Here is a 72,089-nt window from a genome sequence, read left to right as displayed (position 1 = left end):
TGATTTCGTGTTATTAAAAGACGATTTGCGCTTTTCTGTCTGTTACAGCGTGATGAATGTGCTTACTCCATTACGAACGCTAGTTTTACCAGAACGAGCGCTCCCGTCTCATAACTTGCTTTTGAGCATGCATGTTTTTTTCAGGTCGTTAAAGCCCACACACGATCATTTTTTACGACGTTAAAAACGACAACGTTAACCCTTTCCCGCCGAGCGTACGCATATATGCGTCCTCGGCTTTCGGGGGTTATACTGGGATGATGCCCGCAGCAGCAGGCATCATTCCGGTACCGTTGTTTAGAGCCAGCGATTGGCTATCCATGCACAACAACCAATGCGGCTAAATGCGGTTGTTATGCCGGAGGAGCGGGAGGGGACATCCCCCCTCCCGCCGCCTCTCACCGCTCTGACCGGGCCTCCTGTCCCACCGGGAGACCCGATCCTCCATCCGGCACCTCCAGTGTCCAGGCGCAGACTGAAACGAAGCCTGGACACTGGCCTGCGCCCGCATATGAAAACGGCGTTCAAATCACACATGTGAGGTATCGCCGCGATCGTCAGAGAGAGAGCAATAATTCTAGCAATAGACCTCCTCTGTAACTCTAACCTGGTAACCGTAAAACAAGTTTAAAGCGTCGCCTATGGAGATTTTTAGGTACCCTCGTTTGTCGCCTTTCCACGAGTGCGTGCAATTATAAAGCGTGACATGTTTGGTATCTATTTACTCGGCATAACATTATCGTTCACATTACACAAAAATTCATGAAAGTTAATTTTTCCCCAAAAAGTTGCGTTTAAAACACTGCCGCACAAATACCGTCTGACATAAAATATTGCAACAATCGCAATTTTATTCTCTAGGTTCTCTGCTAAAAAATATATATAATGTTTGGGGGCTCTAAGTAATTTTCTAGCAAAAAATATGGATTTTAACTTGTAAACACCAATAGCTAGATTCAGGTAGGGGCGCGCATCTTTAAGGCGGCGTAGTGTACCGTATTTACGCTAAGCCGCCTTAAGTCAGAGAGGCAAGTACTGTATTCACAAAGTACTTGCCTCCTAACTTACGGCGGCGTAGCGTAAATAGGGCCGGCGTAAGCACGACTAATTCAAATGAGGATGAGGGGGCGTGTTTTATGTTAATGGGGGGTGACCTGACGTGATTGCCGTTTTTTACGAACGGCGCATGCGCCGTCCGTGTACATATCCCAGTGTGCATTGCGCCAAAGTACGCCGCAAGGACGTACTGGTTTCGACGTGAACGTAAATTACGTCCAGCCCTATTCACGGACGACTTACGCAAACGACGTAAAACTTTCTAATTTCGACGCTGGAACGACGGCCATACTTAACATTGACTAGTCCAGCTATTTGATGGAATAACTTTACGCCTGAAAACGCCTTACGTAAACGGCGTATCTTTACTGCGACGGGCAAGCGTACGTTCGTGAATAGGCGTATCTAGTCATTTACATATTCTACGCCGAACTCAACGGAAGCGCCACCTAAATATTGCACCCTAAGATACGACGGCGCAGGCTGTGGTATCTTAGCTAGGTTTAAGTGTATCTCAGTTTGAGAATACACTTAAACTTAGGACGGCGCAGATTCCGAGTTAGGTCGGCGTAACTACTGATACGCCGGCCTAACTCTCTCTGAATCCAGCTAATAATGTCAGAAATAGGCTTAGGCATGAAAGGGTTAAAAACGTAGTGAAAAATTAGAGCATGTTCAAAAATTTTAATTGCCATTTTGTACATCGTGAAAAATGCTCTGGAGCCCACACACGATCGTTTTTAATGACATAAAAAAAAATGTAATTTTTTACAACCCGAAAAATGGTCGTGTGTACGCGGCATGACTTTTTTTTTTAACAAGAAAGAATTATATTGTAACTCTACTGTCTGCCCTAATGTTGTAAAGAGCTGCGCAAACTGTTGGGGCTAAATCCTGTATAATAATAATACCGTTTACCCGAAAATAAGACAGTGTCTTATATTAATTTTTGCTCCCAAAGATATTATTCTCTATGGATATGGTTCACATCTTCACTCCAAAACGCCTGAAGCCAGAAGCTCCAAACCGCTTGAAGCTCAAACAAGTTCTGGGACTTTTTTTTTAGGTAGATTTGAGCGTTTTTCTGCTTTTTACATTGGTGACCTTTTTACCTGTACAAAACGCGGTAAAAAACGCTGAAAAAATCACGGCAAAATCGTGGTAAAATTGCGCGACTTTCTGCCTGAAAACGCTATGCTCAGGTGTGAATGGGGCCTCATTGTTGAACAAATGTCATTTTAAGTGATCCCCCTCCCCCACCCCTGTGCCAGTGGGCACCTTCACAAGACCCCCCACCCACCCCTTTATCAGACATTTCCCCCCTACCTCAGTCACCCCTGTGTGTCCACACAATGTGCCCGACTCCTGTTCCGCGCTACTCACTGTCTAATTGTGAGTTGGCCAGACTCCGTCAGGGCAGAGCGAGCAGCAGGCGGCAGCTTGTCCTGGCGGCGGCGCGGGCTCTCTGATGAAAAGAGACCAAGCACTTCCTGTCTGCTTCGTCTGTGCCGCAGCCAATAGTGAGCTGCGTGGCGGCGCCCGCCGCTACAGTCCAGGGTACAGAGTTACGGTAGCTTCGCGGGGGCCTTATTATCGGGATGCCTTATGTTTGGGGGAGGCCTTATTATCGGGGAGGTCTCATTTTCGGGGGATGCCTTATATTTCAGCGAGAGGCAAAACTGTAAGTAGGTCTTATTTTCGGGGAATGTCTTGCTTTCGGGGAAACACAGTAATAATTTCAATTCAATCCCTTTGGAAACTGTCCTGAAGCTGTGACTTAAAGTGGAAGTAAACCCTTCAATTTGATAGTTACAAAAAACAGTTAACATTCCGGCATGCCGGAAATGCTAGCTGTCACATTTGCTTGTGCTCTCAACCAAACTGTCAATCCATCCAATGGCTGGTTTCATAACAGGTCACATGTACAGCATTATGGCAGTTACAGATTAAACAGAGGTCAAGATGACCGCTTCCTTGGCTGAAAACGATAGGAGGGTTTACTTCCACTTTAATATTTCCTTTTAGTGTGCCGAGAACCAGTGGCAGCTGGTGGTATATTTTTGGGGGGGGCGTCAATCCACCTGCCAACAACCCCCTGGCGGGTGGTCAGTCGGGTCTCCCGCACCCCTGGCCACCAAATTTTAATATATATAAAACACTGCTCAGAGGATAAATTGTTTGTTCAGATGCTGAATAAGCAAAACCAACACCTACACATAAGAAAATAAAACACTGAGGGTGGAGGAGCCCATAGACAACGCAGAGCTCCAGGGGGGGGAGGGGATGCTAATCAAGGATGAGATCGTGTGAGGTGGTAACTAATCATGTAGCCCTTTTGTGTAAAGAAAAACTCAAAACATTTGCAGATTTAATCCTATTGAGAACCCTGCAGGGCCTATGGCCTGGCTAATACCAAAGAACAATAGTGTGCAGTGGCCTACATAACAAGGTTATAGTCAAGGTCAAATCTAACCCAGACTGATTAAAGGAGGGGGGCCGGGGGGCAGAGTACCGTGTGTTTCCTCTCTGTTTTGGTTGCAATTTGAAATTTAGAAAAAAAATTAAAATAGAGCTGCGCTATTTTTTGTTTTGTCTATTTGCTGTGTCTAGCCCACAGTTGAGTTGCTGATTTTAGAGATCTTTACGGCTAGGTTCACACTGCTGCGAATTCAAAATCGCGGTAAAATCGCGATTTTACCGCAATTTCGCGGCTGCGGTTTTGCCGCGATTTCGGCCGCGATTTAAGAGACATCTGTGCAGGGTTCAATGTAAATCGCGGCCCGAAATCGCAAAAAGTAGTACAGGAACTACTTTTTGAAATCGGTGCAGCGCTAAAGATGCGGCGTCGCACCGATTAGGACGGTGCCATTGCAGACAATTGCCGGCAAATGCCGCCGATTTGAGATGCGATTTGACATGTGAAATCGCATCTCAAATCGTACCAAATCGTACCCAGTGTGAACCTGGGCTACATATTTGAGCACAGTTTTTTTTTATTACAATTTGAAATCCGACCGTGTGTAGGCTCCATCGGACATTTCCGACAACAAATGTTTGAGAGCTGGTTCTCAATTTTTCCGACAACAAAAGTTCTTGTCGGAAATTCCGATCGTCTGTATGCAATTCCAACGCACAAAAATGCTACGCATGCTCGGAATCAATTCGACGCATGCTCGAAATCATTGAACTTTAACCCCTTGGCGCACGCGTCATAGCCGAAGGACGGCTACAGTGCGGACCCCAAATGCCGGGAGGACGTCAATAGAGGTCCCCTCCTTCGCGCGTGCGCTGTCACTGAGACTCGGGTGATCACGGATCCGAGTAAGGGGCCGAGTCCCGGACCCTTACCACGTGATCAGCTGTCAGCCAATGACAGCTGATCACGTGATGTAAACAAAAGCGGATCACCGGCTTATGTGAAAGGGACATTGATCCCAAGAGGAAGGAGGCACTCGTGTGCCACCAGTAACCCCTGACAGATTTTGAATCCTTACGCTTCTAGCATTAGTAAATATATATATACTGGGCTGGATTCAGATACAATTGTGTACCTATGTGCCGGCGTAACGTATCTGTGATACTTTACGCCGCTCTAAATTTGGGCGCAAGTTCCGTATTCAGAAAGAACTTAGTTACGGCGGCGTAACGTATTTGGTCCCGGAGTAAGCCCGCCTAATTCAAATGGGGATGATGTGGGCGTGTTTTATGTATATTAACTGTGACCCCGCGTATTTGACGCATGCGCCGTCCGTGGAATATCCCAGTGTGCATTGCTCCAAAGTACGGCGCAAGGACGTATTGGATTCGACGTGATCGTAAATGACATCCATCCCTATTCGCGAACGACTTACGCAAACGTAAACGTAAACGTAAACGTAAAATCTTCAAAACTCGGCGCGGGAACGACGTCCATACTTAACATTAGCTACGCCTCATATAGCAGGGGTAACTATACGCCGAAAAAAGACTGAGGCCCCGTACACACGACCGAGTTTCTCGGCAGAATTCAGCCAGAAACTCGGTCGTGTGTACACTTTTCAGCGAGGAAGCCGACGAGGAACTCGTCGGGCCAAATAGAGAACATGTTCTCTATTTCCTCGGTGTTCAATGAGGAAAGTTGGCCCGCCGTGATCCTCGGCGGCTTCAACACTGAACTCGACGAGGAACTCGATGTGTTTGGCACGTCGAGTTCCTCGGACGTGTGTACGGGGCCTAACGTAAACAACGTAAAAAAATGCGCCGGCCGGACGTATGTTTCTGAATCGGCGTAAATACCTAATTAGCATATTCCTCGCGTAACTATACGGAAGCGCCACCTAGCGGCCAGCGTAAATATGCAGCCTAAGATACGACGGTGTAAGACACTTACACCGGTCGGATCTTAGGGAAATCTTTGCGTAACTGATTCTCTGAATCAGGCGCATAGATACGACGGCCCGCACTCAGAGATACGACGGCGTATCTGGAGAAACGCCGTCGTGTCTCGTACCTGAATCCGGCCCACTGTATATAGGCTTGAGGCATGCATTAAAGTACACTCATTGAACCCTACGGACTAAAACTGGGATGCCATTAAAGTTCATACGTGTGTAAAGGCAGGTGTCCCAATATTTTTGACAATATCGTGTATTTTATTCTGGTAAACGCAAATACACATATTAATATTTTTTCTAATTACAATATGAAATATTACTATATTAAATATGAAATACTGCAAATGTATATTTGAGCCAAAAGACAAGAGTAGTAGCTTACGCGAGGTTCAGAGAGTAGATCTCCTGTCAAATAGAAAGGTCAGATTCCGAAGGCTGTTGCGTCAAAGAGGTGGAACACACCTTCTAGCGGGAGAGGAACCCACTGGTATTGTTATGAGCAGGCTGCCACAGGCATTGCAGGCAGTGATTTTTTTTAAAGAACACTCAGCATGCTTTGCAAACTGAATGTCATGAATGCATCCTGCCGTGTACCCTGCCTGGAGGTATCTGCTTATTCATTGTTAATGCAATGCAGTGGCTTATGGATATACAGTGAAACCTCGGATTGCACCCGGGAGTGACATAGCGCTTTGAAAAGAGCAGCGCCTCTGTTGCCATTACATATTTTAAGTGTTTGTTCCTTTCTTCATATACCTTGTTGGATTACAAATACTCAAGTGCACCAACAAAAGCTAGCAGAAGATTACTTTGAACTTGAAGGAACAATCATTCAGTTTGTTGCTTAAAGTGGATGTAAACCTTGAGCAGCACTTCCCGTTCTCACGTGGTCTCTCAGGGAGGTTTGTGTACACCAGGGGTGCCCAACCTTTTGAGGTGCGAGGGCCACTTGGTAACCGGTCGCGGACCACAATTAAAAGAGCGGGTGGATGGCAGGTCCATGTCTGCTCTGCATATGCAGAGCGGACACGGACACAACCCACTATACTCTTTTTTAGCAGATCAGATTGGAGGTAGGACACAAGTCCATTTGCATCTGCCACTCCTTAGAGGTGAATGGAGGGTCCAATTGGGTTGGACTGACCATGTGAAAGGGGCCCAAGGCTGCTTTCACACTGATGTGCTGTGATTTACCAACGCAGTGTACCTTTGGATTCCCCACACTTTACAATAGACTTCTTTTATATTCTGCATGTTTGGTGCATTTTAAGAATGTGTATGGCTCAGTGCAGGTAACCCGCAGGTGTGCTGCTCTGCGTCTTCGGGTCAGTTTGAAAGCAGCCCAGTAACCACTGCAGAACAGATATGCCCATATATATATTCTGTGATTTTAGTAATAAACTGACCTTTAATAACAGTATTCTATTCTATTCCATCCCAGAGCAGGAGGTTGTGGGCCACACCAGAGGGCTCCGCAGGCCACATGTGGCCCCCGGGCTACTGGTTGGGCACCCCTGGTGTACACCAACACCATCATCAGCTCACCTGTATGCCGAGGACTTGTGGATAGTGATCGCTGCCATATCCATCTGGATCACTGAGTGACACCGGACCATACTGCCATGTATATGCCTCTTTACTGCTCATCTCTTGTGAGTAGCCATTTGGCTGAGTGTTAATTATACCTCCATTAAACTTTTAGTGTTACTGCACTTAGATTGGCGCACCTTCTCTTTTCTTTTATTATATAGGTGAGCGACTAGTGCTGTGGGCAAGTGCATCATTAGCATAGCGTTATCTGGATACTTGTAGCTTCTGATTGGTCATGTCCATGTAAGGCAGTGGTGTCAAACTCAATTTCATTGTGGGCCGCAGCAGCATTATGATTGCCCTCAAAAGGGCCGGTTGTCTCTCTTTGATTAGATGTCCAGCGCCAGGGCCGTCTTAATAGCATCACGGGCCCCTGGGCAAAGTAATGCTCTGGGGCCCCTACAATGATGACCGTGCAGGTAAACAGACATCAAGTAGGTAGGAGGCAGACTGCCTCCCCTGTGTATCTATCACTCTCAGTGCCATCATGGGGCCCCCAATTTCGGGGCAGTGTGGGCTCAAGGACCAGCTGCTTTGGAGAAAGTGCAGGGCCCCCCCATGCAGCTGGGGCCCCTGGACAGTGCCCAGGTGTGCCCTCTCATTAAGACAGCCCTGTCCAGCGCATCCCTTCCCCTTTACATTAGATGTCAAGAGCCCCCCACCATCAGAAGTTGAGTCCCCCCACTCTCCCTTTACATCACAGTGCACCCCCTTTCCTTATGCTGCTGCTGGGAAGAAGCTGAATACATTGCTTGAAAGCAGAAAGTAAGGGTCTGGAATAGGACCAGAGGAGGGCTGGAGCTCTCCAGCAGTTGCAGGAGAGGTGCGAGGGCCACATCAAATGGCCTGGAGGGCCGGATTCGGCCCGCCGCCCTTGTGTTTGACACCTGTGATGTAAGGTGAACTTCCTCCAGGATCTAGGTGTCATCATCTTGGATGTAGTCCTGGATGGAGGCGCCATCTTAATTACATGCTCTTCACTCGATGGGAGGGGGTGCTGCTAGCGGCCATTTTGGAATATAAAAGCAGTTTGATATACAAAAATATAGGTTTCAGAAGTATAGAAAAAATGCATAGAAAATGAGCATTTTACCTGATCCATCACAAGGTCAAAAAAATTAAAAACTATCAAAGACAGTACTCAATTGTATTGTAGTAGTAAAACCATATTTCCACATAGTGACCATTCACTCCCTTACCACGCGGTTATCTAAAAATTCAAAACCATTTTACATTTTTTTTATTGTTTATTTGGCAAAGAAAAAAAATACAAATCATGCACCAATTTTTTTTTAATTTATTCAACTCTACTATCTATGTAAGAAAACACAGCACGCCACTTTATTTTTATCAACATAGACCAGCTGTAGATTTTTTATTTTTTTTATATGTATCCATCTTGAGTTTTACTTGTGACCTTTCTGTTATATGGTTGCTTTACCCTGAAGATGAAGATCTTGGCCAGGATTCAGATACAATCGTGTATCTTTTGGCGGGCGTAACGTATCTCAGATACGTATCTCGCTGCTAGTCTAGTTTCCCGTCGCAAAACTAGTCGTCGTTTTAGCTGCCCTAACTTTACACAGCCCATGTTAAAGTATGGCCGTCGTTCCCGCGTCGAAATTCAAATTTTTTTTTTCTTGCGTAAGACGTCCGGGAATACGGAAGTACGCTACGCACGTCGCCGTTCGAAAAAATGACGTCACTTCGCGCAAAGCACGGCGGGAATTTCGAAACGGAGCATGCGCAGTAGGTCCGGCGCGGGAGCGTGCCTAATTTAAATGGCACACGCCCCTTTGAATTACGCGGGCTTACGCCGGAGGCCGCCGGCGTAGGTTTTCATTGCAAGTGCTTTGTGAATCAGGCACTTGCGATGAAAACTTGCAGCGGTGTAACGTATCTACGATAAGTTACGCCGCCGCACTTCTACGTGAATCTGGCCCTTAAGCCCTAAGTTACGGCGGCGTAACGTATGTTGTCCGGCATAAGCCCGCCTAATTCAAATGTGGATGATGTGGGCGTGTTTTATTTAAATTACATGTGACCCCGCGTATTTGACATTTTTTTCGAACGGCACATGCGCCGTTCGTGAAAGAATCCCAGTGCGCATGCTCGAAATTACGCCGCAAATCGTCATTGCTTTAGACGTGAACGTAACTTACGTACAGCCCTATTCGCAAACGACTTACGCAAACGACGTAAAATTTTCAAAATTCAACGCGGGAACGACGTCCATACTTAACATAGGATACCCCTCATATAGCAGGGGTAACTTTACACCGGAAAGAGCCTAACGTAAACGACGTAAAAAAAATGCGCCGGGCGGGCGGACGTACGTTTCTGAATCGGCGTATCTACCTAATTTACGGGAACTGGTTTAAGGAGAATTAACCAAAAAAAGTTAATTAACCACTACTATTCCTTTATATTGGCTTTAAAAATTTACAAATGCAGCAATTTAGAAATCAGATGAAAGGCTTAGCACTTTTTGATAGATAAAAAGTGCATTTTATATACATCTGTATAGATCAGACCAAAATGAGGGACAAATGATGAGGAATGAAAGACATTGCTCCAAATCAGGGACACTCCCTCCAAATCAGGGACAGTTGGGAGCTATGGGGAAGGATATTTTTTTGAAACTATTTTCAAGAACCACATGGAATAGAAATCTTTTGGGACTATACTTTTATTCACTTTTGTCACAATTATTATTTACTGCCATAATGTAATACTGGGCAATATTACTCATTTATTAATCTATTTTTATGTGTATTGTGAACACTATTAGGATTTGCAGCTGGTATTAATTGTATTATCTTTTATCACTCATTGGATTTATTGCACATTTTTACTTTATTTGGTAGCGCAAAGGACTTTGTATTACAGTAAAACCTTGATTTGCGAGCATAATTCGTTCCAGAAACATGCTTGTAATCCAAAGCACTTGTATATCAAAGCATTTTTTTTTTACAGGGTATGAAAGAGAAGAGAGGCGCCTCTAAAGCCGCGTACACAGGACCATTTTTAACCACTTAAGACCCGGACCATTATGCAGGTAAAGGACCCGTCCAGGTTTTGCGATTCGGCACTGCGTCGCTTTAACAGACAATTGCGCGGTCGTGCGACGTGGCTCCCAAACAAAATTGGCATCCTTTTTTTCCCACAAATAGAGCTTTCTTTTGGTGGTATTTGATCACCTCTGCGGTTTTTATTTTTTGCGCTATAAACAAAAATAGAGCGACAATTTTGAAAAAAAATCAACATTTTTTTCTTTTTACTATAATAAATATCCCCCAAAAATATATAAAAAAAATGTTTTTCCTCAGTTTAGGCCGATACGTATTCTTCTACCTATTTTTGGTAAAAAAAATCGCAAGCGTTTATCTGTTGGTTTGCGCAAAATTTATAGCGTATACAAAATAGGGGATAGTTTTATTGCATTTTTATTAATTATTTTTTTTTTTACTACTAATGGCGGCAATCAGCGATTTGTTTTGTGACCGCGACATTATGGCGGACACTTCGGACAATTTTGACACATTTTTGGGACCATTGTCATTTTCACAGCAAAAAATGCATTTAAAATGCATTGTTTACTGTGAAAATGACAATTGCAGTTTGGAAGTTAACCACAAGTGGGCTTGAAGGGGTTATGTATGACCTAATATGTGTTTCTAACTGTAGGGGGGTGTGGCTGTAGGTGTGACGTCATCGATTGTGTATCCCTATAAAAGGGATTACGCGATCGATGTCGGCGCCACAGTGAAGAACGGGGAAGCCGTGTTTACACACAGCTCTCCCCGTTCTTCAGCTCCGGGGACCGATCGCGGGACTCCAGCGACCCACGGCTGGGCACTAGCAGAGGACGTGCATGTGCCCAGCCGTGCCATTCTGCCAACGTAAATGTGCAGGAGGCGGTCCTTAAGCGGGTAATGTCCTAGAAAAAAACAACGTTTTTTTTCAACAGGATTCTTGTGAAGCCTGCCTTGCCTACACACGATCGAGAAATAAAAATGCTCTAGCAAAGCGCGGTGACGTACGACAGCACTATAAAGGGGAAGTTCCATGGATTTGCGCCACCCTTTGGCGCCACCCTTTGGGCTGCTTTTGCTTATTTCGTGTTAGTAAAAGTTTGGTGAGAGACGATTTGCGCTTTTCAGTCTTCATGCTTTTCAGTCTGTTACAGCGTGATGAATGTGCTATCTCCATTATGAATGCTAGTTTTACCAGAACGAGCGCTCCCGTCTCATAACTTGCTTCTGAGCATGCGTGTTTTTTTTCACGCCGTTAAAGCCTACACACGAACGTATTTCACAACGTGAAAAACGACAACGCGAAAAACGACGCAAAAAATTAGAGCATGTTCTAAATTTCTAATGCCCATTTTTTACGTCGAGAAAAATGCTCTGGAGCCCACACACAATCGTTTTTAATGACCATTTAAAAAAATGTAATTTTCCACATCATGAAAAACGGTCGTGTGTACGAGGCTTAAAGGGGTTGTAAAGGTAAATGTTTTTTCACCTTAATGCATCCTATTCATTAAGGTGAAAAAACATCCGACTGTACCGTCCCCCCCCCCCGAACCCCCGTTTTAATTACCTGACCCCTCGAAAGTCCCGCGTCCACATGATCCTCTTCGGTTCCCAGCCTGGCCGTTGATTGGCTAGGCTGGACGGATTGATAGCAGCGCAGCCATTGGCTGGCGCTGCTGTCAATCACAGCGGATGACGTGCCGCGCCGGGGGCGGGCCGAGTGATACAGTCGGCGGCTACGGCCGCCGCTGTATCACAGAGTGCGCTCGCAAAACTTTTTCCACCATGCTCGCTCGCTCGCATGAAGGTAGAAAGCTTTTGCGAGGAGGAGCCGAGACAGCCGCCGAGGGACCCCAGAAGACAGGATTCGGGGCCACTCTGTGCAAAACGAGCTGCACAGTGGAGGTAAGTATAACATGTTTGTTATTTAAAAAAAAAACATCTATTAAAAAAAAGCCAGCTTGCTTTAAATTTAACCGATGGATTCCTAACCGATAGGTCAAAACCGATCGGTTAAAAATCCACACATGCTCAGAATCAAGTTGACGCATGCTTGGAAGCATTGAACTTCATTTTTTTCAGCACGTCGTTGTGTTTTACGTCACCGCGTTCTGACACGATCGTTTTTTTAACCGATGGTGTGTAGGCACGACTGACCATCAGTCAGCTTCATCGGTTAAACGATGACAACGGTCCTTCAGACCGTTCTCATCGGATGGACTGATCGTGTGTACAGGGCTTTAGAGGCTCCTCTCTTCTTTTTTTATACTCAGTTGTGACACAACACTACTCTTATATCAAGACATCGCTTGTATATCAAGACAAAGGGGCAGATCCACAAAGCGAGTACGCCGGCGTATTTACTGATACGCCGGCGTACTTTCAACTTTCCCGCGTCGTATCTTTGTTTTGAATCCTCAAACCAAGATACGACGGCATCTGGGTTAGATCCGACAGGCGTACGGCTTCGTACACCTTCGGATCTAAGATGCAATACTTCGGCGTCCGATGGGTGGCGTTCCCGTCGTAATCTGCGTCGAGTATGCAAATTTGCTATTTCCGACGATCCACAAACATACGAGCGGCCGTCGCATTCTTTCACGTCGTCTCTAGTCGGCTTTTTCCGGCGTATAGTTAAAGCTGCTGTTTCGTGGCGTATAGTTAAACCTGCTATGTTAAGTATGGCCGTCGTTCCCGCGTTTAATTTGAATTTTTTTTTTTCGTTTGCGTAAGTCGTCCGTGAATTTACGTCCAAGTCAAAACAATGACGTCCTTGCGACTTCATTTTGCGCAATGCACGACGGGAAATTTAGGGACGGCGCATGCGCAGTTCGTTCGGCGCGGGGACATGCTTCATTTAAATGAAACACGCCCCCTACCCGCCCAATTTCAAATCCGCGCCCTTACGCCGAGAGAGATACACTACGCCGCCGTAACTTACGGCGCAAATTCTTTCTGGATTCGAACCAAAGAGAAGTAAGTTACGGCGGCGTAGCGTATCTCAGATACGCTGCGCCGGGGCAGATCTTTGTGGATCTGCCCCAAAATGTATTAAAACATTTTGCTTGTCTTGCAAAACGCTCTCAAACCAAGGTTTTGCTGTATAATTACTGATACAAACCTGGTTAAATATGTAAAAAATATATTTTAAGGCAAACAAAATTCTGTAAAATATCGGATGGGAACATTTATTCTGAAGTGTCTGTTTGTGCTGTTGGGATGCTGATAACTGGAATTGTAGTATGATGGGCGGTAAAGATAGCAGATTTTTTTGATTGCTTGCGGCTGAATTCCTGGACAGGACTTTCCATCTCGGGTTTCCCAGGCAATGGAGGTGACCGTGATGAACTTATGAAGTTGTCACCTTGTTGTGTTCCGTTGTCTCGTCTGGGAGAAGGTGACGTTATCTCCTCCGCTTGTTGGGTCTGGATTTCTACTCCCTGTGGATGTTTTTCCACTGGCAGGGAACTTTGTCTTCCTTTTCTGCCCTCCAATACCAGGGATCTCGTGGAAAGAGTGTTGGCAGAATTTTCACGTCTTCTCCCAGATCTTGGAGAATCTTTTATAAGATGAGGAGCTACAGCTGGAAATAAACTGCCAACCTCCGAAGAGCCTTGTTGGAGTTCTGGTGGAGACAGAGGCTTTGAGATGGTTATATAGCTCCATCTTTGCATTTCCACCACACTGGTTGGCCTTGGCATGGACGGTCTTGAACTACTTGAACCAGAGGACTTTGAGGCTTGCTGTGTCCTGGAATGGGAACCTGGGTCGTAGTCTACCGTCTTCTTGGGGTTTACTCCATTTAGGACGGTTCCCAGCTGAGCCCTTTCCTCCCAGGACAGGCCAGGTTTTGGGCATGGTTTGCTTTCCTGCCAAATCTTTTTGACTTCTCTATACCGGAAGTGTCTGTCTGTAGGTTCTTTCTCTTCCCTTAGTAATTCAGCCTTCTGTTTGGTCCCATCTGCAGATAAAAATTGTATATTTAACTTCACATTAGCCGACAATGACCTTTTAATGGTTTTGTTCCTTAAAGTGGAAGAGGGTGACTTAGTTTGTCTGTTATTCATTAGATCCTTGGCGTAGTTCGTATGGTTCTGAGTAACTAAACCCGTCCCCGTTGTAGGCCGTACTCTATCTGCTGGCCATTGGCTGCTGGAGAAATGGATTTGCTTTGCAGGAACGTTCTTTTGTAGGTCAGATAATGTGCTGAAGGAGACAAACATGTTTTCCTTCTGGTATGCGTCTGGCTTTGTGTCAATCGCAGTCTGGAAAATAAGGATACACATGTATTGAATCATGATTTCAAAGAGCATTTAAAGGGACAATAAAGGTTCAGGGTTTTAAAAACAACAAAAACGAAAAATCATGTCATACTTGCCTCCACTGTGCAGTTAGTTTTGCAGAGTGGCCCCGAACGTCCTCTTCTGGGGTCCCACGGCGGCTCTCGTGGCTTCTCCCCGCAAGAGCTAACCCCCTCTAGGAAGCTCTCTCCCAAAGGGGGTTACCTTGCGAGCAGGGATGGACTGGCCATTGGGACTACAGGGAGTTTCCCGGTGGGCCGATTGGCTCAGTGGGCCGCCTTCAGTGACAGCGGACTGCTGCCTCCCTCCGCTCCTCTGTCTCTCCCTCCCCGCATCGCTCACCTGGGGGGAACAAAGAAGCAGGGGGGACAACAGAAGAGCATGGGGGGACTCAACAGCTATGGCTTGGGAGTTTCTCACTTCTGCCTAATCTTGTTCCATAAGGGGGAGCACCGAACTGATTATTTGCCTCGGGAGAAATAATGTCTAGCTTCCCCACTGGTACTGCCTATAAGAGTACCAGTACCAGCCATTCTACTCTAAAAAAGTAGAACGGCTAGTGAAGGGGGAGAGGGGGCTTGGGTGGCCGGGGGGGGAAAGGGAGTTGTCCGGACGCCAGGGGAGAGACCTGTCAAAGTGGGCCAGTCTGGATGAAGTCCAGGGCCAAATTTTTGTCCCAGTCCAGCCATGCTTGCGAGCGTGCTCCCGTGTGATACAGTTGGCGGCCATAGCCGCCGAGTGTATGACTCGGCCCCACGCCGCGCAATTGTCAGTTAAAGTGACGCAGTGCCGAATCGCAAAAACTGTCCGGGTCCTTTAGCTGCCTAAAAGTCTGGGTCTTAAGTGGTTAAGGTCATCACAGAGGACAAGGGGGCACTCTTTACATCTAGAGGAAAAGAGATTTCACCTCCAAATACGGAAAGGTTTCTTCACAGTAAGAGCTGTGAAAATGTGGAACAGACTCCCTCCAGAGGTGGTTCTGGCCAGATCAGTAGATTGCTTTAAGAAAGGCCTGGATTCTTTCCTAAATGTACATTATATAACTGAGTACTAAGATTTATAGGTAAAGTTGATCCGGGGAAAATCCGATTGCCTCTCAGGGGATCAGGAAGGAATTTTTTCCCCTGCTGTAGGGATCATGCTCTGCTGGGGTTTTTCGCCTTTCTCTGAATCAACTGTGGGTGTAGGATTGGGTATATAGGATTGTACGATTTTTATTTAATTTTTTTCCCTTTTAGTATTTGAACTAGATGGTTCTTTTTTCAGCCTGACTAACTATGTGTATGGTCACTGATCTGTCGGTAAATCTCAGCACCCAAAGGGGAACATTATCACATACTATAAGATACAATGTAAATGATGTCCCTCTGCTTACCTCAATGTGAGCCCTGCGTGTCTTCTCTCTGGGTGTAATCACTTTCACATCAGATTTTATCAATTCATCATCAATGCTCAGAGAGACTCTGTCCACATTTGTATTATATTGCCTGTTGGAATACAAAATAAATGCAATATTATTATTACGTTTATACATCAGTCATCAGTGGCACTCTATGGAAAGCTTAAAGGAGTTGTAAATAAAATAAAATAAATTATGCTGAAATGACTGTTTACAGGGTATAGAGACATAATAGTTAACTGATTCCTTTTAAAAACGATTAAAAATCAATCATATAATGTACCTGCAGTTTCTAGTTTCGTTTTTGCATGTTGTTTCCTGCTTCTGTGATGTACAGAGCCACAGAACCAATACAGGGCAGTGATGGTTTGGAAAACGAAACTGATTGGTGCTGAGGGGTTTTAGACACACTGGGCCAGATTCAGAAAGATCAGCGTATCTTTCTGCTGGCGTAACGTATCTCAGATACGTTACGCCGCCTTAACTTTGGGCGCAAGTTCCATATGCAGAAAGAACTTGCGCCCTTAGTTACGGTGGCGTAATGTATGTGTGGCGGCGTAATGTATGTGTGGGGATGTTGGGGGCGTGTTTTATTTAAATTTCACTTGACCCCGCGTATTTTACGTTTTTTTGGTGAACGCCGCATGCGGCGTTCGTGAAAAAATCCCAGTGCAAATTACGTCGCAAAACATCATTGCTTTCGACGTGAACGTAAATTACGTCCAGCCCTATTCGCGAACGACTTACGCAAACGACGTAAAAATTTTAACGTTCGACGCGGGAACGACGGCCATACTTAACATAGGATACGCCGCATATACCCCTCATATAGCAGGGTTAACTTTACGCCGGAAAAAGCCTAACGCAAACGATGTAAAAAAAATGCGCCGGGCAGACATTGGTTTCTGAATCGGCGTATCTACCTAATTAGCATATTCCTCGCGCAACTATACGGAAGCGCCACCTAGCGGCCAGCGTAAATATGCAGCCTAAGATACGACGGTGTAAGACACTTACACCAGTTGGATCTTAAGGAAATCTATGCGTAACTGATTCTCTGAATCAGGCGCATAGATACGACGGCCCGCACTCAGAGATACGACGGCGTATCTAATTTCTGAATCCGGGCCACAGTAATCACATCTCCTTGATTAGTGACCACAGAGAGAAAGCTCCCAGCACTGTGGTCATCAGGAAACAGACAACCAGGAAGTGTGGAGATCAGAGAAGAAATACAGCAACTTGAGAGCAAAAACGAACAATGAGGACATGAAAACAGCACTGCATTAAGGTAAAGGAAGCTATTAAGATAAAAAAAAATTCCTTTACAAACCCTTTAAAGTCTAGTACACACAATGAGATTATCGGACGAATGACCGTCCATTTTTTTTGGACGCTAGTCTCCATATTGAATAGGTTACTAAAGTACCAAAATTCTTGCACGACAGAATTTTTTTTTGGAAGTAATATATTTGTATTAGCTGGTAGGGGATAATTCAGTTTGCATTTGTTTTTGTGGATTTCCAGTCTGAATTATTTTTCTGTGTCAACTTCGATGTCTAACAATCATTTGTACAAATTCAACTTTGTCTTCTTTTAAAAGAATTTATGTAACTAAATATATTATTGGCACCGTTATAATCCTCTTCCCTTCTTGATATCAATATATTTCTATTGATTTTTTTTTCCGGATTAAAAACTGTACTAATTAACCACTTGCCGCCCGCCCTATTGCAGATTGACATCCGCAATGTGGTTTCGTTATCCTGACTGAGCGTCACATATGACATCCAGCAGTATAAGCCGCTCGGGGGAGCCGATGGTGCTGTGTGTTGCTCCGACACGCCGCATCTCCGATCGTGGTAAGGAGACTATGATGACCAATAATAGCTGATCACAGCGGTAACCAGGGGGTGCTGATAAACAGCTTTCCTCTGTTCGCGATCGGCAGCTCTCCTGACAGAGGGGGGGGGGGGGGTCTGCGCTGATAATCAGCGTATTGATTATCAGCACAGTCCCCATCAGAGGTGCCAACCAAAATGCCAATCAGTGCTTACCAAGATGCCAATCAATGCCCACCAAAATGCCAATCAGTGCCCATCAGTAACGCCTGTTAGTGCCCTTCACAGATGCGAATCAGTGCCCATCAGTAACGCCTGTCAGTGCCCTCCACAGATGCGAATCAGTGCCCATCAGTATAAATGGGAGGAAAGAAATTTTGGACAGCCGCACTCCAATAAAAGGTAAAAAGGTGTTGCCTTTTATTCTGGTAAAAAATACTACAAAAGCAAAAAAAACAGCAAACAGTGGGGTAATAGATCTAACTAGTTTCACATTGATAACCAATGCTTAGTCAGTGCCCATCAGTAATGACTGTCAGTACCTCATCTGTTCTGCCTATCAGTGCCATCTATTAGTGCCCATCAGTGCTGCCTATTAGTGCCCATCAGTGCCGCCTATTAGTGCCCATCAGTGCCTCCTCATCAGTGCCCATCAGTGCCTCCTCATCAGTGCCACCTCATCAGTGCCACCTCATCAGTGAAGGAGAAAACAAAATGTTATAACAGAAACAAAGAAAAACTTATTTTTTTCAAAAATGTCTTTTTTTTAGTTAATTTAGCAAAAAATTAAAACAAAAGTGGTGATCAAATACCACCAAAAGAAAGCTCTATTTGTGGGAGGAAAATAAGATAAAAATTTAGTTTGGGTACAGTGTAGCATGACCGCGCAATTGTCATTGAAAGTGCGACAGCGCTGAAAGCTGTAAATGTACCTGGGCAGGAAGGGGGGAAAATGCCCGGTGTTGAAGTGGTTAAACGAAAACCGTAGGATCTGGTATCATACGAGAAAAATGTGGCAAAAGTGTCTGATGTGTCTTGCATAATGTTGCAGTCTCGATAAAAATCGCTAACATTATTAGTAAAAAAAAAAAAAGAATAATAATAAAAATGTAGATGCTATAAATTTTGCGCAAACCAATCTATATACGCTTATTGCGATTTTTTATTACGAAAAATATGTAGAAGAATAATTTTTTTAAAAATTAGATTTAAAAAAAAAAAAAAAAAGAATTGGGGATATTTATTATAGCAAAAAGTACAAAATATTGTGTTTTTTTCCAAAAATAGTCCCTTTTTTTGTTTATAGCGCAAAAATAAAAACCGCAGAAACTTTTTGCAATTCGGCACTGCGTCGATTTAACTGACAATTGCGCGGTCGTGCGATGTGGCTCCCAAACAAATTTGGCGTCCTTTTTTCCCCACAAATAGAACTTTCTTTTGGTGGTATTTGATCTCCTCTGCGGTTTTTAGTTTTTGCGCTATAAACAAAAATAGAGCGACAATTTAAAAAAAATTATATTTTTTACTTTTTGCTAAAATAAATATCCCCCAAAAATATATATAAAAAAAAAAAATTTTCCTCAGTTTAGGCCGATACGTATTCTTCTACCTATTTTTCGTAGAAAAAAAAAAAAAAATCGCAATAAGCGTTTATTGATTGGTTTGCGCAAAAGTTATAGCGTTTACAAAATAGGGGGTATTTTTATGGCATTTTTATTAATATTTTTTTTTACTAGTAATGGCGGCGATCAGCGTTTTTTTTTTCGGTACTGCGACATTATGGCGGACACTTTTGACACATTTTTGGGACCATTGGCATTTATATAGCGATCGGTGCTAAAAAAATGCATTGGATTACTATAAAAATGCCACTGGCAGTGAAGGGGTTAACACTAGGGGGTGGGGAAGGGGTTAAAGCGGGGGTTCACCCTTAGAGGGCACTTTTCCCCCTTCGCTTCCTGCTCGTTATTACTAGGGGAATCGGCAATTTATTTTAAAATAGGTGCAGTACTTACCCGTTTACGAGACGCATCCTCTCCGTCGCTTCCGGGTATGGGCTTCGGGAATGGGCGGTCCTTCTTGATTGACAGGTTTCCGAGAGGCTTCCGACGGTCGCATCCATCGCGTCACGATTTTCCGAAAGAAGCCGAACGTCGGTGCGCAGGCGCAGTATAGAGCCGCACCGACGTTCGGCTTCTTTCGGCTACGAGTGACGCGATGGATGCGACCGTCGGAAGCCTCTCGGAAGAATGTCAATCAAGAAGGAACGCCCGCTCCCGAAGACCCATACCCGGAAGCGACGGAAGAAGATGCAGCTCGAAAACGGGTAAGTACTGCACATATTTTAATACAAATAGCCGATTCCCCTAGACCGAACGAGCAGGAAGCTAAGGGGAGATTTTTTTTTTTTTTTTAAATGGGTGAACTCCCGCTTTAAGTATGTTCCCTGGGTGTGTTCTAACTGTAGGGGGGGTGGACTCACTAGGGGAAATGACTGATCGCTGTTCATACATTGTATGGTCGCTTCAGGGAGCGACGTATAGCTACGGGCTCTCACGCAGGGGAGCCGACCTGCCACCGTATAACTGCGGCTGGTCTGCAAGTAGTTAAATACCACCAAAAGAAAGCTCTATTTGTGGGGGAAAAAAGGTCATACATTTTGTTCGGGTACAACGTCGCACGACCGCGCAATTGTCAGTTAAAGCAACGCAGTGCCGAATCACAAAAAGTGGCCTGGTCATTGGGCAGCCAAATCTTCCGGGGCTGAAGTGGTTAACGATCGGCTTTTGTTGAAGGAACATGCTGGAAAACTAGCATCTGACCAGCGCTCACAGCAGCCAATGGCTACAAGTATTGATCAATGTATTCTGGCGGGGGGGTGTCAGAATGAACTAGTATAGCAGGGGACATCGCCACACCGACATCGCTTGTGTTGGTACGGCGATCTGTCGTTTTATCTGCCTAAAACATGCAGTGTGTGGCAATTTTTGTAACTGTCTATGATACAAAAAACGTTGATATTTGCCGCTACAATCAGTCATGCTTCTTTTGTTTGCTAAGATAAGCTACACAGGGAGTGCATTGTTTTTATAGAGAAGCCGATTTGTAGGTGGAGTAAAGGCCGTTCACTAAACAAACTCAGGTTCACAATCCAAAGTGATTCTTCGTACAAAGATTGGACCTGTGTTCACCTCAAATAATATTATACAAGGGAAATTACACATTCACATTATTTACTGACGTTCACTTTACTAGCTACCCCATTAGTAAATCCACTGCCCCCCCCCCCCCCCCCCATGTCCTGCGAGGCAGTTCATTTGATTTTATTTGGGACAAGCTCGCCCCCTGCTGGAATTGTCTTGCACTGATTGACAGCATCCGGCAGTTTGTTTGTGGCTGGTGTGCAGTATGTGCAAGAAATTGTGTAATATCACACAGGGAAACTCCAAGAAGCAGAGAGACCCCGGAGATATAACTATTGGTAGTAACAGACAATAATCAGGGTATTAATAGAAAAATAGGATTTTTGTACTCACCGTAAAATCCATTTCTCTTTCGTTCATAGACGGACACAGCCTTCTTTGACCTTAGGGTTATATCCGCTTTCACTAGGAGAGGTAGGAAGAAGCATAACCCTAAGGTCAATGAAGGCTGTGTCCGTCTATGAACGAAAGAGAAAATAGGATTTTTGTACTCACCGTAAAATCCATTTCTCTGAGTTCATAGACGGACACAGCCTTCATTGACATTAGGGTTATGCTTCTTCCTACCAGGAACTCTCCTAGTGGAAGCGGATATAACCCTAATGTCAATGAAGGCTGTGTCCGTCTATGAACGAAAGAGAAAATAGGATTTTTGTACTCACCGTAAAATCCATTTCTCTGAGTTCATAGACGGACACAGCCTTCATTGACCTTAGGGTTATGCTTCTTCCTACCTCTTCTAGTGAAAGCGGATATAACCCTAAGGTCAAAGAAGGCTGTGTCTGTCTATGAACGAAAGAGAAATATGTTACATTTATTATATAGAAAATCCCTAGGTAGATAAAATGACAGCATAATGCTACAAATAGCCAATCTACCTAGGCATTTTCTATATAATAAATGTAACATATTTTCTATATATACCCTGATTATTGTCCGTTACTACCAATAGTAGCCCCTTATATCTCCGGGGTCTCTCTGCTTCTTGGAGTTTCCCTGTGTGATATTACCCAATTTCTTGCATGTACGTTTTGGCTACGGCAGTAACCTCTTACAGAAGGAGAGACTATTAACAGGGTCCCTAGTAGACATGTGCAATTCGTTTAGTTTCTAATTAGTTTTTTAACGAAAATTCGGAAATTCGTTAATTCCGAATTTTCGTATTAACAACATTTTTTATTTCCGAATTTTCGTATTTCCGAAAATTTCGAATTTCCGAATTTTTAAATTTCCGAATTTTGAATTTCCGAATTTTCGTATTTCCGAATTTCCAGATGAGTAAAACAATTTTTCTTTTTTAGGTCTAATGAGCACAATAATGAAAAAAATAAATTTGGGATGGAAACTCCACTTTAATTTTTTATATGAAACCGCACATCTGGGGAAGTCCATTGAGTGTTACATTGCAATGTTATAAACCAGGGGTCTCCATACTTTCTAAACAAAGGGCCGGTTATCCGTCCTCCAGAGTTTAGGAGGGCCGGATCGTGGCCAGTGGGAGTGGAAATTTTTTTCTGGCATCAGTGGGAGTAAACATCACCACATTTGGTGTTCGGTTCAGAGAAATAGTGCCCCATCTTTGGTATCATAGGGCCAGATTCACCAAAGAGATACGACGGCGTATTGTTTTACACTGTCGGATCTTAGGATGCAGTACCGCGGTCGCCGCTGGGGGGAGTTTGCGTCGTAAACCAGCGTTGGGTATGCAAATTAGGAGTTACGGCGATTCACAACGGATTTTCGCATTCGCTACGTCGCCGCTAGTCTAGTTTCCTGTCGCAACGTTAGTCGTCGTTTTTGGTGCCTTAACTTTACGCAGCAAACGTATTGCTGTATAAAGTATGGCCGTCGTTCCCGCGTCGAAATTTAAAAAATAATGTCGTTTGCGTAAGCCGTCCGGGAATACGGAATTACGCTACGCGCGTCGCCGTTCGAAAAAAATGACGTCACGGCGCGCAAAGCACAGCGGGAGTTAAGAAACGGAGCATGCGCAGTAGGTCCGGCGCGGGAGCGCGCCTAATTTATATGGCACACGCCCATTTGAATTGGCCCGCCTTGCGCCGGAGGCCGCCGGCGTAGTTTTCATCGCAAGTGCTTTGTGAATCAGGCACTTGCGATGAAAACTTGCGGCGGTGTAACGTATCTACGATACGTTACGCCGCCGCACTTCTACCAGAATCTGGCCCACAGGGAGTAATTGTGCTCCATTATTTGTGTCAGTAGAAGAAATGGTGCCCCGTTGTTGGTGTTAGATGTCAGAATAGTGTCTCATATCAGTGGGAGGATTAGTGCCCCAAGGGCCGGATAAAGGCAAGGAAAGGGCCGTATCTGGCCCCCGGGCCGCAGTTTGGAGAACCCTGTTATAAATGTATGAATTGTTTAAAAAATATATATATATATTCATTGTCGTTGGAACTCTGCTTTAATATTTTAAAATGATGTTAGACTTGCTTTATGGTAAGGTGGATATATTACCTGGAGTCACATGTAAGTTCCATGGTGTTGCCAGTGCTGCCAACATTAAAGTACATGTCGGGGCGAACTAAAAGAAAAGAAAAAAAAAACGTATTCAGGACATCTCTGAAATTCCAGTACAATTTCGCCGTTTTTAAAGTGTAGCTAAAGAAGGCAAAGGGGCTAGATTCAGGTAGGGGCGCGCAATCTAACGGCGGCGCAGCATATCGTATTTATGCTACGCCGCCGCAACTTACAGGAGCAAGTGCAGCATTCACAAAACACTTGCTCCGTAAGTTGCGGCGGCGTAGCGTAAATGGGGCCGGCGTAAGCGCGCGTAATTCAAATGTGTAAGGTGGGGGGGCGTGTTTTATGTTAATGTGTGTGGACCTGACGTGATTGACGTTTTGTACAAACTGCGCATGCGCCGTCCGTGTACATATCCCAGTGTGCATTGCTCCAAATGACGTCGCAAGGACGTCATTGGTTTCGACTTGAACGTAAATTACGTCCAGCCCTATTTGCGAACGACTTACGCAAACGACGTAAAAAATTCAAAAATCGAAACTGGGAACGACGCCCATACTTAAAGCGGGGGTTCACCCTTAGAGGGCACTTTTCCCCCTTAGATTCCTGCTCGTTTTCTCTAGGGGAATCGGCTATTTGTTTTAAAATATGTGCAGTACTTACCCGTTTACGAGATGCATCCTCTCCGTCGCTTCCGGGTATGGGCTGCGGGAATGGGCGTTCCTTCTTGATTGACAGGTTTCCGAGAGGCTTCCGACGGTCGCATCCATCGCGTCACGATTTTCCGAAAGAAGCCGAACGTCGGTGCGCAGGCGCAGTATAGAGCCGCACCGACGTTCGGCTTCTTTCGGCTACGAGTGACGCGATGGATGCGACCGTCGGAAGCCTGTCAATCAAGAAGGAACGCCCGCTCCCGAAGACCCATACCCGGAAGCGACGGAAGAAGATGCAGCTCGAAAACGGGTAAGTACTGCTCATATTTTAATACAAATAGCCGATTCCCCTAGACAAAACGAGCAGGAAGCTAAGGGGAGAAAAAAAAAAATTTAATACATGGGTGAACTCCCGCTTTAACATTGAGTGCGCCTCAAAGAAACAGGCACAACGTTACGTTAAGAAAAAGCCTTACGCAAACGACGTAAAAAAACGAACGCCGGGCGCACGTACGTTTGTGAAGCGACGTAACTAGGTAATTTGCATATTCTACACCGAAAACAACGGAAGCGCCACCTAGCGGCCAGCGTGAGAATGCACCCTAAGATACGACGGCGTAATAGAATTACGCCAGTCGGATCTTAGGCTAATGTCGGCGTATCTAGCTTTCTGAATACAGAAAGTAGATACGCCGGCGCAGCTTTGAATTTACGCGGCGTATCTATGGATACGCCAACGTAATTCTTTGCTGAATCTAGCCCAAAATGTTTTTCTTCATTTTGGATATAGTAAGGGAGGGTTATACCCCCTGTCAGTTTATGGTTTGCCATCTGTGTCTCATTGGGTAGATTTCTCTTCACTTCCTGTCCCATAGCCAAACAGGAAGTGAGAGGAAATAGCTCCAAAGTGAAGGAATCCCTGCGTGACACCAGGACAACAGGATAAATACAGAAGGTAAACCTCCCTAACGGGGGCACAGACCGCATTAAAACCTGACAGGGGTTCTAAACCATCTCAACTTTATCTAAAACAAAACCAAAAAAAAAAATAAGTTTCGCTTTTTGCTACACAAAAAGGCCCAGATTCACAAAGACTTACGACGGCGTATCTCCACGTACGCCGTCGTAAGTCCAAATGGCCGCCATCGTATCTATGCGCCTGATTCATAGAATCAGTTACGCATAGATTTGGCCAAGATACGAGCGGCGTAAGTCTCCTACGCCGTTGTATCTTGGGTTGCAATAATTACGCTGGCCGCTAAGTGGCGCTTCCTTGATATCCGCGTCGAATATGTAAATGAGCAAGATACGCCGATTCACGAACGTACGTACGCCCGTCGCAATTAGTTATGCCGTTTACGCAAGACATACGCCGGCGTAAAGATAAAGCATGTCTCTAGGTGGCGCAGCCCATGCAAAGTATGGACGTCGGAACAAGCGTATCTTTTTACGTCGTTTGCGCAAGTCGTACGCGAATAGGGCTGTGCGTAAATTACGTTCACGTCACAGACATTGAGCCGACGTATCTTTGGGCGTAAATACGACGTGATACTGAGCATGCGCGCGCCGTTCGTTCGGCCATGCATCTACATGGGGTCAAGCCTCATTTAAATACAACACGCCCCCTGCCAGCCTACTTTGAATTACGCGCGCTTACGCCGGCCCATTTACGCTACACCGCTGTAACTTAGGACGCAAGTGCTTTGTGAATGCAGCACTTGCCTCTCTAAGTTGCGGCGGCGTAGCGTAAATACGATACGCTACGCACGCGCAACGTAGAGCGGCCGTACGTGAATCTAGGCCTGTAACTTTTAAAATGTTGGAAGTACAGAAAAATACCTGTCGATCTGTGAGAAATCCAGTGTTATGTTACCATCCTGTTAGGACTGACGACACGGGGGCGGTGCCTTTGCTGGACTGAGGTCCCAAGTTGTGTTGTCAGCCCAGCCTCTGCCTATCAACCCCACCCTCCCTGTATATATCTACAGGCATACATAGATTTATTTCCCAGGAAAAGCTTGCAGCTGCCTTGACTCCCAAGAACCTATCCACACACTGGGGTAGATTCACATAGAATTGCACTGGCGCAGCCTATCAGAGAAACGCTACGCCGCCGTGTCTTACCTGGCTCTAAGTCGAATCCAGGAAGATTTCGTGCCGTAAGTTACGGCGGCGTAGTGTAATTCTCGTCGCGTATTTCAAATTGGGCGGGTAGGGGGCGTGTTTCATTTAAATGAAGCGCGTCCCCGCACCGATTGAAATGCGCATGCTTCGTTTCGAAATTTCCCGCCGTGCTTTGCGCGAAATTACGTCGCACAAACGTCATTTTTTGAACTTAGACGTGAGTTACGTCCTTTCCTATTCACGGCCGACTTATGCAAAAAAAAAAAAAAATCAAAATTCGACGCGGGAACGACGGCCATACTTTAACATGGCAAGTCTATCTATACGCCACGAAATAGCAGCTTTAACTATACGCCGGGAATAGCCGACTAGCGACGACGTAAGAGAATGCGACGGAAAATGCGTGGATCGACGGAAAAAGCTAATTAGCATACCCGACGCGGAAAACAACGCCAACTCCACCCAGCGGGCGCCGAAGTATTGCATCTACGATCCGAAGGTGTACGAAGCCGTACGCCTGTCGGATCGAAGCCAGAAGCCGTCGTATCTTGGTTTGAGGATTCAAACTAAAGATACGACGCGGCAAATTTGAAAGTACGCCGATGTATCAGTAGATACGCCGGTGTACTTGCTCTGAGAATCTGGCCCACTGTGTAAGGCTTGGTTTCCACTAATGCGACTTGGGACTGCAAAGTCGCATGACAAGTTGTATCATTCAAACTTCAAACCAGTCCCTGCACTCATTTGGTCCCACTTTGATGCAACTTGAGGTCCACAGACCTCAAGAATACACAGGTATTGTTTCAAGTTGCATCAAAATGGCAGGAACAAAGTGCAGCAAAATTGTGTGACTTTCAGGTCGCAATAGCGCACACCTTGCCTTAGGCTTAGTTCACATTTCTGAGATGCGAGAACCCGTGCGAATCCAGTACGGGTTCCAGCATCGCATACAGCTTTGATTCCTGTCCGAATCCACATTTTGCACTGCCCTATGCGAACCGCCGCGGGTGTCAATACAAAGTTAACGACACCCCCCAAATCGGTTTGCATATCGCAGTGCGAAATGTGGATTCGGACAGGAATCGGATGGCATGGGTGTGACCACCCAAGCCATCCGATTCTGGTGCGGACCAAAAAAAGGGTCCTGCACGACTTTGGTCTGAATGCGATGCAAATTCAGATGAATTTTCGTTGCACAGACATCGCATGTGAGTTGCACTGCAGTGGTGCGAATCACATGCAATGTCTGACATCTCAGCAGTGTGAACCCGGCCTGAAGGAAAAGACTGATCTGGGAGACTTGCCTTTGTCATCAGGAATCCGGTCCCCCCAATGGTTCCCCCTGCAAGAATTTTACAAGTCTGGTAGTAAAGGGTTTGAAAGCAATAAAAGCCGTTTATCATTACAGGAGCAAAGTATAAGGAAAATGTAAGTGGGGGGAGGGGGGGGGGGGGTGGAGGCTTGAGGGTGATTTTGGATCATGCCTGGATATACACTTTGGCCCAGATTCTGACAGAGCTTACGACGGCGCAGCGCCATGTACGCCGTCGTAAATGTCCTAATCTGGGCCGTCGTATCTATGCGACTGATTCTTAGGCCCCGTACACACCATAGAATCCATCCGCAGATAAATCCCAGCAGATGGGTTTCAGCGGATAGATCCTATGGTGTGTACACGCCAGCGGATCTTTTTCCGCGGATATATCTCCCCTGGGATGGATTCCAGCAGATCGAATATTTGATGACATGCTAAGAAATCGGTCTGCTGGAGTCCATCCCAACGGATGGATCCGCTGGTCTGTACAGACTCACCGGATCCATCCGTCCGAAGGGATCCCCCGCATGCGTAGTAATGATTCGACGCATTCCTTATATGACAGCGTCGCGCACGTCGCCGCGTCATAATCGCGGCGACGGCGCGACACGTCATCGCCAGAGGATTTCGGCGCGGATTTCAATGCGATGGTGAGTACACTCCATCGCATTAAAATCTGCTGAAATCCTCGAGAGGATTTATCCGCGGAAACGGTCCGCTGGACCGTATTCGCGGATAAATTCTATCGTGTGTATGGGGCCTCAGAATCAGTTACGCATAGATATCCATTAGATCCGACAGGCGTAAGGCCCTTACGCCGTCGGATCTTAAATGCAATTTTTTTTTTTGTCCGCTAGGTGTCGCCTCCGTCGTTTTCCCCGTCGAGTATGCAAATTAGCTAGATACACGAATTCCCGAACGTACGCGCGGCCGACACAGTAAAGTTACGACGTTTACGTAAGGCTTGTCCCGGCGTAAAGTTGCCCCTGGGTATATGAGGCGCAATCAATGTTAAGTACGGCCGTCGTTCCCACGTCAAAATTTATAAATTTACGTTGTCTGCGTAAGTCGTCTGTGAATGGGGCTGGACGCCATTTACGTTCACGGGAAGATTTAGCACCTTCATCAGATTTTACTGCCATTTTATCCCCTATTGGTGAAAATTCCCGCTCACTTCCTAATCACCTGAACACAGTGAAAAGGTGATTTCCTGGTTCCTTGAAGAAATTGAGGCATACTTGTCCAGATGACCCCCGAAATTTAGCAGCATCAATAATCATCAGTTACCATACCTGACGCTATAGATAATCTATCAGTTTGACAGCAGGGCCTGAGGACTAGGGGCGTGCACAGATGTACACTCCTAGCTCTCTGCTGCAACATTTATTCACATCCTCACCACATGGGGCGCTGTGCATGTGGAATTAGAAAAGATCTATTGTAGTCACATGGTGGTTAAATATAAATTATCTAACCCACTGGTGGTGGTGGTGATCTGGGAGATACAAATGAAACATCCTGAAGTGCCAGTATGGGCAGGTTGTCCTCCAGACACAGAGTGCCCAGCTTCGGGACAGAGTCCACCTACAAAAACAAAGGCAATATTGGTCAAGAATTCCAATAAAGCTACCAATCAATTCCCTTCAATGGCTGTAGTTACCAAAGGGAAGCAAGCAGAGTCTCATTTATGAGGAATTTAGGCTTATTGATTTCTAACAGTACTAAAACACCATACCACCTTGTAGACATGTTGGGCCAGATCCACATAGAAATGGATAGGCGCAGCGTATCAGAGATACGCTACGCCGCCGTATCTTACCTGGCTTTAAGTCGAATCCAGGAAGATTTTGCGCCGTAAGTTACGGCGGCGTAGTGTATTTCTGGCGGCGGAATTCAAATCGGCGATTAGGGGGCGTGATTCATTTAAATGAAGCGCGTCCCCGCGCCGATTGAACTGCGCATGCTCCGTTTCAAAATTTCCCACCGTGCTTTGCGCGAAATGACGTCGCAACAACGTCATTTTTTGAACTTAGAAGTGACTTACGTCCATCCCTATTCACGGACGACTTACGCAAAAAATAAAAAAAAATCAAATTTGGACGCGGGAACGACGGCCATACTTAACATGGCAAGTCTATCTATACGCCGCAAAATAGCAGCTTTAACTATATGCCGGAAAAAGCCGACTAGAGACGACGTAAGAGAATGCGACGGCCGCGCGTACGTTCGTGGATCGTCGGAAAAAGCTAATTTGCATACCCGACGCGGAAAACGACGCAAACTCCACCCAGCGGACACCGAAGTATTGCATCTACGATTCAAAGGCGTACGAAGCCGTACGCCTGTCGGATCTAACCCAGATGCCGTCGTATCTTGGTTTGAGGATTCAAACTAAAGATACGACGCCGGAAATTTAAAAGTACGCCGGCGTATCAGTAGATACGCCGGCGTACTCTCACTGTGGATCTGCCCCGTTGAATTCATTTCTGGAGGAATATAAATTTGGACAAATTTTTGGTTATACGGATATTAGGATGTTTCCGAATCTCCAAATGAAATGGTAACGAGTTTCGTTGAAATTCGCTTAGTTTTGTTTTGTTTATTAATTTTCTAACGAATTCCAGATATTCGGAAGGATTCAAATTGGGATCGGTCAAAAAATGATCAACCAATTGGAATTCTGTGTGAAGAATAGCTGTTTATTAAGGAGCGGGCCATGGCGATATATCAGCTGTCAGCGGGCTTCCCCACTGACAGCTGAAATATAAACAAAAGAATGCCGGCAAGGAAAAATGCAGACAAAAAAATGGGGGACTGCACACCATTTTTTTGTCTGCATTTTTCCTTGCCGGCATTCCATTCGGGTCTGGTATGGATTGTAAGGGGAACCCCATGCCAAAAAAAAAAACACCTCCTGATCTATACCAGGCCACATGCCTTCAACATGGGAGGTGCTTTGAGGCAGGGGTCTTCCAGGTTCTGATAAGTTAACCTCCACAACCACCAGGCCAGGGTTGTGGGAGAAGGCCCTTGTCCCAATCAACATGGGGACAAGGTGCTTTGGGGGAGCACCCCCCATGTTGAGGGCATGCGGCCTTGTATGTTTCAGGATGGGGGAGCAAGCTCCCCCCCTCTCCTAAACCATTCTTGACCTGCCAGGCAGCATGCATTTTTCATTGCCGGAACTTTTTTTTTTACATTTCATCTGTCAGCGGGGAAGCCCTCTGACAGCTGATGAGTTAATAATTGTTAAGGAGACAGCGGCTGGCTTCCTGGCCTACTCCTTAAGACCCCTTTCACACTGAGGAGTTTTTCAGGCGGTACAGCGCTAAAAATAGCGCTGCTATACCGCCTGAAAAACTCCTGCACTGCATACACAGTTTGCCACATTCGCCCCGGGCTCTAGATGACCTTGCCCTTGCACTGGGTATATTGTTCCCATTAATTACCGTATTTATCGGCGTATACCGCGCACTTTTTCCCCCCTTAAAATCAGGGGAAAATCGTGGGTGCGCGATATACGCCGATCCCCACTTCCTGCGCTGTGTTTGAACGCCGCCGCCATATACCGAGCGCAGTACACTCGGCCAGGCTCGGCTCCCCTGGCGGTCACGCCCTGTGCCGCCTCCTAGCCTTTATGCGAGAGGAGCCGAGTGTGGCCGAGTGTACTGCGCTCGGTATTTGTCGGCGGCGGCCGATGGACGCCGGGCAAGACACCGACGAGGGGCATTCAAACTGTAAGTATTTTATTTTTTTCCTGAAATTTCCCTTCCAGGTTGGGGGGTGCGCGCTATACGCCAGGGCGCTATATGCCGATAAATACGGTAGCTCTGGTCATGGAAGAAGGAAAGGACAACCTCACCTCACTCTGCCAATTCCTCCTTCTGGTTGCAGAAACACATCTCGTCTTCTCAATCTTCTTCGCTTTTCTCTCTGTGGTCGGGACACAACCAGCTTTTAACACACAAAATATTGCACAGATACATCACACTCCCCATCTGGTCTCATTTTGCCTCAAAACAAAATTATTTTCAATGCACATCAGTTCCTTAACCACTTAAGCCCCGAACCATATTGCTGGTCAAAGACCAGAGCACTTTTTGCGATTCGGCACTGCGTCCATTTAACTGACAATTGCGCGGTCGTGCGACGTGGCTCCCAAACAAAATTGGCGTCCTTTCTTCCCCACAAATAGAGCTTTCTTTTGGTGGTATTTGATCACCTCTGCAGTTTTTAGTTTTTGCGCTATAAACAAAAATAGAGCGGGCTCAGATCAACATCTCTCTGTAGCTATGACAAGCACAATGTGTAAAAGTGCTGTTTGATCCTGTCTTCTCTGATCCTCCCCTTCTTCCACCATTCCCAATCCCTCTCCATATAGTACAGAGCCTTTGTAGTCAGTCTGCACATGCTCAGTTTGGTGTGTATTGCTAGAGAGTTTTTTTCTTTTCTTGGGGGCATGTGATCAGCACAGGGCCAATCAGCACTGTCCAGACAGAGGGTCAGGGGTCCTGCAGCCTCATAGGACAGTCAGAGGAGAGTGAAAACTCCTCCTACAAGCTTTAACTAGGCACTGATAGAAGCCACGAGACTGCTATATACTGCTGATGAGAAAAAAGGTATTTAGCAGTTGATATTTACAAAAATAATTGCATTTCCATGTTCTGTGTACCTTTGCTTTTGAAAAAAGCGTCCAACTGCCTCTGAACGTATGTTTAGCGGCGTCCCGTGTACATGGGGCCTAACACTTTAACCACTTAAGGACCGCCTAACGCCGATATACGTTGGCAGAATGGCACAGGCACGTACAGGTACGTCGCCTTTAAGAGCCCAGCCGTAAGTGGCGAGCGGTCCGAAGCTCCGTGACAGCGGGACCCGCGGACCCGATCGCCGCCGGTGTCCTGCGATCGGTCACAGGAGCTGAAGATTGGGTAGAGGTGAGTGTAAACACACCTTCCCCGTTCTTCTCTGTGGCAATGTCACTGATCCGATGTTCCCTGATATAGGGAACGACGATCAGTGACGTCACGCCTACAGCCACGCCCACCCTACAGAAACAATCATTCCCTTAGGGCACACTTAACCCCTTAGTGCCGCCTAGTGGTTAACCCTTTCACTGCCATTGTCATTTTCACAGTAATCACTGCATTTTTATAGCACTTTTCGCTGCGCTGTCCCAAAAATGTGTCAAAAGTGTCCGATGCGTCCGCCATAATGTCGCAGTCACGGAAAGAAAAAAATCGTTGATCGCCGCCATTACTAGTAAAAAAAAAAAAATTAATAAAAATGCCATACAACTACCCCCTATTTTGTAAACACTATGGGCCAGACCCGCAAAGAAGTTACGCTGGCGTATCTATTGATACGCCGCGTAACTTCTAGGATGCTCCGGCATATCTTTTTTCTGTATTCAGAAAACAAGATACGCCAGAATTTTGCTAAGATACGACCAGCGTAAGTCGCCTACGCTGTCGTATCTTAACTGCATATTTACGCTGGCCGCTAGGGGCGTGTACGCTGATTTACGCCTAAAATATGTAAATCAGCTAGATACGCCAATTCACGAACGTACGCCAGGCCGTCGCAGTACAGATACGCCGTTTACGTTAGGCTTTTTCCGGCGTAAAGTTACCCCTGCTATATGAGGCGCAGCCAATGTTAAGTATGGACGTCGGGCCAGCATCAAATTTTCCGTCGATTACGTTGGTTGCGTAAGTCGTTCGCGAATAGGGCTGTGCGTCATTTACGTTCACGTCGAAAGCATTGGCTTCTTGCGGGTTAATTTGGAGCATGCGCACTGGGATACTTTCACGGACGGCGCATGAGCCGTTCGTAAAAAGCGTCATTTACGTGGGGTCACAATACATTAAAGCGGGGGTTCACCTAAAAAAAAAAAAATTATAATTTCTACCATGCCATTCCGCATACTAGCGCGACCTACGGTATGCCTTTATTTTATTTTTCTGCGCCGTACTCACAGTTTAATCACGTAGTGAAGTTTCAGACTCCCCGAGGGGAATGGGCGTTCCTATGCAGAGGGGAACATGAGTGACGGCCGGCTATGGCGCGTCACGCTTCCCGGAAATAGGACTTGGCTCTTCATGGCGCCTGCGCAGTCAGCTCCTAGTCTGTGCGCAGGCGCCGTATAGCGGCGTGAAGAGCCGAGTCCTACTCCGGCTAATTTCGGGAAGCGTGACGCGCCATAGCCGGCCGTCAATCATGTTCCCTCTGCATAGGAACGCCCATTCCCCTCGGGGAGTCTGAAACTTCACTACGTGATTAAACTGCGAGTACGGCGCAGAAAAATAAAATAAAGGCATACCGTAGGTCGCGCTAGTATGCGGAATGGCATGGTAGAAAGTTGTTATTTAGGGTGAACCACCGCTTTAACATAAAACACGCCCACATGTTCCATATTTGAATTAGGCGGGCTTACGCCGGCCTATTTACGCTACGCCGCCGCAACTTTGCTTTGAGAATACTGCACTTGCCTGTCAAAGTAGCGGCGGCGTAACGTAACTACGATACGCTACGCCTGCTTAAAATTACGCCGTTCTACGTGGATCTGGCCCTATAACTTTTGCTTAAACCAATCAATAAACGCTTATTGTGATTTTTTTTACCAAAAATAGGTAGAAGAATACGTATCGGCCTAAACTGAGGAAAAAAATGTTTTTTTTTATACATTTTTTGGGGATATTTATTATAGCAAAAAGTAAAAAATATTGCATTTTTTTAAAAAATTTACGCTCCTTTTTTGTTTATAGCGCAAAAAATAAAAACCGCAGAGGTGATCAAATACCTCCAAAAGAAAGCTCTATTTGTGAGGGGAAAAAAAGGACGCCAATTTTGTTTGGGAGCCACGTCGCACGACCGCCAATTGCCAGTTAAAGCGACGCAGTGCCGAATCGCAAAAAGGGGCCGGTTCCTTAACCTGCATAATGGTCCGGGTCTTAAGTGGTTAACATGCATAGAAAATAAAAAAAATTTTTAAAAAATTAAAATGCATTATAACGCCTTTATTAGGAGGGGATGATGAAATAATCATTACGCAGCTCCCTATCTGTAAATCTTGTTGCATGCAGCTTTCTAAGATCTGTGGTAAAAGATCACGCAATGGAAAATAGATGTATAGATGAAATGTTATCTACTGATCGCCCAGAACACGATCTGAGCCCAGGATCGGGGAGGAGAAGTAACAACGTTATCTCTTGACAGGAAGTCCTCTGTGTAACATACTGAGCTCTGCCCTGCTAATAACATTGATCTGGAGAGATATTAGTGAAATAAACGACAGTGGGGTAGATTCAGAGAGAAATTACGCCGGCGTATCCATAGATACGTCGCGCAATTGCTAAGTAGCGCCGACGTATCTACTTTCTGTATTCAGAAAGCTAGATACGCCGACTTTAGCCTAAGATACGACTGGCATAAGTCTCTTACGCCGTCGTATCTTATGGTGCATTCTGATGCTGGCCGCTAGGTGGCGCTCCCATAGATGTCAGCGTAGAGTATGCAAATTACATACTTACGCCGATTCACGAACGTACGTGCGCCCGGCGGTAGTTTTTTACGTCGTTTGCGTACGTCGTTTTTGTCGTAAGGCTGCTCCTGCTATTAGGAGGCGCAGCCAATGTTAAGTATGGACGTCGTTCCCGTGTCGAGATTTAAAATTTTTACGTTGTTTGCGTAAGTCGTCTGTGAATGGCGCTGGATGCCATTTACATTCACGTCGATACCAATGACGTCCTTGCAACGTCAATTACCGCAATGCACTTTGGGAAATTTTAGGGACGGCGCATGCGCAGTACGTTCGGCGCGGGAACGCGCCTAATTTAAATGATCCACGCCCCCTACGGGATCATTTGAATTACGCGCGCTTACGCCGGCCCCTTTTACGCTATGCCGCCGCAACTTTACAGGCAAGTGCTTTGTGAATCAAGCACTTGCCCGTAAAACTTGTGGAGGCGTAACGTAAATTATATTCGTTAAGCCGCCGCAGTTTTGCGCGCCCCTACCTGAATCCACCCCAGTATATGTAACCCCCTGCAATGAAGTTCTCTCACTTGGTCTGTTAAACATAACACTAAAAGCAGTTTGTTATATCTGTTTGCCAAGTCCTCAAAAATACACGTTGATCCTGCCAGAAATCTCATAAATTCTTATAGCTAGATTCACAGAAAATGGTTTAAACTTACGGCGGCGTAGCTTAGCGTGTTTAGGCTACGCCGCCGTAAGTTAGCGAGGCAAGTACATGATTCACAATGTACTTGCCTGCTAAGTTACGGCGGCGTAGCCTAAAGCGGGTGGGCGTAAGGGCGCCTAATTCAAATGTGTGTAAGGGGGCGTGTTTCATGTTAATGGGGCTTGACCTTACGTTTTTGACATATTTTCTGAACTGCGCATGCGCCGGGCGCCTACATTTCCCAGTGTGCATTGCGTGTGTATGAGGCCTTACAGTTCAGGTCCCCACTAACAATTAGTAACTGATCAGAGTGCTTCCAAATTATGGGATCATCCTGTTGGCGGAATGCTTCATTGATAACATAAGCCTCCAGCCTGCAGATTACACTGCAGCCTGAAGATGGCACTGTTCATGTGTTTAATACTGTCATTGTCAGTCACAATTACAGTATAAAATAAATGATAATGGTAAGGAAATACATTCAATAAATGATAATGATCTGGGTAAAAAATAATGGCGAAAATCATTTTAAATATTAAGGTGTTATTAAAACACTGTACCAAATAAAAACCTTATATGCCCTTAAAATAATAGCGGGTAGAATCCACCTTTCTAAAATGAGGATAGTAACTGAGAACTTACCTTTCTGCAGAGAATGATCAGCAGTGGCAGCGAAAGGTTGTATTACCGGCTGTGCATAGCCAGGGACGATTTTATTCCTTGGAAAAAGAATTATCAAATTAGTAACTGCATTGTATACGGTACACACTTGCGATATTACACCTACAACCTACAATACTAGTCAAAGCCAGAAGTTCATAAATTAAAGCGGAGTTCCGGCCACAATTTCACTTTTTAAATATAAATCCCCCTGTAATACACAAGCTTAATGTATTCTAGTAAAGTTAGTCTGTAAACTAAGGTCCGTTTTGTTAGGTTGTTACAGCAACCACTGGGGCCATCTTAAGTGTGGGCATCATGAAGCCAGACTGTATGACTTCCTGGATTTCAGCCTTGCAGACCTCGCACATGCTCAGTGCTGCACAAGCAGTGTCAGATCAGGTTTCAGCACCTGTGCTGTCCAAGTCACATGATTCTTTGAGACTGGGGAGTGCACAGACTCCTGGAAAGTTACACCCACTACATTCCCAGGAGTCTGTGCGGTGTAGGTTAGGAAGCATTAAGCACCTAGGTGCAGGAAGAGGGAAGATTAACTATTCTGCCTAGCAACAACACTTTGAAGGCATCTAAAAAAAATGTTTTTTTTCGTAAAGGACTAATGACATTTTTTTAAAACTACTGATGTAATGTTATATTTATGGGTGGAACTCCACTTTAAGGTCATTCAAAAAATTACAAACTTCAGCTTCTACCATGCAGAAGAATGATTTGGGCTCAAGTCTTTCTGAGTATGATGCTACAAGCTCGGCACACCTATTTTTGGGCAGTTTCTCCCATTTTTCTTCGCAGGACCTCTCAAACTCCATAAGGTTGGATGGGAAGCGTTGGTGCTCAGCCATTTTCAGATCTCTCCAGAGATGTTCAAGTCTGGGCTCTGGCTGGGCCACTAGAGGACATTCACAGAGTTGCCCCTCCACTCCTTTGTTATCTTAGCTGTGTGCTTAGGGTCATTGTTCTGTTGGAAGATGAACCTTCACCCCAGTCTGAGGACCAGAGCGCTCCGGAGCAGGTTTTCATCAGGGATGTCTCTGTACATTGCTACATTCATTTTTCCCCTTGATCCTGACTTGTCTCCCAGTTCCTGGCGCTGAAAAACATCCCCACAGCATTGTGCTGCCACCACCATGCTTCACTGTAGGGATGGTATTTGCCAGGTGATGAGCGGTGTCTGATTTCATCCAGAAATGACTCTTGTCATTGAGGCCAAAGAGTTTAATCTTTGTTTCATCAGACCGGAGAATTTTGTCGCTCTATTTTTGTTTATAGTGCAAACAATAAAAACCGCAGAGATGATTAAATACCACCAAAAGAAAGCTCTATTTGTGGGAAAAAAGGACGTCAATTTTGTTTGGGTACAGCGTTGAATGACTGCGCAATTGTCAGTTAACTGGTTGCCGACCAGCCGCCGTCGTTTTACGGCGGCAGGTCGGCTCCCCTGCGCGACAGCCTGTACAATAACGTCGGCTCTCGCGCAGGCCACTAGGGGCCGACTCCCCTGTGCGCGCCCCCCCGGTCTCCCCCGACTCCCGTGCCCGCCGGGCGCGATCGCTCGTTACAGAGCGGGGACCTGTCAGGGAGAGAAATGCTGATCTTCTGTTCATACAATGTATGAACAGAAGATCGGTCATTTCCCCTAGTGAGGCCACCCCCCCTACAGTTAGAACACACCCAGGGAACATACTTAACCCCTTCCCCGCCCCCTAGTGTTAACCCCTTTCCTGCCAGTGGCATTTTTATAGTAATCCAATGCATTTTTATAGCACTGATCGCTATAAAAAATGCCAATGGTCCCAAAAATGTGTCAAAAGTGTCTGATGTGTCCGCCATAATGTCGCAGTGCCGGGAAAAAAAAATCGCTGATCGCCGCCATTACTAGTAAAAAATATATGTTAATAAAAATGCCATAAAAATACCCCCTATTTTGTAAACGCTATAACTTTTGCGCAAACCAATCAATAAACGCTTATTGCGATTTTTTACGAAAAATATGTAGAAGAATACGTATCGGCCTAAACTGAGGAAAAAAATAGTTTTTTTATATATTTTTGGGGGATATTTATTATAGCAAAAAGTAAAAAATATTCATTATTTTCAAAATTGTCGCTCTATTTTTGTTTATAGCGCAAAACTGTTTGGGAGCCACGTCGCATGACCGCGCAATTTTCAGTTAAAGCGACACAGTGCCAAATCGCAAAAAGTGCTCTGGTCTTTGACCAGCAATATGGTCCGGAGCTTAAGTAGTTAAAGCACGCAGTCATTAAAGCAGAGTTCCACTGAAAAATAAATATTAAAAATCAGCAGCTACAAATACTGCAGCTACTGACTTTTAACATTAGGACACTTAGGGCTCTTTCACACGGAGCGGACCGTTTCCGGGTCCGCTCCGTGTGTCTCCGTCGGCTCAGCGGGATCCCCGCTGAGCTGTCGGCGGATAGGGCGGTCCCCGCATACAGTGCAGAGACTGCCCTGTCTCTGCTCCGCTGTCCCCTATGGGGGATCGGATGCAGACGGACCGTCTGTCCGTCTGCATCCGATCCGTTCCGCCGGACGGAAGAAAAATAGGGTTTCTTCCGTTCGGAAAAGCGGATCCCGACGGACGCGGACGCTAGCGGATGCTCCATCCGCTAACGGATGCGATCCCATAGGGATTCATTACAAGTCCGTTAACGGACTTGTAATGAGCGGACGAACGGTCCGCTTGTGTGAAAGGACCCTTACCTGTCCAGAGCACCCGCAATGTCCCTCGGCTCTTGGGTGCTGCCACCACCATCTTCGGTAAGGGAATCAGGAAGTGAAGCCTTGCGGTTCCCTACTGCGCATGCGCGACTAGTGCTGCGCGATCCCACTGGTCTCTGCTGTCTTCTGGGACCCCAGAAGACAGCGGGTGGGACGAAGTAGGCGCCAGACATGGCATAGACCACCGCAGTGATCTATTCCTGGAAGTGGGAGCAAATACCTGGATTACACAAGTATCTGCTCTCTCCTCCCCCGTGAAAGGTGCAAAATGTGACACCGGAAGGGGGGGGGGGGTTCCGAAAAGCGGAAGTTCAATTTTTGGGTGGAACTCCGCTTTAAGGGTGGTAAATCCTTCCGGGCTGAAGTGGGAAGCCTCTACTGGGAGAAACATGGAGGCTGCCATTGCTGACACTTTCTTAAAATGCTTATTGCCTGGCTGTCATGGTGTCTCAGTGCTCTCAGAGGCACGGGCTCAGAACAAGTATACACATCAGAAGTTCTGATTTCTCTTTTCTCGCTTTTGTTGCCTGCCTGTTCTAGGCTTAAAGTGGAGTTCCACCCATAAATATAACATTACATCAGTAGTTTTAAAAAAATGTCATTAGTCCTTTACGAAAACATTTTTTTTTTTTAGATGCCTTCAAAGTCTTGTTGCTAGGCAGAATAGTTAATCTTCCCACTTCCTGCACCTAGGTGCTTAATGCTTCCTAACCTACACCGCACAGACTCCTGGGAATGTAGTGGGTGTAACTTTCCAGGAGTCTGTGCACTCCCCAGTCTCGAAGAATCATGTGACTTGGACAGCACAGGTGCTGAAACCTGATCTGACACTGCTTGTGCAGCACTGAGCATGTGCGAGATTTGCAAGGCTGAAATCCAGGAAGTCATACAGTCTGGCTTCATGATGCCCACACTTAAGATGGCCGCAGTCAATTTCTATTTTATAAAGTGTCTAAATGCTGTAACAACCTAACAAAACGGACCTTAGTTTACAGACTAACTTTACTACAATACATTAAGCTTGTGTATTACAGGGGTATTTATATTTAAAAAGTGAAATTGTGGCCAGAACTCCGCTTTAAGAATGGTATTGAGTCAGCCAGGCAAGCTGAATTTTCAGAAGTGGGTCCCCATTGGTGTCCGTATTTCTTTTAGCACAGGTTTACTTTATGATACAAGTTGTTCTAAAAATCAGACACACCTCGGAGATAATGCTGCGGGCATCTCAAGCGGCGGTTTGCTGCGGGCCGACTCCCTGTCTGCGTTTTGATCCCCTTCCAGTCCAAAGTCGAAGGTCAAAGGAATCTGTAGGGAGTGAAGACCTTGCAGGCAGCTCGGGGTCTGGTTCTAGAAAAATAAAAGATAGGATTTCAAACAGAACAGAGAAGGAGCCCGATACCGACCGCCATCGTTATACGTCGCCGCTACTTCGCTGAATACAGATGTTATGCCAGCAGATAGCTGCCATCACCCCGGTATTTTTTTAAAACTGCAGGTGGTCCCCTTTCATATAAAAGTGGTCTCTGTTGCGGATTCGCCGTGAGATCACTTTTATCGGCGACGGGAGAGGTGCCCACCCCCCTCGCGGCGTGTCACGTGATCTCCGCCACTTACCGCAGCCGTCGGTAGCGGCGGAGACGATCCGGTCCTTTCCCCTCAGAGGCTGGAAGTCAAGCGAGGGAATGATGGCCCCCACTCGGCTCCATACCATTGGATGACGGAAGCGACGTCAAACGTCACCCAATGGGCTTAAAGGGCACTTATTTTTTTTTTATAAAATATATATTGGGCTAGATTCAGCATACATTTACGGCGGCGTATCTCCAGATAATTTCAAATCTGCGTCGGCGTATCGTTACGCCGATTCTCCAAGGCAGATACGTCTAAAAAATAGGCTTCCTCCGCAGAGGTGATCAAATACCACCAAAAGAAAGCTCTATTTGTGGGGGAAAAAGGACGTCAATTTTGTTTGGGAGCCACGTCGCACGACCGCGCAATTGTCAGTTAAAGCGACGCAGTGCCGGAAGCTGAAATTTCGCCTGGGCACGAAGGGGGTTTATGTGCACAGTAAGCAAGTGGTTAAAACAAGACGGAAGTTCCTCTTTGTTGAAGTGGTCAGAAATAGAGGCCGACTCCCAGTTTAAGTCACGCCATCTTTGAGACTTGTGGTCATACGCTGCTACTACAGAAACTGGGTCACACACACAGACACCTACACATCCGTACTCACCTCGCTCTGCAACCCCAGTATAATAGAATACCTGCGCTACATGTACACCGCACCGTGCCTGTGTCCTGTATACAGAACCGCATGAAGGGAGACACCGTTTGGTTTCAAAGAACAAAAAGACATACACTATAATGCCAAAAGTATTGGGACGCCTGCCTTTACACGCACATGAACTTTAATGACATCCCAGTCTTAGTCTGTAGGGTTCAATATTGAGTTGGCTCCGCCCTTTGCAGCTATAACAGCTTCAACTCTTCTGGGAAGGCCGTCCACAAGGTTTAGGAGTGTCTATGGGAATGTTTGACCATTCTTCCAGAAGAGCATTTGTGAGGTCAGACACTGATGTTGGACGAGAAGGCCTGGCTCGTAGTCTCCGCTCTCATTCATTCCAGAGGTGTTCTATCGGGTTGAGGTCAGGACTATGTGCAGGCCAGTCACCCCAAACTCGCTCATCCATGTCTTTATGGACCTTGCTTTGTGCACTGGTCCAAATCATTTGGTGGAGGGGGGGGGGTTATGGTGTGGGGTTGTTTTTCAGGGGTTGGGTTTGGCCCCTTAGTTCCAGTAAAGGGAACTCTTAAGGCGTCAGCATACCAAGACATTTTGGACAATTTCATGCTCCCAACTTTGTGGGAACAGTTTGGGGACGGCCCCTTCCTGTTCCAACATGACTGCGCACCAGTGCACAAAGCAAGGTCCATAAAGACATGGATGAGCGAGTTTGGGGTGGAGGAACTTGACTGGCCTGCACAGAGTCCTGACCTCAACCCGATAGAACACCTTTGGGATAAATTAGAGCGGAAACTGTGAGCCAGGCCTTCTCGTCCACATCAGTGCCTGGCCTCACAAATGCTCTTCTGGAAGAATGGTCGGACATTCCCATAGACACACTCCTAAACCTTGTGGACGGCCTTCCCAGAAGAGTTGAAGCTGTTATAGCTGCAAAGGGGCGGGGCCAACTCAATATTGAACCTTACGGACTAAGACTGGGATGCCATTAAATTTCATGTGCGTGTAAAGGCAGGCGTCCCAATACTTTTGGTAATATAGTGTATTTACTGATATACTTTGCTGAAATCTGACCTTCAGTCTTGCATATTACAGGCTCCATTACCTCCCAACATTTTGATGAAATCACTTGATGCTGGATACTTACATGTTGACTGTGAGAGTTCTGTGAGCACACACTTAGCCGGATGGGAAGCACACCTCCCAACATTTTAAGATAGGAATGAGGGATACCTACTAACAAACTTATGTAGGCATAAGACACGCCCCCTTGCCACACCCCCTTAAAGGAGAATTAACCCCAAAAAAAAACACAACCAAATGATGGCTACAGCGCGGACCCCAATTGCCAGGAGGACGTCAATAGTCCTCCCCTTTGCACGCGCCCCCTGCAGGATGTGCATGGCGATCACTGAGTCACTGAGACTCGGGTGATCACAGATCCGAGTAAGGTGCCGGTCCCTTAACATGTGATCAGCTGTCAGCCAATGAGAGCTGACCACGTGATGTAAACAATTCTCGGTAAACGTTTTTTTTTTTTCTCCTCGTGCTGAGGAGAAAAAAAAGCCGATCACCGGCTCCTGCATAGGGGACATCGGTCTCCAGTGGAAGAGGCACATCAGCCTCATTAGTGCACACCAATGCCCCCTGCCAGTGACCACTAGTGCCACCTGTCAGTGCCAATCAGTACCACCTATCAGTGCCCATCACTGCCACCTATCAATACCCACCAGTGAGTGAGAAACTTATATAGCGCAAACAAATGCGAACTTAATCGCCTCAAGGCGCTGGCATCCAGAGTTGTACAGGTCTTCAGAAGAGGTGGGTCTTCAGTTTTTTTCCTAAAAACCCGATGGTTTTCTTCCAAGCGGATGGTCGTGGGTAGAGCTTTCCAGAGCCGTGGTCCTTGGACCGAGAATCTACTTTCTCCCTTAGATTTGGTGCCAGTCAGTGCCTCATCAGTGCCACCTAGCAGTGCTGCATATCAGTCACACCTACCAGTGCTGATCAGTGCCCATCACTGCCACCCATCAGTGCCCATCATTGCCACCTATCAATGACACCTATTAGTGCCAATTCTCAGTGCCACCTATCAATGCCCTTCAGTGCCACAACTCAGTGTCACCTCTCAGTGCCCACCAATGCCGCCTATCAGGGCCCACCAGTGCCCATCAGTGCAGCCTATCGGTGCCCTCATCAGCGTACATCAATGAAGGAGAAAAATTACCCGTTTGCAAAATGTTATAACAAAATATAAAACAGTTTTGTATTTTTATTTTTAAATCTGTCTTTTTCATTTATTTATTTTAACAAAAAATAAAAGTCGCAGAGGTGATCAAATACCACCAAAAGAAAGTTCTATTTGTGGGAAAAAAATTAGCTTAGGACCGGGTCGGCCCGCGCGCCACCGGCGGCGCGCTCGCGACCCACGGCTGGGCTCCTAAAGGGGAGGTATATACAGGGCCGCCATCAGGAATTATGGGGCCCCTTACAAAGCTTTAGTAGGCATGGCCCCCTGGAGCAGAGAACCGGGGGGGGGGGGGGGTGCTGCCAGAAATTGAGAAGGGGGGGGGGTAGCCATCCGGGGCCTTGGGGAGCTCTGGGCCCTTTAATAAAAAGAGATAAAAAATATATATATATTTTTTTTTTTAAAAAGGGGGGTTGGCATCTGGGGCCCTGGGGACCTCTGGGCCCTATATATATATATATACAAATTATTATTATTTTTTATAAAAAGAAATAAAAAAAAGGGGGGGGTTGCCATCCGGGACCTCTGGGCCCTTTAATAAAAAATAAACATTAAAAGAAAAAAGGGGAGTTTCCATCCAGGGCCCTGGGAACCTCTGGGCCCTTAAAAAAAAATATATATATATATATATATATATATATATATATATATAAATAAACATTTATAAAAAAAAGGGGGTTTGCCACATGGGGCCCTGAGGACCTCTGAGCCCTTTAAAAAAAACATATATATATAAATATATATGTATATATATATATATATATATATATATATATATATATATATATATATTAAAAAATAAAAGAAATACAAAAAATATAAAAAAAGTTTTTTTTTTTTTAAAAAGGGGGTTGTCATCCGGTGGCCCTGGGGATTTTTAAATTGGCTCTTTAATAAAAAATAAAATAAAAATATATTAAATTTTTTTTTTTATATAAAAAAATAAAAATAAAAAGGGGGGTTGCCATCCGGGGGGCCCTGGGGGCCTCCGGGGCCCTCTAAAAAAAAATAATTGACACTTTAATAAAAATAAAAATAAAAATATATTAAACATTTTTTTTTTATAAAAAATAAATAAAAAAAAGGGGAGTTGCCATCCGGGGGGCCCTGGGGACCTCTAAAAAAAAAATTGACCCTTTAATAAAAAATAAAATAAAAATATATTAAACATTTTTTTTTTATAAAAAATAAATAAAAAAAGGGGGGGTTGCCATCCGGGGGGCCCTGGGGACCTCTAAAAAAAAAATTGACCCTTTAATAAAAAATAAAAATATATTAAACATTTTTTTTTTATAAAAAATAAATAAAAAAAAGGGGGGTTGCCATCTGGGGCCCTGGGGACCTCCGCACCCCTAAAAAGATTTTTTTTATTTTTAAAGGGGGTTGCCATCCGGGCCCCTTGGGGAGCTCTGGGCCCCTTACAGGTGTACTGCCTGTACCCCCCTGATGGCGGCCCTGCAGACAATAGATAGAAGAATTGTCTGTCTTCCAGGATAGACATGCTGAGTCTGCAGTAGTTATATCTTACAACCCACCTTGGCATGCTTGGACAGGACGTCTCGGGAATACTTATCTAAGGCATCAAACCCCAGCAAGATCCTCCGAGTCATTTCTCCTATAAGAAGGGAATCAGACAGAATGCATTACAGGAGAGCTACAGGTAAGTGTCTATCAGTCTATCTACACCCATCAGCCAGAACATTATGACCACTCACAGGTAAAGAGGATAACTTTGATTGTCCTGTGACAATGGCATCTGAAAGTAGGTGGGATATATATATTAGGCAGCAAGTGAACATGTTTGTCCCTGAAGTTGATGTGTTGAAAGCAGAAGCATAAGGATTTGAGGGGTATGTTTAATGCGGGGCAAAAGGGACAGCTGTCCCCCAGATCCAGTCATTGTTGTGGTGCCTAAATCAGCTGCCCTTTGAGCCCACCACGCTGCCCGCAATTAGTTTTCCCGGCTTTTGCTTTATATTCTGGGAGTCTACAGCATCCTGCCCAATCAGCAGCAGCTCGATGGTAGACGCCGGACAGCAGTCCGTCTACCTTTAGCAACCAATCAGTAAGGATGTGCAGTAACCTGTAGCAACCAATCAGTAAGTGATAGGAATGTGCAGTGACTTCTAGCAACCTATCAGTAAGGATGTGCAGTAACCTCTAGCAACCAATCAGTAAGTGGAAAGGATGTGCAGTAACCTCTAGCAACCAATCAGTAAGCGGAAAGGATGTGCAGTAACCCCTAGCAACCAATCAGTGAGCTGTAAGGATTGCAGTAACCTCTAGCAACCTATCAGTAAGCAGTAAGGATGTGCAGTAACCTCTAGGAACCTATCAGTAAGGATGTGCAGTAACCAGTCAGTGAGCAGTAAGGATGTGCAGTAACCCCTAGCAACCAATCAGTAAGCGGTAAGGATGTGCAGTAACCTCTAGCAACCAGTCAGTAAGAGGAAAGGATGTGCAGTAACCTCTAGCAACCAGTCAGTGAGCTGTAAGGATGTGCAGTAACCTCTAGGAACCTATCAGTAAGCGGTAAGGATGTGCAGTAACCCCTAGCAACCAATCAGTAAGCGGTAAGGATGTGCAGTAACCTTTAGCAACCAATCAGTAAGGATGTGCAGTAACCTGTAGGAACCAATCAGTAAGTGATAGGAATGTGCAGTAACTTCTAGCAACCTATCAGTAAGGATGTGCAGTAACCTCTAGCAACCTATCAGTAAGCGGTAAGGATGTGCAGTAACCCCTAGCAACCAATCAGTAAGCGGTAAGGATGTGCAGTAACCTCTAGCAACCAGTCAGTAAGAGGAAAGGATGTGCAGTAACCTCTAGCAACCAGTCAGTGAGCTGTAAGGATGTGCAGTAACCTATAGGAACCTATCAGTAAGTGGTAAGGATGCGCAGTAACCTCTAACAACCAGTGAGCTATAATGATGTAAGTAACCTCTAGCAACCCATCAGTAAGCAGTAAGGATGTGCAGTAACCTCTAGCAACCAATCAGTAAGCAGTAAGGATGTGCAGTAACCTCTAGCAACCTATCAGTAAGTGGTAATGATGTTCTGAAACCTCTAGCAACTAATCAGTGAGTGGTAATGATGCGCAGTAACCTCTAGCAACCAACCAGTGATGAGTTCTGTATGTTTACATGATATGAAACTTGTTTGCGGTAAGTCTGTGTGTATGTTTGGGATGTTGGGGGGTGAAGTTGGAGGGACTGTCCTATAAATCGGTGACATTGGAAGATAGAGGAGCCGTCTGTCCGGTATAATGAGGAGATCGGAGTGTCTTCATCCTCTATAATCCTCCATAGTCCGGACTGATCTGTGTGTAAACACCGGGCACACTCCCCTCCTCCTCCTGTGTGTGTGACCCCCCCTCCTCCCCGGGTATATCAGTGATCTGCCATGGTGGCACTATGTACCCCTCCCCCCCCTCTGCCCAGCTCTGCCATGCGGTGTCACCTCCTCGGAACGTCACACATCGCCCGGCTCACTGATCTCCTCCACCGGCGTCCTCTAGTCTCCATAGACACCGGAACGCCGTACTATCCACAGCCGCTAGAGGCCGCTATTGTGAGATCACAACTTCATATGAGTGACAGGAGGAGAGTCCCATCACCCCGGATATCACAGAACACTCACTGTCCGTCCTCCTCTCCCAGCACTGTACAGCAAGTCTCCCCTCACCACTCTCTACAGTCTCATGGAGCCTGGCATTGTCGGTGGGCATCCCGACTTAGTGGGCTTTTTTTTTTTTTTTAAATATAAAGGGGCAGATCCACAAAGAAATTACGCCGGCGTATCTCTTCATACGCAGCGTAATTTCAACTTTTGCGCGTCGTATCTTTGTTTTGTATCCACAAAACAAGATACGACGGCATCTCGGCAAGATCCGACTGGCGTACGTCTTAGTACGCCGTCGGATCTAAGCTGCAGTTTTTCAGCGGCCGCTAGGTGGCGTTCCCGTCGAAATCCGCGTCGAGTATGCAAATTAGTTTGTTACGGCGATCCACGAACGTACGTCGGCCCGGCGTATTTTTTTACGTCGTTTGCATTCGGCTTTTTCCGGCGGATAGTTAAAGCTGCTGTTATGAGGCGTACTCAATGTTAAGTATGGCCGTCCTTCCCGTGTATAAATTTGAAATTTTTACGTCGTTTGCGCAAGTCGTTCGCGAATAGGGATTTGCGTAGAATGAAGTCACCGTCGTGAGCATTGGCTTGTTCCGGTTTAATTTCGAGCATGCGCACTGGGATACCCCCACGGACGGCGCATGCGCAGTTAAAAAAATGTAGTTTACGTTGGGTCACAACGTATTTACATAAAACACGCCCCCATTACATCCATTTGAATTAGGCGCCCTTACGCCGCCAGAAATACACTACGCCGCCGTAACTTACGGCGCAAATTCTTTGTGGATTTGAAAAAAAAAATAAGTTACGGCGGCATAGTGTATCTTAGATACGCTGCGCCCGGCGCAAAGGTACATGGATCTGCCCCAAGGTCTTAGTGGGCGTGGTCCCATAGTCCATTGTCTGTAGTGGGCGTGGTCTCTGAGTATCATGTCTTATTGGGCGTGGTCGCAGAGGCTCATGTCTTAGTGGGCCTGGTCTTAGGGTCTCCTGTCTTATTGGACGTGGTCTCTTCTGTATTATTGGGCGTGGTCTTAGAGTCCCTGGTCTGTAGTGGGTGTGGTCTCAGTTTTCTGTCTGTAGTGGGCGTGGCCTCAATTTCCTGTCTGTGGTGGGCGTGGTCTCAGAGTCCATTGTGTAGTCTGAGAGTCTCCTGTCTTATTGGGCATGGTCTTAGAGTCCCTTGTCTGTAGTGGGTGTGATCTCAGAGTCTCTTGTCTTATTGGGTCTCCTGTTATATTGGGCGTGGTCTCAGAGTCTCCTGTCTTATTGGGCCTCCTGTTATAATGGGCGTGGTCTCAGAGTCTCCTGACTTATTGGGCCTCCTGTTATAATGGGCGTGGTCTCAGAGTCTCCTGACTTATTGGGCCTCCTGTTATAATGGGCGTGGTCTCAGAGTCTCCTGACTTATTGGGCCTCCTGTTATAATGGGCGTGGTCTCAGAGTCTCCTGACTTATTGGGCCTCCTGTTATAATGGGCGTGGTCTCAGAGTCTCCTGACTTATTGGGCCTCCTGTTATATTGGGCGTGGTCTCAGAGTCTCCTGTCTTATCGGGTGTGATCTCAGAGTCTCCGGTCTTATTGGGCGTGGTCTCAGAGTCTCCTGTCTTATTGGGCCTCCTGTTATAATGGGAGTGGTCTCAGTCTCCTGTCTTATTGGGCCTCCTGTTATAATGGGCGTGGTCTCAGTCTCCTTTTTTTTTTTTTCAAATATTTTTATTGAAATTTTCATAAATAAATACAGAATATTAAACATGTACAAATTGTAGAATATGCACATTACATAAAACAGTCCTTAAAAACAGTCCTTAAAAGGAAAATACCATTGACATATAGATAATTATGAAGTCAATAAAGAATAAAGGTAAGGAGAAGAAAGGGGGGATGGTGGATAGAGGGGGGAGGAGAGGAAAAAAAAAAAAATAGCCCTATCGAGTACGTATAAGAAGTGGAGTCCGGAGAGGATGAAATAATACCAGATTATAGTGAAGCAGTCCTTAAAGAATGAATGAAATTCAGCGGAGTTCTTGAAAGACAACCAGCATGCCCATTTTTCATAAAAGGTCTTAGGAGAATCTTTAGATTGGGAAATGAGTTCTTCCATTTCGGCCATGTATCCAATTTTATTAAACCAATCCGAAATGGAAGGAGGTGATGACTGTGTCCATCGAATGGGTACACATAGTTTGGCAGCATTGATTAGGTGGAACATCAATGATTTCTTATAAATGTATTGCGGTAGAGAGGAGTGGTGTAGTAAATACTGGGCGGCAGTGAAGTCAGGTGTATATGTTGTAATGCGAGAAATTAATTGATGGACCTCCTTCCAGAAGGGTCTGATCAGATCGCATCCCCACCATATGTGCAAGAGTGTGCCTTGAGCACGGTTACATCGCCAACATAGTGGAGAAATGTTTGCATTATATTTATGAATGATGGCAGGGGTCCTATACCACCTAGAGTATAATTTGTAATTGTTTTCCTGTGTCAATACATTCAGGGATCCCTTATGTATATGTTGAAAAACATGTTCCCATTCATTACTCGATAGGGATACGTCTAGGTCGCTTTCCCATTTGAGATTCACTACATCATTCTTAATGTCGAACGTTGCAAAAAATGACGCATACATCGCGGAAATCAAATGTTTTTTAGGAGAATTTTGGAGACACAAGTTCTCAAAAGGAGACTTGCGTCTACACCATACAGAATTCGAGCCAGTGCGATTGAAAAAATGTTTAACCTGTTCATATCCAGAGGGTTGTATAATAATGTCAGGGTGGGAAAGTTGAAAAGAATCGAAAGTAAGAAGTTTACCGTTGTCAAAAAAGGTTTCAGCTCTGATCGATTTGACGTATGCGGAACCGGATACGTCAAACACCGATTGTCCTAAAGAAATCTCTGGGTTTAAGTTAACAGGAGTCATGGGACCATATAATGAGGAAAAATGTAGATTTTTACAGAGAGCCCTAAAAGTTTGCAAGGTAGGACCCACCAAAGGGTGAGAGCAGGCGACAGGTGGGATTTTGCGAGCAGCAATCCAAGGCAAATGCGTAAGCGGTAAGACAGGAGACGAGGAAACACCTTCCAATTCGACCCAAGCCTTAGTATGGGAATGCAAATGCCAATCTAAAATGCGAGTCATGTGGCAAGCCCAATAGTATTTTTGCACATCAGGCAATCCTATACCCCCCAAAAGTTTGGGAAGAACGAGTTTGTCCCATTTAATTCGAGGCTGTTTTAAATTCCAAATAAATTTTGTGCATATTCGTCTAAATGCCTTAAAAAAAGTAGACGGGATCTTAATGGGAATAGTCTGTAGCAAATAGAGAATTCTGGGGAATTCTGGTCTCCTTTTTTATTGGGTCTCCTGTTATATTGGGCCCTGGTCTCAGAGTCTCCTGTTATAATGGGCGTGGTCTCAAAGTCTCCTGACTTATTGGGCGTGGTCTCAGAGTCTCCTGTCTTATTGGGATGCTTGTTATATTGGGCGTGGTCTCAGAGTCTCCTGTCTTATTGGGCCTCCTGTTATATTGGGCGTGGTCTCAGAGTCTCCTGTTATATAGGGGGCCTGATCTCAGAGTCTCCTGTCTTATTGGGTCTCAGTTTTCCCTTCACAGTAGTGTTCAGGCCACCCGCACATCATGCACCCCCTTAATTCACAGTAGTCCTCAACCCCCTTCAAATCATCACCCCCGTCGCACACTACAGTCCTCAGCCCCCTTCACATCCCTCCCCCACAGTACTGTCCTCTGCCCCTTCACATCGACCCCCCCAGAAGAAATGTGGCCCCTTTACATTCAACCCCCTCTCTCATATCATGAATCTCCCCCACCCCAACAGTAGTGTGTTCTGCCCTCTTCATATCAAACACCCATCCCACAGCACTTCCCCCTTTACATCCCCCCCTCTTGCATCACACCCCCCCCCCAGTAGTGTGCTCTGCCCTCTTCATATCAAACACCTACCCCACAGCACTCCCCCCCTTTACATCCCTCCCCCCAAAGCACTGCCCCCCCTCTTACATCACCCCCCCTACAGTAGTGTGCTCTGCCCTCTTCATATCAAACACCTACCCCACAGCACTGCCCCCTTTACATCCCTCCCCCCAAAGCACTGCCCCCCCTCTTACATCACCCCCCCCCCCCCCATCTACAGTAGTGTGCTCTGCCCTCTTCATATCAAACACCTACCCCACAGCACTCCCCCCCTTTACATCCCTCCCCCCAAAGCACTGCCCCCCCTCTTACATCACCCCCCCTACAGTAGTGTGCTCTGCCCTCTTCATATCAAACACCTACCCCACAGCACTGCCCCCTTTACATCCCCCCCCCAAAGCACTGCCCCCCTCTTACATCACCCCCCTACAGTAGTGTGCTCTGCCCTCTTCATATCAAACACCTACCCCACAGCACTCCCCCCCTTTACATCCCTCCCTCCAAAGCACTGCCCCCCCTCTTACATCACCCCCCCCCCCCATCTACAGTAGTGTGCTCTGCCCTCTTCATATCAAACACCTACCCCACAGCACTCCCCCCTTTACATCCCTCCCCCCAAAGCACTGACCCCCTTCTTACATCACCCCCCCCCCTACAGTAGTGTGCTCTGCCCTCTTCATATTAAACACCTACCCCAACAGCACTGCCCCCCCGCATTCAATTCTAAATCAGAGACATGTCTGCTTGTGGATGAAGATGAAGACACTGGACCAAAGTTTCAATATTAAAGCGGGGGTTCACCCTATAAACCCAAAAAAAAAAAAAATTTTTTTCTTCTACCATAAAATCAGGCATTGTAGCGCGAGCTACAGTATGCCTGTCCCGATTTTTTTATCCCCGTACTCACCGTGTACTCGTACATCAAATATACCGACTCCCCTCGGGGAATGGGCGTGCCTATGGAGACGGAGGATGATTGACGGCCGGCTCTGGCGCGTCACGCTTCTCCGGAAATAGGCTTGGCTCTTCACGGCGCCTGCGCATAGCCTGTGCGCAGGCGCCGTGAAGAGCCGAGACCTACTCCGGCTGTCTTCGGGGAGAGTGACGTGCCAGGGCCGGCCGTCAATCATCCTCCCTCTCCATAGGCACGCCCATTCCCCGCGGGAGCCGAAATCTATAATGTACAGTGAGTACGGGGGTAAAAAAATCGGGACAGGCATACTGTAGCTCGCGCTACAATGCCTGTCTCGATGGTAAAATCGTGTCACTGAGGGTGAACCACCGCTTTAAAGAAAATAAATATATATAAGACATGATTGGTCAGAAATTGAATATTCTTTATTAACCCTTAAAAAAAAAAAAACGCAAATATTTAAAAAGTCCTGTCTTCCTTCCAACCTTCGGATATTTGTTTTTTCTGCTACAACTTTCTTGTGGAACTTTTCACCGATGTCTGTCGGAAAAATCACTTTGTGCCGCATCTTCTTCTCTGCTATGTGGAGTCCTTCAGTAAGGCCGGAATTTCCTCTGCGCTCGCATTATCGCGATCTTCTGCTTGTCTTCCTCAAACTTTCTATGTAGTTCAGCCAAGACTGTGAAAAAAAAAAAAAAAATTTAAAATAAAAAACAAAACAAGAATCCTAGAAATCGGACACAATGGGGACAAGCAGGAAGGATTCTTGTGCCCATCATGATTGTTGGAAAGGGGGCGGGGCCTTTACAGCACATTCGATTACAGCATACTCTATGTACTCATGTAGTGAAGCAAAATAAAGACAGATATTAAAGCGTTATCTAAAGGGCGGAGTCCTGTGATCCTATCGTGCTTCTGTTGCTCTGATACAGGAGATTTGAGATGCGAGTGTTATTTAACCCCTTTAACCCCCCTTCCTGCCCAGGCCAGCTTTCAGCACTGTCACACTTTGAATGACATTTGCCCCATCATGCAACATTGTAGCCATATGAAATTTTAAATTTTTTCACACATATAGAGCTTTCTTTTGGTGGTATTTAACCACTTAAGGACCGCCTCACGACGATATACGTCGGCAGAATGGCACGGCTGGGCACATGGACTTATATATACGTCCCCTTTAAGAGCCCAGCCATGGGTCGCGAGCGCGCAAACTGGTCCTAAGCTCAGTGACCGCGCCCGCGGGACCCGATCGCTGCGGGTGTCCCGCGATCGGGTCACAGGAGCTGGTGAGTGTAAACAAACCTTCCCCGTTCTTCTCTGTGGCAATGTCAGTGATCGTCTGTTCTCTGATATAGGAAACGACGATCACTGACGTCACACGTCCAGCCCCGCCCCCCTACAGGTAGAAACACACATGAGGTCACACTTAACCCCTACAGCGCCCCCTAGTGGTTAACCCCTTCACTGCAATTGTCATTTTCACAGTAATCAGTGAATTTTTAAACAGGCTAAATCCTGTTTCATTAGTCTTCAAGAAATACCCGTGCCATGCGTTTACTGCACTTTGTGGTTGAGCAGTATATTTTCCTGCTATTAAAAAAAAAAAATAATCATTCCCATATTTCTGCTGTAGTAGAAAAAGAAAACCTACATTCTTTTTTGCTGTTACGATTCTGAAAGGCATAGAAAGCCAAGAGTTCCTTCTGGGCTCTCTTCTTCTTTTCTTTTTCTGCCACACGAATACTGAAAGCTTCGGTTCTCGCTAAACCCGGGCGCCGTCCTTTCCTTGTCACCGTCACCCAGCCGTCCTCATCGGGCTCCTCCTCTTCCTTGGCTTCTTCTTCTTTCTGTGCAGATGGAATTATGGACACTTAGTATTTTGCCAGTCATTTTCATTTTTAAGCATTTCTTTATGTTATCCGTGACACAGCTAAGGGTGGTGGAAAAATCGATCAAAGCTTCCTACATAAACGTTCGGCATTGGTTTGCAGTGGCTTTGGGCCAGATTCACCAAAGAGATACGCCGTCGTATCTCTGTTTCTATCTATGCGACTGATTCATAGAATCAGTTACGCATAGATATCCATAAGATCCGACAGGTGTAATTGTTTTACACTGTCGGATCTTAGGATGCAGTACCGCGGTCGCCGCTGGGGGGAGTTTGCGTCGTAAACCAGCGTCGGGTATGCAAATTAGGAGTTACAGCGATTCCCGACGGATTTTCGCGTTCGCTACGTCGCTGCTAGTCTAGTGGCAAAGTTATTCGTCGTTTGACCTGCCCTAACTTAACTCAGCAAACGTATTGCTGTTTAAAGTATGGCCGTCGTTCCCGCGTCGAAATTTAAAATTTAACGTCATTTGCGTAACACGTCCGGGAATACGGAAGTACTCTACGCGCGTCGCCGTTCGAAAAAATTACGTCACGGCGCGCAAAGCACGACGGGAATTGCGAAACTGAGCATGCGCAGTAGGTCCGGCGCGGGAGCGCGCCTAATTTAAATGGCACACGCCCATTTGAAGAGGCCGCCGGCGTAGGTTTTCATTGCAAGTGCTCTGTGAATCAGGCACTTGCGATGAAAACTTGCGGCGGTGTAACGTATCAACGATGCGTTGCGCCGCCGCTCACCTACGTGAATCTGGCCCTTTATTCCTAGGTTAACACACTAGGGATTGATTCACTAAAATTGCAAAGGGAAAAATCTGGTGCAGCTGTGCATGGTAGCCAATCAGCTTCTAACTTCAGCTTGTTCAAAGTGAATGTAATGCCACTCATCATTTCTAAATTTTAGTGAAAGCTCCTGCGCTGTGTAGGATAAGGGGAAAGGGGAGTGAGAGAGAAAGGGGGGGGGGAGGAGGGAGATGAGCTAAGGGGTGAGTGCGATGTGGTGAGCACTGCAGCAAACAAATGGGGAGTCTGTCCTTTGTAGACAAAAAAGGGTGTATGTAACAAGTGGTAATAGTCTGCGCTGTGATAGGGCTTGGCCGATTGGGTGAAATGAGGGAATAGTGAGTGAACTGACTAAAGGGGCCTGGGGGGTGACAGGTAATGCAGACACATATTAACCTTGCCGGTTTAAAATAGGTACAGTCCTGACTGGACTGTAAAATGATACAGTGAAATATTACACATAAAGGTGTATGTGAAAATCAAAGCAAAAAACTTGAAACTCAAAGCAAAAAACTTGAACGTGAACATGTAATCTTAAATGGGTGCAAACCAAAAGGAAAGGACCGCAGTTCAACACTGGAACTGGTGCAACAGTGAGGAAATGGTAAAAATGGAGAAGGTACCAAATTCTGCAAGGGGTGTTCAGTCCAAACAAATCCAAACAAACACATGCAGCCCACACCTCGGTGATTAGTGCAGCTTACCTTCCAGCTGACATGAAAAGTCAAACACATAGGATCTAAACGTTACCAGTTTTCTATTGGGTGGATATCTTGCTGCCAGTTCTCAATAGTTGGTCACACATAAAGAAACAAAAATAATAGAGAAAAAGTTGTTGTAGCCTTGTCCTCCTAACACTTATACAGCTGTAGGGAAAGGGATGTGATTGGCAAGGAGGCAGATTGAGTATCCACTTACACAGTGTGTAGGGAAAAAATGCACATCTCCACGAGTGCCGAACTCGTCTCCTGGTACTTCTCACTGTCAACAACTTTTGGCTCTTTGGCTTGTATCAGGCCGTCAGATGGATGGAACCTCGAGGGTCAACAGCGCATCTGCAGAAACAAACCTCTGCAAGGGTTATCAGGCAAGCTGGAACATGTTTGTTTCTGCAGATGCGCTGTTGACCCTCGAGGTTCCATCCATCTGACGGCCTGATACAAGCCAAAGAGCCAAAAGTTGTTGACAGTGAGAAGTACCAGGAGACGAGTTCGGCACTCGTGGAGATGTGCATTTTTTCCCTACACACTGTGTAAGTGGATACTCAATCTGCCTCCTTGCCAATCACATCCCTTTCCCTACAGCTGTATAAGTGTTAGGAGGACAAGGCTACAACAACTTTTTCTCTATTATTTTTGTTTCTTTATGTGTGACCAACTATTGAGAACTGGCAGCAAGATATCCACCCAATAGAAAACTGGTAACGTTTAGATCCTATGTGTTTGACTTTTCATGTCAGCTGGAAGGTAAGCTGCACTAATCACCGAGGTGTGGGCTGCATGTGTTTGTTTGGATTTGTTTGGACTGAACACCCCTTGCAGAATTTGGTACCTTCTCCATTTTTACCATTTCCTCACTGTTGCACCAGTTCCAGTGTTGAACTGCGGTCCTTTCCTTTTGGTTTGCACCCATTTAAGATTACATGTTCACGTTCAAGTTTTTTGCTTTGAGTTTCAAGTTTTTTGCTTTGATTTTCACATACACCTTTATGTGTAATATTTCACTGTATCATTTTACAGTCCAGTCAGGACTGTACCTATTTTAAACCGGCAAGGTTAATATGTGTCTGCATTACCTGTCACCCCCCAGGCCCCTTTAGTCAGTTCACTCACTATTCCCTCATTTCACCCAATCGGCCAAGCCCTATCACAGCGCAGACTATTACCACTTGTATCATTTCTAAATTACTTCCATGGTGCTGATCTATAAGGATATAGATGACTCCTGCATGTATCCTTACCTGTCACATGTCTCCCCTTTAGCTGTTTGGAGCCCTGCAATACTCCAGATTCTGTGGGTGGGTCTGTTGTCTGGAGCTCGGTGGGTGGAGTCATGATGTCAGTAGACTGCCCACCTCTACACTCCCTGGCAAGGCATCGATATTTCTTAAAGGGGTTGTGAAGGTTCGTTTTTTATTCTCTAAATACCGTATATACTCAAATATAAGACAAGTTTTTCAGCACATTTTTTGTGTGCTGAAAATGCCCCCCTCGGCTTATACTCGAATCACCTTTTTGCGTCTGATACCTGGTACCGGCTGGCCGTAGGTCCCCTGGATCCCAAACTTGGCACACATGTAGCCACTTCCTCTACAAGTGTACAAAGGTTGTTGTCTGGGAGACCTACAGCCGGGGGGCACCGATTTCTCAAACCGGGCACCCCTTCCATAGACTCCCATGTTAAACGTCAGTCTAGTCATGGGCACAGTGAGGCAAAGTGAGGCACAGTGAGGCATGCAGATGGACACCCTAGGCCATGGGTCTTCAAACTACGGCCCTCCAGGTGTTCAGGAACTACAATTCCCATCATGCCTAGTCATGTCTGTGAATGTCAGAGTTTTACAATGCCTCATGGGATGTGTAGTTCCGCAACAGCTGGAGGGCCGTAGTTTGAGGATCCCTGCCCTAGGCTTATACTCGAGTCAATAAGTTTTCTGATTTTTTGTGGTAAAATTAGGTGCCTCAGCTTATATTCGGGTCGGCTTATACTCGAGTATATACGGTAGGTTCCTTTAAGCTAGTGCATTGTTGGTTCACTTACTTTTTCCTTCGATTTCCCTTCTAAATTTTTTTTTTTCTTTGTCTGTATTTCTCACTTTCTGTTCCTCCTCAGTAAGCTGTTCTGGCTGACTAACCACTGCTCGGATGATGGTGGAAAGCTTAGTGAGGAGGAACAGGAAGTGAGAAAGTCAGACAAAAAAAAACATTTAGAAGGGAAATCGAAGGAAAAGGTAAGTGAACCAACAGTGCACTAGCTCAGGGGTCTCAAAACCCACATCCGGCCCGCTTGTGTGTTTTAACCGGCCCGCAGTTTAAGCAAAGCCGCCCACGCTGTCATGCCGTTTTTTTTTAACCCGAGGCAGCTCAGCTCTTCCCGCCCGCTTTTTGAAGTTACGATCCTTCCACGAGTGACGTCACAGGCGCGGCACCTCCACTCTTCCTGCCCCCTGCTACACTCGTAGAAAGATCGTTAACAAACATCGGGCAGGAAGAGGGGAAGTGCCGCGCCTGTGACGTCGGTCGTGGAAGGCTTGTAACTTGCAATGCGGGACTGGGCTTTCCTATTTGATTGACAGGCTTCCGACAGTCGCATACATCGCGTCACGATTTTCTGAATGTAGACGAACGTCGGTGCGCAGGCGCCGTATAGAGCCGCACCCACGTTCGGCTTCTTTCGGCCACTCGTGACGCGATGTATGCGACCGTCGGAAGCCTGTCAATCAAATAGGAACGCCCAGTCCCGAAGACCATACCCGGAAGCAGCGGAGAAGATCGCTCTCTAAAACGGTAAGTACGGCTTCGATTTAAAAAAACACCCGATTCCCCTTCACTAATGTTAAAAAAAAAATTTCAGGTGAACTCCCACTTTAATTTAACTTCATAATTTTTGTCATATTTTACCACCTTTTTTTTTTCTTACCTCTGCAACTTTCTTGTCATATTCCTGCATGTATTGCTCAACTTCGGCTTGGAGTTCAGCAACATCAACGAGGGACATCTCATAACCTTCTATCCAACCTGGGGGAGAAAAAAAAAATTAAAACTACAGCTGAGGCCTAACGTTTGAGGTTTCCTCTAGTCATCAATGGTGTAGCACAGTGGTGTAGTGGTTAGCACTTTCACCTAGCAGCAAAAGGGTTGCTGGTTCAAATCCCGACCACGACACCATCTGCCTGGAGTTTGCATGTTCTCCCTGTGTGGGTTTCCTCCCACCCTCCAAAGACATGCTGGTAGGTTAATTGGATCCTGTCCAAATTGGCCCAGTGTATATATATATATATATATATATATATATATATATATATATATATATATATATATATATATATATATATATATATATATATATATATATATATATATGTGTGTGTGTATAACTGTGTGTCCCAAGCGTGTCGAGAATCTACGGGGTAAATGACCGCACCAGCCAGGAAGACACTGGCTGCAAAAAGCGCCTAGAGGCGATTCAGTTCGCATGTGTAACGCTATACAAGTCACTCATTCATTCATCAATGGAGCTGGTTCCTTAAAAAATAAAAAGGGTAGCTGGCTCCTGAATACCATATTAAAGCGGAGTTCCGGCCACAATTTCACTTTTTAAATATAAATACCCCTGTAATACACAAGCTTAATGTATTCTAGTAAAGTTAGTCTGTAAACTAAGGTCCGTTTTGTTAGGTTGTTACAGCATTTAGACACTTTATAAAATAGAAATTGACTGGGGCCATCTTAAGTGTGGGCATCATGAAGCCAGACTGTATGACTTCCTGGATTTCAGCCTTGCAGATTTCGCACATGCTCAGTGCTGCACAAGCAGTGTCAGATCAGGTTTCAGCACCTGTGCTGTCCAAGTCACATGATTCTTTGAGACTGGGGAGTGCACAGACTCCTGGAAAGTTACGCCCACTACATTCCCAGGAGTCTGTGCGGTGTAGGTTAGGAAGCATTAAGCACCTAGGTGCAGGAAGAGGGAAGATTAACTATTCTGCCTAGCAACAACACTTTGAAGGCATCTAAAAAAAAAAAAAAAAAAAATTTCGTAAAGGACTAATGACATTTTTTTTAAAACTACTGATGTAATGTTATATTTATGGGTGGAACTCCACTTTAAAGCGAAGTTCCACCCAAAAATGGAACTTCCGCTTTTCAGATTCCTCCGGTGTCACATTTGGTACCTTTCAGGGGGGAGCAGATACCTGGCTAATAAAGGTATTTGCTCCCACTTCCGGCCATAGATAACCGCAGTATGCCATATGCAGCCCCCCCCCCCCCCGCTGTCTTCTGGGAGACACACAGGTCCCAGAAGACAGCAGGGACCATTCAGATCGCGCAGCGCGACATGCGCAGTAGGGAACCGATTCCCTTACCGAAGATGGCGGCGGCAGCACCACCCGAGAGCCGAGGGACAGATCAGGTGAGGACATCGCGGGCGCCCTGAACAGGTAAGTGTCCATTATTTTAAGAGTCAGCAGGTGCAGTATTTGTAGCTGCTGACTAAAAAAATAAAATACAATTTGGGCAGAACTCCACTTTAATTTGTTCACTCATTTGGCAAAGTACATGTCATCCAGAGATTAGATAAAAAAAAAAAAAAAAAAAAAAAAAAGGGGGGGGGGGGGGGGGACGCATGTTCATATGTATGTGCAAAAACAATAAGGATATGGACAGCCGCACTCCAGTAACTTGAAAAAAGACGTGCCCTTTATTGGGTACAGGAAAAAATGCACTACAGGTATCAGCACACAGTGGGATAAACCACTGACCGTTTCGCATTGAGTGTCAATGCTTAATCATAGCTATCATTAAGCATTGACACTCAATGCGAAACGCGTCAGCTGTTTATCCCACTGTGTGCTGATATCTGTAGTGCATTTTTTCCTGTACCCAATAAAGGGCACGTCTTTTTTCAAGTTACTGGAGTGCGGCTGTCCATATCCTTATTGTTTTTGCACATCCTGTGCATTTCCAGCACCCATCTGCTTCTGAGTGGACATCAATTACCCTAGTGAGCTCACCTGGAGCGGCAGCTCTCTTACCTGCATGTTCATATGTAAATGTAGTACTACAGCGCTACTACTTACTTAATATATGACATCAAAAAAATATAATAAGCATATAATAATGTTAGCCAAACAAAAATAGTGAAACAATGGGTAACCCATGACTAAGTCACGTGTCTAGTGACGTAACGCGTGGGGGAGGAGCTACAAGCGGGACGGAGCGCACATCCGAATGAGGAGAAACATCTATAGCTGAGCGGCTAATGGAGGATTGTTTGTTGCCTGTTTAGATCGGTGGATTCGTGAGTGTGCCCTTGTTACAAGCTTACTATCTATGTCTCATTGATGGTCCATGCGAAATTGCGCTATGAGAATTTTTTTCTCTCGCTTTGTTTCTTAGGAGCTGTGCAAGTGTGGAGGATCTGCTATTCACATGTGAAACTACCAGCTAATTAAGTATCTGAGAGTGTGATCGCACCATACATTTTTCAAGTCAATACACAGCATTGGGTGTCGCACACAGGAGGAGCACTACATGTGCATGAACACTAGCATGCATTGGGACCAATTTAAATTGTATGTTCATTATTGATCTATTGGAGTCATTTGTATTTTCTGTACAAGTTTTCACATCACAGGAGTTAATACTCAGCGACGTATGTTCCTACTTGTTCAAGGGCTTCTCAAAGCATTGAAACCGGATAGTCATCATGACTACCAAGCAGCGAGTACATGTAGAAGGTGCGGTCAGCAAAGTCCATGTTGCTTTGAAGGAAAGTTTACTCTGAACACAAGGGTTAGACACCTGAATTCACCTTTACCAGAAAACAAAGAAATTCTACACACCTTGGATTCCAGTTTTTATAACGTGATCCTCTCCAGATAAAACCAACGGTGTTGTAAACTTAAGGGAATTGAACTCGTGAAGCCCCGAGGAATTTTTAAACACCACATAAGCCACTTTATACCCCTGTAAAAGTAAAAAATATATATATATATATAATAAAGAACAATACAAAAATAAAAAATGTAGCAGGTGATCAAATTCCAAAGAAAGCTCCTTTTGTGGGGGAATAAAGACCATAAAAAAAATTGTCTTTTGTTATACTTTAACTACTTAACCCCCGGACCATAATTGCCCGGTCGTGCGACGTGGTTCCCAAACAAAATTGGCGTCCTTTTTTCCCCACAAATAGAGCTTTCTTTTGGTGGTATTTGATCTCCTCTGCGGTTTTTATTAACAAAAATAGAGCAACAATTTTGAAAAAAAATGCAATATTTTTTACATTTTGCTATAATAAATGTCCCCCAAAAATATATAAAAAAACGTTTTTTCCCTCAGTTTAGGCCGATACGTATTCTTCTACATATTTTTGGTAAAAAAAAAAACGCAATAAGCGTTTATCGATTGGTTTGCGCAAAATTTATAGTGTTTACAAAATATGGGATAGTTGTATTGCATTTTTATTATTTTTTTTTTTTTTTTACTACTAATGTCGGCGATCAGCGATTTTTTTCGTGACTGCGACATTATGGCGGACACTTCGGACAATTTTGACACATTTTTGGGACCATTGTCATTTTCACAGCAAAAAATGCATTAAAAATGCATTGTTTTTCTGTGAAAATGACAATTGCAATTTGGGAGTTAACCACAAGGGGGCGCTGAAGGGGTTAAGTGTGACCTCATATGTGTTTCTAACTGTAGGGGGCGGGGCTGTAGGTGTGACGTCAATGATTGGGTTTCCCTATAAAAGGGAACACACTATCAATGACGGCGCCACAGTGAAGAACGGGGAAGCTGTGTTTACACATACCTCTCATCGTTCTTCAGCTCCGGGGACCGATCGCGGGACTCCAGCGGCGAACGGGTCCGTGGGTCCCGCGGTCACGGAGCTTCGGACCGGGGCGCGCGCCCGCGACCCACGGCTGGGCACTTAAAGAGGACGTATGTATATGTGCAGGAGGCGGTCCTTAAGTGGTTAAGCTGGGTAAACACAGGACAAAAATAGGCCAAAAACGGTTGAAACCAGCAGACTTTTGGCCAGTGTGTACAGCTGTTGGTTCTACAGAAGCCGGTCTTACGATTATACAGTGGAACCTCGGACTACGAGCATAATCTGTTCCAGGAGAATGCTTGTAATCCAAAGCACTCGCATATCAAAGCGAGTTTTCCCATAGAAGTCAACGGAAACAAACATAATTTGTTCCACATTGACTTCTATGGCATGCAATACCGCATGTGGCCAGAGGTGGGGGGGGGGGACCGAAGAGCCTCAGAAATACTCAGGAACAGCTCGGCTGATCTCAGAAACAGAGTATTTCCAAATGGCTCCGAACAGTTCCAAGTATCACGATGCCCTTGCACCTCTGGCCAAATGCGGTACTGCACACCCCATTACCGTATGTGCTGGCGTATAAGGCGACTGGGCGTATAAGACGACCCTCTAATGTTGGTTTTAAGATATAATCGACTTATAATAGACGACCCCCTTCTTGACAAGAACAACCGCTGACAGGAACAGGCTTTATTCAGCTTTTTTCAAATCTCGCTGTGCCATTTGCATGCCTCACTGTGCCATTACGAGAAGACATCCGAGATAGGCGGAACACTGAGCAGAGGCTCTGCTGGGAAACTGAGTGTTCCGCCTATCACGGAACAGCACGAGGAGGAGGCGCGGCTTTTGAACAATAGACGCCCGCAATCTGACTGAGACTCTGTATACAGGTACCGGCGTATAAGACGACCCCCGAGTTTTGAGGCATATTTTTAAAGCGGAGGTCCGGAAAAAAAAAAAATTTAAGTCAGCAGCTGCTAACACTGTAGCTGCTGACTTTTAATAAGGACACTTACCTGTCCTAGTCGCCAGCGATGTCGTCCCCCGCCGAGGCCGATCCTCGATCCTGGCAGCTCCAGGCACCGCCATCCATAGTAAGGGAAACAGGCAGTGACGCCCGTGCGGCTTCACTGTCCCGTTTCCTACTGCGCATGTGCGAGCGGCGCTTTGTGAATGGGCCGGCTGCTTTCTGGGATACACACAGTTCCCAGAATGCAGCGCGCCCCATTCACAAGAAGAAACCGAGTGTAGGAGGAGGAAGAGAATCCACCGCGGAAGAGGCAGATTTGGGACTTCCGCATAGCAACAGCTTTTTAGGGTAAGTAAAACATTTTTTTTTTTTTTTTATTTGATTTTTGGTGGAAAGATTTTTTTCAGGGTGGAACTCCGCTTTAAGTATAAAAGGTCGTCTTATTCCCCCGGAAAATACGGTAGCTTGAACTCTGCTTGTTTTGCGAGACAACACTCCCAAACTCGAGTCAGAATAAAAAAATAAATAAAAATTCTCGTCTTTCAAAAAGCTTGTTAACCGCGTTACTCCTAAACCGAGGTTCCACTGTAGTTATATACTATTAGGGTTGTCCCCATACCACTTTTTTAAGACCGAGTACAAGTACCGATACTTTTTTCAAGTACTCGCTGATACCGAATACCGATACGTTTTTTAAATCTCATGTGACAGCGGCACATGTGTCAGTAGTTTTTTTTTTTCTTTTTATCTTGAACAATTTTTTTTTACTTTTTTTTTATTTATAATGCTTTCTTTTTTTTAAGGGGGGGGGGGGGGGGGGACCGTGTCAGTGTGTTTTTTTCTTAAATGTTTTTATTTTCTACAATCATTTTTTTTATTCTTTATTTTATTTTTTCAGCCCTGTTGGGGGGGCTTTGTTGAGATATCAGGGGTCTTAACACCCCTGACATCTTCCCTATTGAGACAGGGAAAGGGACTAGGGACACATGTTCCCTGTCCCTTTCTCAGCAGCATCAGCTGCGCTGAAAATGAATGGAGTGAAGACAGCGTCTTCTCTTCATTCATAAACTGAAACATTGTAATCACAGGTTACAATGTTTCAGTCATGTGAATGGACAGAGTCAGTGATCACTGACTCTGTCCATTCGGAGCAGTAAGGAGACGGATTTACCGGCTCCTACCTCTGCTCTCCATTCCTGACATTTCCAGGGGGTGGAGGAGGAGCACGGAAGGGGAGAGAAACAAGGCGGGATAAACGGCGGCATACACGGTGGCTTTCAGCTGCTTTAAAATCAGCGGTGATCGGTGCTTGTAACTTCCCCACGCACTGATCACCGCCGACAGTACAAGTATCGGGTGAAGCATCGGGAGCATTTGCCCGAGTACAAGTACTCGGGCAAATGCTTGGTATCGGTCCTGATACCGATACTAGTATCGGTATCGGGACAACCCTATATACTATAACAATTCCCTGGACTGATTTCTTCACACTCACCTTTAGCGCATTCAAGTTAAAGAATTTGGAAACGGCATGATCCTTTACGGATGGAGCGGGCTTCTCAAGCACTTCCACAGACTCCACATGACCACAACAACTGAAAAGTCTAGATAAACATTTCTTAAAAAAAAAAAAAGGGAAATTATATATATAATAGAAAAATTACATAAGAAAAAAATATGTTAAGTTTAATCCCAACCATCACCAGTACAAATGATATACTCATGTCGCAGTCCCCACCAAAAAAATTCAAAGTCATACAAATACTGTAGCTTCTGAGTTATAATAAAAGGACACTTACCTGCCCAGGGATCCTGTGCCGCCCCCTACCCGAGCCGAGTCTTCGGGCCCCTGGTTCCGGCATGTTTAGTGTGGAAAGCTGGCTGCGACTCCTTGCAACTTCACATCCAGCTTCTCGCTGCACGTTATGAATGGTCTTGCAGCCTTCTGGCACCTGTGATACGTTTCAGAAGGCTGCAGGCGGGGAGGGGGGGGGGGGGAGGCGAACTTCCGCTTGGATTGCCTAGGCAATCTGAGCGAAAGTGGGAGTGGGTACCAGTCAAACCAGGTACCTGCTAACCATCAAAAATAAATGTATCAAAAAGTACGAGAAGGTGGGGGAGAGGTTGGAAGAGAGAAGAGGTGAGAAAGCAGAACTTATCCTTTCGGGTGAAAAAGATTGAACATTTTGAGGAAAAAAAAAAAAAAAATGTTTTCATAGTTTGTTATAAAATTTAACATATAGGTAATTTTTCTCCTTCACTGATGGGCACGGATGAGGCGGCAATGATGAGGTTACACTGACAGGGGGGCACCGATAGGCGGCCAGTGACAGGGGGGCACCGATAGGCGGCCAGTGACAGGGGGGCACCGATAGGCGGCCAGTGACAGGGGGGCACCGATAGGCGGCCAGTGACAGGGGGGCACCGATAGGCAGCACCGATAGGCAGCCGTGATTGGGGGGCACCGATAGGCAGCCGTGATTGGGGGGCACCGATAGGCAGCCGTGATTGGGGGGCACCGATAGGCAGCCGTGATTGGGGGGCACCGATAGGCAGCCGTGATTGGGGGGCACCGATAGGCAGCCGTGATAGGGGGGCACCGATAGGCAGCCGTGATAGGGGGGCACCGATAGGCAGCATTGGTGGGTCAGCACTGATTATCAGGACACTGATGATCAGTGCCGAGGTCCCTATAACACAAGGCAGTTATCGGCTCTCTTCTCCTCTCCTCATGCTATCAGCGTGAGGAAAGAAAAGCCGATAACCAGCTTGTGTTTACATCCTGCAATTAGCTGTCATTGGCCGACAGCTGATCACGGGGTAAAGGGCCTATGATTGGCCCTTTATCCCGATCTGTGATCAGCTCAGTACTTCAGACTTGGCGATCAAAGAGCACGTCGCCCGTGATCACAGGAGGACGTCAATAGACACCCTCCCGGCAAAGTAAGCCTGCGCTGTAACCAGCATTCAGCTATAGCGTGGGCAGTAAGTAGTTAAACTTCTTCCACAAAAAGGGGGAATCCCTAAAATAATTTTGAGGTCCTGAGGAACTTTTAGTAAAATTAATCTATTCATGGTCAATGACAAGTGCCCCGTACATTGGTGGTCAGGAGGGCGAACGCACCCCTTGCAGCTGTGGTTAGAATAGCATACTTACATGCAGCCAACAAAAAAAATTACATTGGCGTCAGGCTGCTGGTTTTGCCAAATGGTGTAGAGCCCAGAACTATGCAGGTATCATCAAATGGGAGGTTGAATACCCACAGCTCAAGGAACCCCGAGCAACCTCTCAAGGAACCCCGAGCAACCTCTCAAGGAACCCCGAGCAACCTCTCAAGGAACCTTAGTTGAGAACGGCTGGTCTAGATAGTTGATAATAGGGGATTCAAATGTACCAGACTTCACCAGTGCTAAAGAAAATGTGCCTGTCCTTGCAAGCCCTGCATATATCCAAAGCCCTTCATCAGAGCGGAGGACACCTGATGTAAGGGGGTTGGGGGCTACTGATGGGAACACTTGGTGTAAGGGGGGCTTTGATTGGGACATTTGATGTGGGGGGGCTCTCATGGGGACACCTGATGCAAAGGGGGAGGAACCTGATGTAAAGGGGGGGAGGAGTCTGATGGGGACACCTGATGTAAAGGGGGAGAGGAGTCTGATGGGGACACCCTATGTAAAGGGGAGGAAGAGTCTGATGGGGACACTCTATGTAAAGGGGAGGAGGAGTCTGATGGGGACACCCGATGTAAAGGGGAGGAGGAGTCTGATGGGGACACCCGATGTAAAGGGGAGGAGGAGTCTAATGGGGACACCCGATGTAAAGAGGAGGAGGAGTCTGATGGGGACACCCGATGTAAAGAGGAGGAGGAGTCTGATGGGGACACCCGATGTAAAGAGGAGGAGGAGTCTGATGGGGACACCCGATGTAAAGAGGAGGAGGAGTCTGATGGGGACACCCGATGTAAAGAGGAGGAGGAGTCTGATGGGGACACCCGATGTAAAGAGGAGGAGGAGTCTGATGGGGACACCCGATGTAAAGAGGAGGAGGAGTCTGGTGGGGACGCCTGATGCAAAGGGGGAGGAGTCTGGTGGGGTCGCCTGATGTAAAGGGGAGGAGTCTGGTGGGGTCGTCTGGTGTAAAGGGGGAGGAGTCGGGCGAGGTCGCCTGCTGTAAAGGGGGAGGAGTCTGGTGGGGTCGCCTGCTGTAAAGGGGGAGGAGTCTGGTGGGGTCGCCTGCTGTAAAGGGGGAGGAGTCTGGTGGGGCACTTCTGCTGTAAAGGGGAGGAGTCTGATGGGGACACCTGATGTAAAGGGAGAGGAGTCTGATGGGGACACCCGATGTAAAGGGGGGGAGGAGTCTGATGGGAACACCTGATGTAAAGGGGGGGGGGGGGGAGTCTGATGGGGACACCTAATGTAAAGGGGGGGGGGGGGGGAGTCTGATGGGGACACCTAATGTAAAGGGGGGAGGAGTCTGATGGGGACACCCGATGTAAAGGGGGGAGGAGTCTGATACAGAACCTGACGATCAGGATACCCCCTAACATTAGCGACATTTCCATTAGAGACCCCCTCCCCCGTAGACCAGTTTCCAGCTATGAGTCCCCTAATTGCTTCTTACCTCTGTGCAGTATGCTGGGATGTTGATTACAAATAAAGTGTTCTTCTGTAATTGCGGTTTATCCGCCTGGCCCCTTACTTTGTGCTCTTTCGCATACAAGTAGTGCTGTGAAGTGTGATTGGCTGAGAACTTCACTGGGATACCTGTTTGAATATTTTTTTTTACATTTAATGACATTATTCACACACATTATATTGGTAAAATACGGCATCTTTATAATAATATATATTTTTCAATAACCACGAAGGATATCTACTTTCTGGAGCACCAAATGCCTTTGCAAGTCCAGACATTATCTTGTAAAAGTAGCAGTGACATCATCACTTGGGCTTTGCCAGTGTAGACATCAGAGCTGTGGGAGGGACTCAACAGGCCACACCCACTACAGGCTTCCGGTGTTTCGTCAGATTAGGCGACCTAATAGAAGTGACGATCCGTCGCCGCCATCTTGCTACACCCCACACTCGTCCACAGTAAGGATACAGTGAGAAGGCGGCAAGCGGACATCTTGTTACACCCACCCGAGTCGGGCATTTCACACTTATTTTTTTTTAACCACTAAACTGAGCGAATATAGTGACATTCAGTGTTTCTAAACCTGTCTGACTGTTTTGATGTTGAAAAGCAGCGGCAGGTTTGCTGATCTGACAGAACACCGCTGATTTTACAATTCAACATCTAAACAGTCAGACGGGTTTCCAGACACTGTAAGTCACTATATACATACATATATACATACATACATACATACATATATACATACATACATACATACATACATACATATATTCGCTCAGTTTACTGCTAAAAAAAAAAAGTGTGAAATGCAAGACTCGGTTGGGTGTAAAAAGATGTCTGTTTGCCGCCTTCTCACTGTATCCTTACTGTGGACGAGTGCGGGGTGTAGCAAGATGGCGGCGACGGAACGTCACAAATTCTGATGGGTCGCCAAATCTGATGAAACACCGACAGAAAACCACAGGAGGGGGCGGAGACACGAGCGAACAAAACAGCGCAGTACATCTATGACTTTACAAGTACATTGCATTTCTCAGCATATTGATTCTGATACATGTTATAGAAACACAAAGGTATTAGCACCTGATGTAAGGGAGGCGGGACTCTGATGGGAGCACCTGATGTAAGGGAGGCGGGACTCTGATGGGGGCACCTGATGTAAGGGAGGCGGGACTCTGATGGGGGCACCTGATGTAAGGGAGGCGGGACTCTGATGGGGGCACCTGATGTAAGGGAGGCGGGACTCTGATGGGGGCACCTGATGTAAGGGGGGGGCACCCGAACTAAGGAGGGGGCTCTGATGGAGACACCTAATGTAAAGGGGGGCTCTGATGGGGACACCTGATGTAAGGGAGGCAGGACTCTGATGGGGGCACCTGATGTAAGAGGGGCGGAACTGATGGGGGCACCTGATGTAAGGGAGGGGGGCACTAATCTAAGGGGGGGGCTCTGATGGAGACACCTAATGTAAAGGGGGGCACCTGATGTAAGGGAGGGGGGCACCTAATCTAAGGGGGGGGGCTCTGATGGAGACACCTGATGTAAAGGGGGTCTCTGATGGGGCACCTGATGTAAGGGAGGCGGGACTCTGATAGGGGCACCTGATGTAAGGGGGGGGGCACCTGATGGGGGGCACCCGAACTAAGGGGGGGGGGCTCTGATGGAGACACCTAATGTAAAGGGGGGCACCTGATGTAAGGGAGGGGGGCACCTGATGTAAGGGGGGGGCTCTGATGGAGACACCTGATGTAAAGAGGGTCTCTGATGGGGCACCTGATGTAAGGGAGGCGGGACTCTGATGGGGGCACCTGATGTAAGGGAGGCGGAACTCTGATGGAGACACCTGATGTAAAGGGTGGCTCTGATGGGGGCACCTGATGTAAGGGAGGGGGCACTGATGGGGGGCACCTGATCTAAGGGGGGGCTCTGATGGAGACACCTGATGTAAAGGGGGCTCTGATGGGGGCATCTGATGTAAGGGAGGCAGGAGTCTGATGGGGGCATCTGATGTAAGGGAGGCAGGAGTCTGATGGGGGCACCTGATGTAAGGGAGGGGGGGCTCTGATGGGGGCACCTGATGTAAGGGAGGTGGGCAACTGATGTAAGGGAGGCGGGACTCTGATGGGGGCACCTGATGTAAGGGAGGGGGGCACTGATTGAGGGCACTTGATCTAAGAGGGGGATGGGCTCTGATGGAGACACCTGATGTAAAGGGGGGCACCTGATGTAAGGGAGGGGGGCACCTGATGTAAGGGGGGGGGCTCTGATGGAGACACCTGATGTAAAGGGGGTCTCTGATGGGGCACCTGATGTAAGGGAGGCGGGACTCTGATGGGGGCACCTGATGTAAGGGAGGCGGGACTCTGATGGGGGCACCTGATGTAAGGGAGGCTGAACTCTGAGGGAGACACCTGATGTAAAGGGTGGCTCTGATGGGGGCACCTGATGTAAGGGAGGGGGCACTGATGGGGGGCACCTGATCTAAGGGGGGCTCTGATGGAGACACCTGATGTAAGGGAGGCAGGAGTCTGATGGGGGCACCTGATGTAAGGGAGGGGGGCTCTGATGGGGGCACCTGATGTAAGGGAGGTGGGCAACTGATGTAAGGGAGGCGGGACTCTGATGGGGGCACCTGATGTAAGGGAGGGGGGCTCTGATGGGGGCACCTGATGTAAGGGAGGCGGGCAACTGATGTAAGGGAGGCGGGACTCTGATGGGGGCACCTGATGTAAGGGAGGGGGGCACTGATTGAGGGCACTTGATCTAAGGGGGGGATGGGCTCTGATGGAGACACCTGATGTAAAGGGGGGCATTTGATGTAAGGGAGGAGGGACTCTGATGGGAGAACATGGTGTTAGGGAGGGGCTCTGATGGGGGCACATTATGTAAGGGGGGGGGGGTCTGACGGAGACACCTGAAGTAAGGGGGGGGGCCTCTGATGTAAGGGAGGCGAGACTCTGATGGGGCACCTGATGTAAGGAAGGGGGGCTCCGATGATCAGAATGCCCCCTTACATGAGCTATTCCCATCAGAGAACCCCCCCCCCCCCCATAGACCAGTTTCTCTCCTCAGTGCTGAGGAGGGCGTTATACAGGTGATGTCATTGGTTACCAGGACGCCGGCGGTCCTAGCAACCAATGACAGCTGCTCAGAAGTCATCCAGCATGGCAGACTGGTGGGCTGAGGTCCGGATCGGTACCGCCAATCATTGCAGGCTCACATACAGTCCTATGAATACTATATATGGGTGAATACAAGGAGGGGGAGGTTTGTGCTGCCCCACCCCCATATTACCGGACATGTACCTTTATATCCAGCAGGGGCCGCACACTCCTGTCCCGGCATTGTCCCTCTCATGTTACCCCCGGTACCAGCTTGGAACTTCTATTCTCACACACGTGATAGCCCCTCACCCATGGCGCTTTTTTACTACGTAGTGGAGGTGGTGATCACGTGACCCAGAGTAGCTCCCTCCCCGACCACGCCCCTATAGAACGCGAGACCTCGTACACAGTAAGGAAAGCGGTCTCCTTGGAAACCGGGTAGCGTGCGGGCGGAGCCAAGAATTCACGCGGCCATCTTTGCTATTGGACAGTGACTACTTCCAGTGTTCCGTCAGCAATGTGCGCTGTGGGCGCTGTTAGTGTGGGGTGTAGCAAGATGGAGGTGACGTTACGTTACTTCCCAATTCTGACGGGTCGCCAAATCTGACGAAACAATGTTTGTCAGAATTTGTAACAGAAGTGACGTTCCGTCGCCGCCATCTTGCTACACCACACACTGACATCCTGTAAAGACTTTTAACCACCTCAATACCGGGCACTTTCACCCCCTTCCTGCCCAAGCCATTTTTCAGCTGTCAGCGCTGTCGCAATTTGAATGACAATTGCGCGGTCATGCTACACTTTACCCAAATTAAATTGTAATCATTTTTTCCCCTACAAATAGAGATTTCTATTGGTGGCAGGGTTGCCAACCCTCAGTAAACTTATAAACAGTTTGTAAAATCTGTAATTTTTGCATCTGCCCATAAATGTCCATTGCGGACATACAGACTACACGTCTATAATGGACATTTATGGACAGAGGCAAAAAATTACAGATTTTACAAACTGTTTGTAAATTTACTGAAAGTTGGCAACCCTGATTGGGCATGGGCCCCCTGGAGCAGAGAACCGGGGGGGTGCTGCCGCCTGAAATTGAGAAGCGTGGGGGGGGGGGGGGGGGTGTTGCCGCAAATTGAGAAGCGGGGGGGCCTTTACAAAAAAAAGAAGACATAAAGAAAATTATATATAAAAAAAAGGGGGGTAG

The 72,089-nt window shown here is 46.4% G+C and overlaps 2 protein-coding genes across 2 annotated transcripts; both read right to left on the bottom strand.

Moving 5' to 3' along the window:
- Positions 1-13,182: 13,182 nt before the first annotated feature.
- Positions 13,183-47,028, bottom strand: LOC120944880. The gene is made up of 9 exons (XM_040358629.1): positions 46,923-47,028; positions 44,999-45,078; positions 40,178-40,323; positions 36,202-36,278; positions 31,237-31,307; positions 28,850-28,958; positions 23,277-23,343; positions 15,734-15,845; positions 13,183-14,322 (listed from the first exon to the last, which is right to left on the bottom strand). Exons 2-9 carry the CDS (start codon positions 45,071-45,073, stop codon positions 13,246-13,248), a joined length of 1,734 nt encoding a protein of 577 aa, XP_040214563.1. The 5' UTR covers positions 45,074-45,078; positions 46,923-47,028; the 3' UTR covers positions 13,183-13,245.
- A 5,411-nt stretch (positions 47,029-52,439) lies between these two features.
- Positions 52,440-71,197, bottom strand: RRP7A (ribosomal RNA processing 7 homolog A). The gene is made up of 7 exons (XM_040360747.1): positions 71,084-71,197; positions 67,761-67,903; positions 64,635-64,757; positions 61,178-61,301; positions 58,252-58,349; positions 53,596-53,791; positions 52,440-52,620 (listed from the first exon to the last, which is right to left on the bottom strand). Exons 1-7 carry the CDS (start codon positions 71,133-71,135, stop codon positions 52,535-52,537), a joined length of 822 nt encoding a protein of 273 aa, XP_040216681.1. The 5' UTR covers positions 71,136-71,197; the 3' UTR covers positions 52,440-52,534.
- Positions 71,198-72,089: the final 892 nt, after the last annotated feature.

The sequence above is a fragment of the Rana temporaria genome, chromosome 7, assembly GCF_905171775.1.
Source record: "Rana temporaria chromosome 7, aRanTem1.1, whole genome shotgun sequence".
NCBI classification, from domain to species: Eukaryota; Metazoa; Chordata; class Amphibia; order Anura; family Ranidae; genus Rana; species Rana temporaria.
Note: the sequence above shows the minus strand (reverse complement) of the source record. Positions and strands in the feature narration are given on the sequence as shown.

Coding starts and splice junctions, on each gene's coding strand:
- LOC120944880 (XM_040358629.1), bottom strand. CDS start 45,073: ATGACTCGGAGGATCTTGCTGGGGTTTGATGCCTTAGATAAGTATTCC. Junction 36,279..40,177: donor CCCGCAGCATTATCTCCGAG/GTGTGTCTGATT, acceptor TCTTTTTCCAAG/GAATAAAATCGTCCCTGGCT. Junction 14,323..15,733: donor CACGCAGGGCTCACATTGAG/GTAAGCAGAGGG, acceptor CTTATTTTCCAG/ACTGCGATTGACACAAAGCC.
- RRP7A (XM_040360747.1), bottom strand. CDS start 71,135: ATGAGAGGGACAATGCCGGGACAGGAGTGTGCGGCCCCTGCTGGATAT. Junction 61,302..64,634: donor TTAACTTGAATGCGCTAAAG/GTGAGTGTGAAG, acceptor TTACTTTTACAG/GGGTATAAAGTGGCTTATGT. Junction 52,621..53,595: donor TCGTAACAGCAAAAAAGAAT/GTAGGTTTTCTT, acceptor TTTTTTTCACAG/TCTTGGCTGAACTACATAGA.